Source organism: Calypte anna, chromosome 4B, assembly GCF_003957555.1.
Source record: "Calypte anna isolate BGI_N300 chromosome 4B, bCalAnn1_v1.p, whole genome shotgun sequence".
NCBI classification, from domain to species: domain Eukaryota; kingdom Metazoa; phylum Chordata; class Aves; order Apodiformes; family Trochilidae; genus Calypte; species Calypte anna.
In genome coordinates, this window is record NC_044249.1 from 23,230,482 (window position 1) to 23,291,945 (window position 61,464).

The 61,464-nt window shown below is 45.7% G+C and overlaps 1 protein-coding gene and 1 long non-coding RNA gene across 4 annotated transcripts; one reads left to right on the plus strand and one right to left on the minus strand.

Annotated features, from left to right (window-relative positions):
* Positions 1–698: 698 nt before the first annotated feature.
* Positions 699–20,092, minus strand: M1AP (meiosis 1 associated protein). Of its 3 annotated transcripts, none has more exons than XM_030450603.1 (11): positions 19,925–20,092; positions 14,608–14,675; positions 12,510–12,763; positions 11,145–11,327; positions 7,759–7,936; positions 6,099–6,272; positions 4,948–5,098; positions 3,653–3,794; positions 3,018–3,224; positions 2,076–2,231; positions 699–1,788 (listed from the first exon to the last, which is right to left on the minus strand). In XM_030450603.1, exons 3-11 carry the CDS (start codon positions 12,756–12,758, stop codon positions 1,648–1,650), a joined length of 1,581 nt encoding a protein of 526 aa, XP_030306463.1. In that variant the 5' UTR covers positions 12,759–12,763; positions 14,608–14,675; positions 19,925–20,092; the 3' UTR covers positions 699–1,647. The 3 variants fall into 3 exon arrangements, with proteins under 3 accessions (XP_030306463.1, XP_030306462.1, XP_030306464.1); XM_030450602.1 differs by having other exon boundaries at positions 12,510–12,802; XM_030450604.1 differs by lacking the exon at positions 14,608–14,675 and having other exon boundaries at positions 12,510–12,802.
* Positions 20,093–27,433: 7,341 nt separating this feature from the next.
* On the plus strand, positions 27,434–38,344 carry LOC115598347. The gene is made up of 6 exons (XR_003987589.1): positions 27,434–27,476; positions 35,320–35,948; positions 36,362–36,458; positions 36,807–36,872; positions 37,193–37,818; positions 38,231–38,344. It is a non-coding gene; the product is annotated as an uncharacterized LOC115598347 (long non-coding RNA).
* The last annotated feature ends 23,120 nt before the right edge of the window (positions 38,345–61,464 follow it).

A 61,464-nucleotide genomic window follows, 5' to 3' on the forward strand; every position in this document is an offset into this window, starting at 1 on the left:
TCCTCAAGTTTACCCTTTAGGAACTTTGTTTTAATAGCAAGAAATCACAAGCTCCTCTTTGTTTACCCTTCTCATCAGCAAGGTTGGCTTTGTACCCAGTTTTGTATTTATGATATAGTTGTCAAAGTTATTTCCACCTACATCACCAGTTCAGTCAGACTAATCCCCACCCTTAAAATCTGCCTGATTTTGTCATTTTCATATTGCTGTCTGGTTTGCATGCTCCAGGCTGGAATATCTGCACGTGCATTTACTGCTCTTTTCTACTGCTTGTTCCCCATTGTCTCATGCTGTGGAAGCCCCCAGTTAGAGAGGCAGGGACTAGCCATCAGCTTACCCACCCTGACACACACCTGCAGGAGTGTCTGTCCTGTCCTCAAAGTACCTGCCCTTGACATCTAACCCGAGACAGCTGCCTGAGATGCAGCTTCCTGCCAGGCATGGAATGCTTCCAGGGCATAGGAAATGCAGGTCTGTGCCTTGGGTGGCTAGCAGGGCCTGTTACTGAGCTGGGATCTCATGGAAAAGAGATGTCTCTGCTGGCTGTGCCCTCCTGCAGCATCAGTTCCCCCAGGAGCCTGGTGTTTCCATTGTGCCATCAGTCAGCTTCCGTGTTCCTCAAGAAGCTCGGGTCAGCACTGGGATTGCTGTGCATAGCACACACGATCAGCTACAGGCGGGCAGTTAACATTGTGGTGGAGAACTTTATTTTGAAACAGCTCGTCAGAACAAAGTAAGTAGAACACAAATCGCTGTGGGATGCTGTGCCCAGCATCCAGAACACCCAGTGAGACCACCCCACCTTAGCTCAATTGAGCTTCCCTCAGCTCCTGCCCAGCCAGGGGCAGATGCCCTGTGTTTGTGCTGAGAAAGAGGCTGGCATCTGTGCAAGCTCTGGGCAGAAGCTCTCTGGAAACTTGGGGCCAGCATTCCCCATCTTCTGAACCCTGCCAAAAAGTACTGTGTTGGCTGGCAGAGCAGCCCCATAGGCACAGATGGGCCATAGGAAGGAGAGCATCCAAGCAGCAGCTATATGGGAGGATGGTGCTGTGCTGCAGCTCTAGCTGGGCTGGGCTGGTTGTCACTGCTGGGTGTTACAGCTGGTTTGGCACTTGCTACAAACCCCTTTGTGAGCTTGGGAGTTGAACAAGTGACATCAGTTATGGAAATAAGCAAAATCAGCATAGTCAAAGGTAGTGCAGCTCATAGTGCTGCATTCTGGTCTTTAAATTCAAAAGCTTTGTTTTATGCCTACTCAAACACCCTGCTGAACATGCTTCTGCAGGATGAGGGCAGCCTGGTGTTACTGCCTACTTTATCTGTCAGACTTCCTCAGCACCCTGCTTGCAGCTTTTCTGCACCCACTAACATCAATCTGTGGTTTGTGGCTTCTACTTGCCTAGTCTCACAAACCAAAATTTGCAACATGCTGGTGATGTCTGCTCATAAGGATTGGAAATGAGGGGTGGTATGGGAACAGCTGAATCTCTGGACTGAGGGCCTCAGCACAGCACCAGGCTTCCTGCAGATGGACCTGGTGACCCACACAACTATAAAACAACAAGGAGGAACAAACAATGGGAAGTGCTGGTCCAACCAAGGCCAAGCGAGATGTCTTGCCTGACCACATCCGGGCAGCACTAGGGCTCACTGCAGGAACTCTTCGTACTCCCTGGGGGACAGGGAGTGATCACAGCCATCTCTCCTCCCCATTGCTGGTCTGAACGCTTGGACAGGAGAAGGAGCCATCAGGAGGGGTGCCACGGTGGCTTTGGCTCTGCTCGAGTGCTGCAATACAGGGACACAATGATTGCATCTTGTGGAAGGAGGCACTGGCCTGTCCAATGGTTGTATCTGCATATGCCAGCTGCTCAGCATCCTTCTTCCCAAGTGGGTGAGATTGTCCTACACCTATTGCTCTGTTCTGCCAGCTGCAAATGGGTGTTGTCCCTGCCATTTGCTGCCTTCACTGGTACTGTTCCAGTATCAGGGAGCTGCTCTCAGCCCTTCTGCAGCAAGTAGATCAGAAGGGCAGAACAGAGACTAACCAGACTAGTCAAAGGCAAAAGCCATACCTGCTTGGGTTGGTGCCTCTCTGGTCGCTGGTCCCTGGGCTGGACCTGCTGCCTGGGCAGAGGTTTGTACAACATACTCTTCAGGTATTTGTAGAGGTTGCTTTTTAGGTGCAAAGGGTTATAAGCAACTTCCACCTCCAAGCTGTTGAGGGCACTCTGCAGAAACAGAAGAAAGAAACCTAGTGACTGTCAAATGTGACAAGTTGAGGCTGTGTTTTTAGTGTCAAAGTTGTTTTTTTTTTTTTCAAGGATGAGTATTACAGACACTCCATGCCATCCTGCAGTGATGCCAGAAGGATCTTTGGCTGTGCTGCTACCCACAAGGACTGCTCTTAGTGTGTGTAGAAGCACTTGCAACCAGGTCTTACTGGATTCAAGCATTCCCTTGCAGGATGCAGGTCTACCAACAAGCTGAAGTACCCTGTCTGGGCACTGTCACCCACAGGCCTCTTTCCTCTGCCCCCAGTACATATGCAGCATTGCTCCAAAGGACAGACATTTGTTGTCCATGAAGAAAGCTATAGGCTATGTTGGCTGCTGGGAAGAAGTTATGGAGTGCTCCATCATATTCCAGCTGCCACTTGACATTTTCACAGCTGTTTATTCATGTGCTAAGATCCATTTCGAGGGCTCTGCCTTTTCTGGCATCACCTGAAGCAGAGGCAGACAACTCAGGAGAAGAATGTGTGGATGCACAATAGGAAATGCAGCAGCTTGAATCTATTTAAGGAAAGAAACATTTTATTTGTTAATCTATCTTATGCCTAAAGCACCACTCTCTGCAATCTGAGGAGATATGTGCTCCTTAGCAGTGAGGAAGAAAGGTAGAGTTTCAGCAGCAGCTGTATGTCCTATGCATAAAGCCTGATGATTACTCTCATCCCTGCTAGTGCAACTGGGATCCCTTCTACAGACACTGGTGCAAGGTTGCTAGGGACTCACCTCTATGGGGCCGTGCACTCTCTCAGGGTGCTCAGCAAGGAGTGCTGGGAAGGTTGATGGCAGCAAGAGCTCTCTGATGGCAATTGCTTTGATGAGCAGAGAGGCAGAGTCAGATGGAACAATGATGTAGTAGGAATGCACCATGATGTTCCAGTTTGCACCAGGGTCTTGTGGCTCACGTTTGGCCAAAAGCATCCACTTCCTTTTCTAAATTGTGAAAGACAAACCCAGTGTGAACACCAGACAACAGCCACTTCCTTCAGTAATTTCACTGCAGGGGCTGCTGGGCTCAGGAGCAGAGACCTTCATACACACCTGAGTAATAACACTTTTCTGCATAATGGTTGAGAATAATATGGTTTTGGTAGTTTTTTTAATTGAATGTGAGATAATTCTTTTTAAAAATCAGTTTTTAAAATTCTTCTTAGTCTTCTCTGAGGTTTGATGTCCTGCAGTGTCTTGCTAGTGGATGCATCAGCTGGGAGGATTTAGAACACTATCCCATGAGGTATATGAAGCTTCAGCTTTTGAAACACGTTTTCTGGTGCAGGCTAGAGAGAGCTTACCAGATCTGCACTAACTATTCCTCTCTGTGGCAATCCCTCCCCATGAGGCTGCAGTTTTCACATACTCACCAGAAGACTATGGCATAGAGCATGGAAGCTGTGCTGGTTTGTCTCCAGTTCATCCCAGTCCAGCTGCCAGCAGCTGGTAGGCTTGATGATGAAGGGCAGCCCATACAGTACAGACTCACAGACCCCTTCAGACTTCAGAGCCCTGCAAATACACAGCTCTTGATAGAGAAGTGCAGCAAACAAGAAACCAGCCAGGAAAGACTCTCAGGAGAGGGACTAGCTCAAGTGGCTGTGGCAGCATCAGCTGCAATACTGCTACAGGAACCTGATGTCTGTATTGCTGTGGCCTGTCACTATGAAACCTTGCAGAAAAGTCCAGTTGCAGTTGCAAAAAGGCTTTCTTGCTGACTCCCAGATTCCTTTGCATCTGCATTGATGAGAGCATGCCAAGAAGCAAATCCAATCTTCATCCATTTTGAATACAAACCTGATTGTTGATCTGGCTTCTTGGACAATAACTCACCCAGGCAATTACATCTTGTCCTAAATTATTTTTACTGGATGGTGATTATCCTTCACTTAAAATTATGTGCTCTGCTCCTGCACAGAGCAAACATCTGACTGTGCCTGTCCCCAGCACACTTCTGCTTCTTGACAGGGCATTATTAAGCAGCTTCAGTGCTTTGGCTGTCAGACACACGCAATTACCAAGTTCCTCAGCTACTGACAAGATGGGAATCATTTCAAGAACATGGTATAGTTCAGAAATGGTATAGTTCAGAAATTACAGGGGTTTTTTTCCTATAAATAAACCTCATAAAAGACACTAGAGAGCATAAGTTCTTGTTATGCCCTATGCTTATTAACCATAGACTGATGATGGAAAGGAGAATAAATTCTTCTATGAAGTCACATAGCACTATGAGGCTTTGATTGTTTTTTACTATTAGTCAAATAGTTAGCTCGGGCTCTGACATCCAGTTAATTGCTGTGACTTCATCAGGTACTCAGAGAACAGCAGAATTATATCTGGAGCAATGGTTGCCATCTACAGAACTTCACACTGAAGGGAACCACCTGTTGCATGGATAACGCCGGTGGTGTTACAGTGCATCATGGTAACACCATTTTTGACTCTGCTCCTGTCCGTGTGTGTGGGATGTGCTGCTCCTTAACATGGAGAGTCAAGGTGCTGAGGGTATCTTACACCAGAATTTTTCTTCACCAGCACTTTGAGTCCCCCAGTGCTTTACAGTGATGTTACTAGGACCTAGCTGAAACTGCACAGAGAGAATGAAGGCTGCTATTATACCAGCCTTTCAGTTAGCAAGCACAAAGCACATATGTACACTTACTTTACAACTCGGAGTTTATACAGCATTGTCGCTGGCCAGGCAGCCATCTGGCAGGGTGAATTCAAATCTGCTGCTCTCATGGTGCCATCAACAGATCCAGAAAGTAGAGAAGGGTCAAGCAATCTCTCCTGCAAATCACACTTCAGGCATACTAGGAGAAGAAGACTGGTTTAGATTGCTAGAAATGGCAATGATCAGCACATGACAATCTCAAAGTGTCATGACACATGACAATCTCACAAACACATCAAATATGAAATTCAATGTTATGATGAGGGAAAATCCACCTTTAACAAAATATCTTCATTGCCTGTGCTGGTCTGGAGCTGTTGTGGTATCACAGATAAAGTCACACCAGACTTTCTGACCTGCTTGCTGCAGAGAGTAGCTACAGAAGCCACCAGCAGCTCTGGATGAGCTTTGCTTCCAGTCTGGAACTGGCCTGCCCATCACCAGAAGAAAACCACTGTGTTGGCAATGGGAAGCTGCACCTGAGGGCCAGACTGCGGCAGCACACAGGAGGGTGCTGGAGAGGCATGTAAAGGGGGGGCTCCAGAACTGCACATGCAGCTTCCCATGGCAAGTGGGTAGCTTAGGGGAAACACCTCTGTCTGCTGTATCTGCTTGTGTTTTCAGTGCTCACCCAAGGACAGATTAGAGATTTGGACTTAGATTAGTAAAGGAATAAAAATTACATATTCCTTATATATTTTCTCATGCATTATTATAACTGTTGGCAGTTCCAGACAGAACAGGAAGAATTTTAATGCTAAGTCAACAGATATGAATAGAAGTCAAGTCCCTTTGTAAGACAGTTTAATTGCAGCTCTGGCACAGACTTTTAGTATGCTTTCAGTACGTAAGGCCCCCTTTACCTTGTCTAAGTGGCCATACATTCAAATACTCTTTAAGGCACTTGTTTTGCTGCAGGAGGGAAATGCCAGAGGACATGGCAGCAACCTAGAAGTGTTCTAAGCAAATAGCCACTCTCAGCCTGAGACAACAGAAACTCCAGACAGCTTCCAACATCACTCAGAGACCTTGGCTGGGCCTCTGAAAGTGAGGGAATGTGCCCATAGGACAGGGTTAGGTAACCATTAAGGTTCTGGGATGTAGGAGCTCCCTGCAGAGGGGGAGAGGAGATGAAATACTTAGGGTGGTCTTGGGTGCAGTGGCATGGCTGAAGCCTCCTGATGGAAGGAGGAGATGGAGGTGTTCTCTCTCTGTGCCATAGTCATGTAGCCATGTTTTAAACATCATCTCCAAGCTGATGACATTGTCCTCTATGGTTTTCACATCAATGTCCATTCCCAGGATTGCAATGTCTTCAGAAAAAAAGGTGAATAGACACAATTACCATGCAAATCAGAGCACAGCACAGGTGATGCCAGCCCTCTTACAAGAACACTGCTAGAACCTGAGCTGTTGATGACCACTTGCAGTTTCAGAAGTATTGTGATGTACAGGGCTTCTACATCAGAACCACTCAGGTGCTGGACTGTTGGTCGCCATCAGGATGGCATATTTAGAGTCTGCTCAGGAGTTTTGGCTTTGGAACAACAAAGGCACAAAATAGAAGCTAACAGGAATTTCAGTTTCTGAATTTCTCATTATTATAGCTTTAATTCTCCCTGGTGAAAACTGTCAGATCAAAGGAATAGTTCTTCAGAGATATGACCAAGACAAAAAAGAACACCACTTCAGTGTCTGGGGTGTACTCTTTCCTTCACTAATGCAGGGTGTGGCCAGGTGTGCAAGGGGAGGGGGGTGGTTAGAGGGAATCTGCAATCCACTTAAACATTCCCAACCCTTGCTATGCCATTGACCAGAAGTTTGCTACTGCAACCAGAAAAGAACAGCTAGAGACAGGGAAGACAACAACATCCAATATTTCCTGTCAGTAAAAACAGCATTGCCACTGCTAGTTACAGCAACTTTACAAGGCATTAGGACTCAAGTTTTTTAAGGTTCTTAGGTGGCTATTAGAACCCGCTGTGTGAACCAGAGCTTGGATCAGGTGTGTCTTGTTGATGAAGCGGTATAAGTACCAGCAATTAAGCCCTTTGAAAGAGGGGAAAATAGGAACTTTAGGGCCTGTTGAAGAACTCCTTCAGGCACAGTTACTGAAGAAGTAAAACCTGTAGAGTTTAAGAAAAACTGTCTTAAGCACAGAGACAAGAAGAAGAAGCAGCAGCAGTTAACAGTAGAATCTGTGACTAAAGTCAGCTCATTGGAAAATAAGCAGCTTGTAAGAGGACAAGATCTTGAGTAGGTGAGTGGGTGGGGGGTGGGGGTGTGGACACTGGGACTCCTGTAGGATTACTGCAACTGTAAATGGCCTGCCTACTTCTCCCTTCCCCTTTCTGCCTGCTTCTTTTCTCTCCCAGCTACCTGCTTTGAGGATTCTGGTTGCCTCTGCCTGCACCAAGGATCTTTTGATCAGACAGTCAGGGTGATGTTCTGCAGTATATGTGTGTCTGAAAGCATGCTAGCCCCTTAAACTTCATGTGTTTTTTTTTTTAATCTCTCAAGAAAACTGTATTGCATGTGAAGTCCATTTTAGGTAATACCAAGAGATGCAATAATGCCTGCAGTGTATATACTGATTTTGCCCAATTGTGTTGAATCCCCAGAAAAGTGCTGCGGTAGAAACTTTCTGCTGTTCCTCCAGGCACAGTAGTTGCCACACAGCTAAGTGGCACTAACTGGCACAGAAGGAAGTTGCACATATCGGACCAAAGCAAGAACTAGTGATTGCCCAGGTGTCCAAAGCCATAACCTCCCTGAGCACTCCCTCTGTCTTATACTCACCATTGTTGGTGGGCTCCTCTGCTGGCATGCACTGCTCCACATCCTCAGGCTCCAGAAAGTCTCTCTTCAAAACTTCAGTGACTTGTATTCTTCGCAGATTCACAAGGTCCACATCTTTTAACTTCTTTTCCAGCTGCTTTACTATTTCTTTGCTGGACCGGCAAGTTAAAATTGTGATCTGAAACACAAATCAGAGTGTGCAGGAGTGTGCAACCTCTCTTGGTAGGCAATGGTGCCTGGTCTATTTGAATAGCACAGGAAAAAGGAGAGAGCAATTTCAGTAAAATACCTGATCTATTTAAAAGCTTTTTTTAAGCCAGTATGAAATGGATTGAGAAGATCACTGTAGGAACACCAGGAGGTTCTGTACCACTGCTGGAAGGAAACGGAACAATCCACACTGTTGCATCTTCTCACACTGTCATACATTCTGTGCTTTGCACTTCTGGTCAGAGAGTCTGTGCATGCAGGAGGGATTCTGCCTGAGACCTTCAGAGGGACACTGCCCCTTCACGTAACCCCATCAATTACAGATTATGCAGACTAAATCTGACCTTCTCGCTTCAAGGCTGAATGTGATTTTTTTTTTTTCTCCTTTAAGTAATATGTAGTCTACTCTGAAGATGTTTCAGAGGAGAGCAACAGTAGGTGTGATTGCCGCTTCCCAGTTTTGGTGTAACACTAAATAAGTGACTACAAGGAGATTCTTCGTAACTGAAAATCAGCAACAGTTTCTAGAACATGTCAGGAATGTTTGATGCCAGTCTCTACCCTGAAAGAGATAGGTGAGAAAGTGTTGAGTTCTGACCTTGCCTGATAACTTAGTTTGTGAAATACTGACCCTCCTCAGCACATCTGTTCATGGCTCCTAAAGATTATTTAATAACTCTAAAGGACAAAGTGTGTTTTAGGTAAGGCTGCTAACAAATGTCCTGTAGGGAGCATTTGGGGAAAGGTAACAGTAGACCTTCATAAATAAGTTTTACTGCAGGGTTATTAGATGAGGGCAACTGGAAGGACAGTTCATTTTTTGGTGTCTGTGGTCTTTCTGTGGTTTTTTTTTTTTTTTTTTTTTTTTTTTTTTTTTTTTTTTTTTTGGGGGGGGGGGGTTGTAGCTGGATGCAGGGAGTACTCCTTCTCCATTCAGATCTATCCTTAATCAGATCTATTTAAAGAAGCAATTATTACCCCTTTATGAACTGACACAAGCAGGAAATAGGAACTGATGTTGAGTTAGAGGAGCAGAACAATCTGAATATAGTATTTCTTTATAGAGGTATAGACGGAACATTTCCTACATTAGTACATTGTAATTTCACAAAACCCAGAAGGTTATGTAAGGAAAGCTCGTTTGCATACCCATGAAGGAGAACAGAGATGGTGACAGTCTGGAGAACCCAAATAATGACCTGTCCTGGATGCTGCCCTCAGGGGCATTCTTGCTGATGACAGACCAAGCCCCATTTCCCAAATACGCAAACGTCTGCAGCCAAACTTATCCCTAGCTTTGTCTCTGAGTTACTGCCAATGGAGACGTGATTATGGGCCCCTTTCAGGAACTAGTGAAAGTGGTTAAAAGGGGCTGCAGGTTAAGAGTTGTTGACTTGGAGGGAGAGCTACGGAGAGCATTTGCTATAATAGTGCACCTTCATTTCATAAAAAAGATGGCTGCATTACATCTATAGCCTGTCACTTCCACTTTACCTTTTCTCAACCTGAAGAACACTAGCATATCATTCTTCAGAGCCTAGAAGGGAGATTTTACCACATATAGAAGCTGAAGTAGCTATTGTGGTTTACCTCCTCAGTTTCTAGATAGAATCCTTAATGCCATTACACTTCCTAATCTGAGAAAAATAAACAGATTACTGGTGTCTCGAAAAACGCTTTTCATTCTATTGCAGATTGGTCACATTTCCTGCCCTGTAGCTGCTGCTCAGACTTCATTGATGCTGCTGCTTCCCCCTCTGAATTCAGATTTCAAGAGTAAGCATTTTCAATTCTTTTAACAAACACTGGGGTTTTAAATAATTGCAGGTTGTAACAAAGTTTGCCTCATGCTTACTAATCAGCTAGGAATATTCTTGCTTCTTTGTGGTTTAACTGTTAGGAAATACACATTTGCCTGAAGACTACACCTGATTTGCACAAGCAAGTTGTCAGCAGTGCCTTGTAGTCTAAGTACTGGTGACTGTGGTCTCCAGCTGAAGAAACTGGATTTGATATGCCAGTTTGGCAACTGGGAACCGATGCATCAAAATGACATATGAAGCATTTAATTTTGATTAACTCTAGATAAGTTGTATCTTAAATCTTCTCTGCAAAATACTGGAATTGACTGCTTTATGAGGGCATTTAACTAAGGCATGAAGTTCTTGAAACAGAAGAAAGAAATTGCATTGGTAGAACCTGACATTCATCGCATTGAAAAACAGATGGAATTATTTAAAAAAAAAATTATTTAGTAGGGCTGCTTTTCTCTTGTCCATGTCTCATTAGTTCAAAAATACTTCTAATATTTTCTAGTCAGAGAATCATAGATTAGTTTGGATTGAAAGGGGCTTTAAAATGGCCCTTAAAGCCCATCTAGTCCAATCCCCCTGTACTGAACAGGGGCACCTTCAACTAGATCAGGATGCTCAGACCCCTGTCCAACATGATCTGGAATGTCCCCAGGGACAGGAAAAGGGTAAATGCCTACTTTAAATGGCTTAAGATACACAGCTTTACTTCCAATAAGCTATATTTTCTTCCTTTTTCAAAAGATACTGTATCAGAGCAAAAAATAATTCAACTGCCTTCTGAGAAAATAAATAAAAATCCAACTTGCTCTGTGTAAAAAGAAGTGTTTGTGATGAAAATAAAGCTTCAGCCACTGAAGTACCTGAAAGGAAAGCTGCCTTTTTTGAAACACAACATTTTGTAAGGGTGGAATACCCTTCTCTCTGTGATGACCAGCCTTTGTTTTTCAACCAAGGCCTGAGATTTGTAGGTGCTCTTCTGCTCACAATGAGGACCTTTGTACAAACATCTTATTGTCTCAGTGGAAGTTCCAGCCATTGTGGCTGCAAAATGTAACTGTAGGATAAGAGGAAAATCATGTGCAGAAGTACTGTGAATGTCTGCCTTTGACAGAGCTCTTCTGTGAAAGTAATCAAAGTGGAAAAAACATCCAATCTTAAATGCCTGGAAATTAAATTCCTTCTCTTATATATGAAACAAGTTAGTCTCCATACACAACCCAAACCTGAACTGATCTTGTTTCCATGAGCATTCAGAGATAGCCACAAAGAGCTTGGGGTTTTTTTGAAGGGCTTATTTTCTTAATTTTTTATTAAGTGGCAAGCATGGTTGATGACTCCCACTACCTTCCCAACATTTCTTACCTCAACAGAAGTATTTGTTGAGCCTCCTGCTGCAGTGTGTCTGCTGTATTGCTTGAACTGTTGCAATCCATCCTGCACAGCTTGTATCACTCCATTGCCCACCTTTGGGAAGCAGCCTTCTCGTGGTAGTGAACGGAGCTCTGAAATGCAGGCTTGGATTCGTGCAAAGTTTTCTCTCACTTGCTGCAAAACAGTATTCAATTAAATTGAAAGACTAGAATTTTCAAAATTATAATCACATAAAACATGCCTGGCATCAGTTGTGAAGCAGATTTCTTAGTCCATCCTACAGTGGCATGCCAGGATGTAAATTCGTGCTAGGAAGGAAGACAAGTGTCTCTTCTTAAGGAGAGTGATTTCACATCACCTCCAAAAAAATTTTCCTTGGTACCTCCTTATTTATCCATGTGACATTATCTATAACCTGTTCTACAAGGTAACTAGCACCATTAGCTATAATCTTCTTGCAGATCACATTTGCCAAGATTTTTTTTTCATCCATTGGCCTCTACCTTTCCTGAGATGACTGACAAAATATTTCAGAATGTTTTACTATTGCTGAATAAAGTGAGAAGGTTAATAACGTGAGCTTATACTACATTGCATATGTGAGTGCTCAGTATGACTGTTTATAATAGTATAAATTCGTAGATTCTTGTGAACTGTATGATGCTTTGTAATCCCAAACTTTAACTGTAGACTCATTCTCCATCTATGTTTATTCTGATGCATATCCCTAAATTAGTGAAATACTTGCTCTCACTGATTTAAATCTAGATATTTAAAGTCTGTGTAGCTGTGGCATCTAAGGACATGGTTTAGCGATGGACTTAGCAGTGTTAATTTTGCAGTTGGACTTCATGATCTTAAGGGTCTTTTTCAACTTAAGTGATTTGATTATTTCAGGATATTTCTCATATTTGGAAAAAAATTTTGAATTCTGATCTTTTCCCCCTAAGTGTCAAGAACCCCTCCCAAAGTGGTAATCAGCATGTATACAGACTATTTCACTATCCAAATTACTACAGCTCTGTAGCTGTATTTGATAATTTTGATGGAGAAGCAGTCCTGTGCAGAAAGTAGCAGTTGAAAGGCAGGTGTGCAAGAGATGTTTTAGAATGGAACAGCACAAAACCTAATCCGTGCACATGCGCAACTTCACAGATCAAAAATATTACAGTCCTCCTTTTAAACATCATTATTTCATAAAATTTACCTGTTCCATGAAGTCTGTGAAACTGTGCTCTTTGAAAACTATTAAATTTCAGGTATAAATTTGTAGCAAATCATAACATTCATCAATGATCTGCAACCACATACTGCATTGGTTTGTGTTAGATCCCAAAGACCTATTTTCACACGTACTGTAAAGGGGAGCAGACACTCCTGCTGGTTCTGCACCACATAGAGGCTCAGCAGGGGAACACGGCAGGGGCCTGTCAAACTGCATGCCAAACAGAGTATGTTTTCCAGAGCTTCAGAGAGCACAGAACAAGTGTTGGTCCAGGAAGGTGATGTGACATCCACAATGAGAATCTGAGATGGCTGCTGGCATTGTACTTTGGTAGCAGGAAATGTTCTCCGTGTTTCTGAGAGCAATCTTCTGGAATTCATGGCTTCTGCACATGGGTGTTAGAGGCCCAGTTATCTATGTGAATCTGAATAGGAACAATTAACAAATCATGGCAATGACTGAGACTCTTCCTTTCCCATTCACTTGGAAGCAACCTGAGACCCAGCAGACAGTAATGAATTAGAGTCCTACAGCTTTCTGCAAAGCATTCCTTGTCCATGCTCTGAAATAAATCCATACAAAGACAAGTGAAAATGCATATGGTTAGAAAGCAAAATGGTTAAACTAAAGAAAATGCATGGTGGATATACTCTTGCAGATGGAGCAGTTAAAAATGTCAAAAGCCTGGCCATGCAAAGCTCGTGAGTGAGCTGTGTCAGATGTCAGGTATCACAGTATGACTCAGGTGCGTAGCATCAGCCTCCAGCAAAGAAGTGATCTCCAGCAGCTGGTGGACAGCAAGACTGAAGTTCTACCTCTGAAGTGGCCAAGTGATTACACCTAAACACCCAAAGAATACCATCCTCACTTCTTGATAGCCAGTATGAGACAAGTAGCTTTCATATCCAAAATCCTTCCTGAAATCTTCTATTTACTAAATCTAAATATATCTGCACAAAGCACTTAGTGGTTGTATGTAACCGTACAAGTCTACTTGTGCCCAGAAAAGAGTCTGCATAACTGGACATGCCTTCTCAGTATGAGCTAAAATAAATTTTCTCCCCACAGTTGTCTAAATCTCCAGCAGGCTTAGTGAAGTTTGAAGCAACCTTGGATTTACATAATTAGGTCCTAGTCAGAACCCAGGCCAGTATACAGTCCTGTAATTTGTGTGATACCTTCAGCTGGGACAAGAAACTCTTATGTTCACCAAAGAGCCAAGCTACTGTATTTCCTACAGCCTCCAGCACTTTGGAATAAGAAGTCCTGTGAGTCTTGAAAAGACCAAGAAATGCATTTCTATGTGATTGACATATCATCAGAAAATATCTCTATTTCTATGATGTTTGTCAGTGAAGGCAAAACAGAATGATCACATATTATATTTCAGAATTGAGGCTAGCATTTCAGAATGAAAATGTTGCATATCTATAAAGATCATACACCCATGTCTAGGTATTTTGCTTTGACTAGTAATTTCACTAGAAAATGAAAAATTGTCTGATACCATTTTCATCAGTGTTTCTTCTGGATCTTTATAATTTACAGGACAGTTTACTAAATTACTTCAGTTCATCTGGGAAAATACTTGTCGGTGTTTTTTTTGTTATGAGGCTTCATACTACTGAACTCTGACGGACCCCAGTGATTTCTGAAACCAGGAAACAAAACTCATCCCACAGTTAGAAATCTGGAAGAGTTTGGTCTTTGATCTGCATGGTTTTCAGGGGAAAAAAAAAAAAAAAAAAAAAGCCTTGATTCTGAAAATACATGTTTTTCCTAAATTTGCATTAATTCTCTCACTCTTGAAACTGTAACAGAACTGGGCTTATTTTAAACTGCTTTAGTAAAATGGATCTTCAGCTATGATCTTTATCAACTGAATTAATTTGATTTCTTCATAACTGTGGCATCTTAATTTCTGCTTAGCAATATTAGTATTACTTATATGCAGTTCTCTGCACAACATTTGACAGAGTATAAACTGCCCACCTCTCTTACAGCCTACACCAGTTACACTCTCATTGTGATTGTGATGAGGGTGGATGACTGAGGAATTCTGTAAAGTCTAACTGGTTGTTTCGGTAACATCACATCTTCATTTAAGCAGCAAGTGAAGGGACAGAGAGCCCAGACTAAGGGATTACACCAATTCAGTGTGCACAAGTGAAAACTGTTAGTTCTAGCAGCTGATATGTATTAAATACATATCAATAAAACAGAACTTACCAACTGCCAGAGATAGTTGCTAATGGCGATATATATTTTGCTCAAAGCAAGAAGACATTTCTTCAGGACTAAAAAGATAGGGACAGAAAAAAAAAAACTTTGACATACTGAGCGACTTGCAAGTGCTGATGACATTCTGCAAGTGCATGTGCTTAATTTCTTCCAGTTAGGAAAATATTATTTAATATTAGAGTCTAAAAAAGTGTAAATGAGATGTAGCAGCAAAGCCATTGGCTAATGAATACTACAGATAGTCTCCATCTTCTTTCTAATATAAGACCCAGCAAAACTTGGATCCAACCTCACTGTAAGTTGGAATTAAAAAGAAGACAGAAAAATGTAAATAATGAGTTTAATTAATTAACTGCCTGACTGTGTAGCTAAGCCTGATACACCTACAGCTATGAAGGCAATTATGTTGACAGTCTACAAAGAAGCAGGGAGTAAAAACACAAAAACCTTGAGATGCAGTAACAATTATTAAAAGCTATCGGCAAGGAAATGCACACAAAATAGTGAACAAAAGCTACCAACAGACAGTAACAGTCAACAGGTTTAAGGAAAAAAAAATCATAAATTCACAGAATTTTCAGGGTTGGAAGGAACCTTTAAGGTCATCTAGTTCCAATCCCCCTGCCATGGGCAGGGACACCTCCCACCAGATCAGGTTGCTCAGAACACCATCCAGGTGGCCAAGAAGGCCAATGGCATCCTGGCCTGTATCAGGAACAGCGTGGCCAGCAGGTCCAAGGAAGTGATTCTGCCCCTGTACTCAGTGCTGGTGAGGCCACAGCTTGAGTCCTGTGTCCAGTTCTGGGCCCCTCAGCTCAGGAAGGAGATTGAGGTCCTGGAGCAGGTCCAAAGGAGGCAAATGGGCTGGTGAAGGGACTCGAGCACAGATCCTATGAGGAGAGGCTGAGGGAGCTGGGGCTGTTCAGCCTGGAGAAGAGGAGGCTCAGGGGGAGACCTCATCACTCTCTACAACTCCCTGAAAGGAGGTTGGAGCCAGGGGGGGGTCGGTCTCTTTTCCCAGGCAACTCTCAGCAAGACAAGAGGGCAGGGTCTCAAGTTGTGCCAGGGGAGGTTTAGGTTGGATATTAGAAAGAATTTCTTTACGGAGGGGGTGATCAGACATTGGAATGGGCTGCGCCAGGAAATAGTGGATTCTCCATCCCTGGAGATATTGAAAAAGAGACTGGATGTGGCACTCAGTGCCATGGTCTAGTAACTGCAGCAGTAGTGGTTCAAGGGTTGGACTTGATGATCTCTGAGGTCCCTTCCAACCCAGCCAATTCTATGATTCTATGATTATATCCAGCCTGGCCTTAAAAACTGCCCAGAGATGGCTTCCACCACCTCTCTGGGCAACCTGTGCCAGTGTCTCACCACCCTCATGGTGAAGAACTTCCTAACATCCAATCTAAATCTCCCCTCCTCTAGTCTGAATCCATTCCGCCATGTCCTATTACTCCCTGACATCCTAAAAAGTCCCTCCCCAGCTTTCTTGTAGCCCTTTCAGATACTGGAAGACCACAATAAGGTCTCCTCAGAGCCTTTTCCTCTCCAGACTGAACAACCCCAACTCTCTCTGTGTCTTCACAGGAGAGGTGCTCCTCTAATCATCCTTGTGGACACACACCAGCACCTCCCTATTCCTCCTGTAATAGGGGCTCCAGAACTGGATGCAGTACTCCAGGTGGGGTCTCATGAGAGCAGAGCAGAGGGGGAGAATCACTTCCCTCGACCTGCTGACCACACTTCTCTTGATGCAGGCAAGGATCAGGTTAGCTTTCTGGGCTGCAAAAAAAGCTCTTGTTCCTCTCGTTCTGTATTATTAAAGAATAAAAGCTATTCCTTGAACACATCAAGAACAAAAGACAATCTCAAAATAGTATGAATTTGCCGTTGACTTCTAAGAATAAGATTTTCTTTGATGATGCAGAAAAAAAGTTTGATAAATATTTTGATCAGCATCTAGAAAAAAGCAGTGACAACTAATCTTTCTCTTTTCAGATAGTGGTTAAAGAGGATATTAACATGCAGCTGCTAGAATTGTGAGTCTTACATTTCAGAAACAGGATCTTTTTACCTGGGACCTCTTTGAACCATTTCTGTCAACCTGTAACTTACCCCTGAGCTGTGCAAGCTCCAGAGTGTTTTGTTTAAACCATAATGTTTTGTTTAAACAGAGTATGCAAAATAATTCAGAGAGCAATAGCCCATTTACATATCAGCACATTCAGAGAAACAGTGATACAATATGATATTTTAAAATAGTTGTGTAATTATGCAAAATAAATCTCACTGATCAGTAGATTTTAGTAGGATTACATGTAGGCCTAGGTGATCAAAACAGGAGCATCAGAAAGGACAATTTGCCTCTAATCACTGTTCAATTTAAATACCCTTGCTTTTAGCCACTATAATACTATAAAAAGTAATGGATCCTCACAATTAACATATTAAGAGCTTGTAAACCAAGAAATTGCAAACTCTGATTATTCAATTTACAGTTCAAACTGTAAACTCTGATTATTCAGTATAATGTCCCCACTGCAGTTATACATCAATCTATTTTTTACTTAATTAGGTAGAAACCCGATGATACATAAAAATTTGCCTCATAAAATTTATAGAAGGCACAAACACTGACATTGCAAAGAAGAGTAATTTGTAAGAGCTTACAAACAAGCTCATCAAACTCGGCTGATTTGCATATCATGCCATTTAATATAGCCAAATGCAATTAACCAAAAGAGCAGCAGAGGTATCAGAAGACAGTTTATGTCACCTTCAGCTCAGGAAGCCCCCAAGCTGTGAACAGTTGGAGGCAGGGGGCATCACTGCAGACTCACCCTTTTCCTATGCTCTTCCCAAAGGATTTGCTGTATCACAGGTTCATGGAGCAGACAGATCTTGGCTCTTACCCTGTGTCACTGCTTTCATGTATTTATCATATGGCTTTCAAACCTGATGGTTTAAAAGTGTGCCATTTTTCTGACTAAGCTTTAAGACTCTGGGAAACATCCGTATTCTTAGGCTGCATAAACAAATGGATTTTGCAGAGGAAAAAGAGCAAGCCATGGAGAAGCCTGATTTGTGAAGTGGCTATGCAGTGTGGATGGCCTCTGGTGGATATCTATTTGTATACTTAGCCTGGAAAAAAGGCATTTATTTAAAAGGACTAAATGAACAGAAGAGTAAAAACAAGCAAACAAAAAGTTAGCAGAAGCTAACTAAAACAAAGTCAAGTTACTAAAATAAAGACATACAAGATCTTATTTAACAGAAGATATTACATGTTTTCTATACACCAGTGCTATAACCAATAACAGATAAGAGGCTTTGGGCTTGTGCTTTTATTGACATAAAATCACTAAATCTTAGAAAGAACATTCACCTTATCCTAATGTAAAAATCCCTCATTATAACCTTTGTAGGGCTTTTTTCTTAATAGAAGAAGAATTCTAACATTGTATGAGCTTAGAAAAAGACATTTGCTGCTGCATCACTAAAACTGATGGAGCAAATGATTATGAATGCTTGTCATGTAGTGCATTGACAGATAGTACAAAACATGGACAAGATGATACATAATGCCTGTGCCCAAGTGCCCCTGTAGAACAACCAGACAACTTAGAAAATCCATCAGGAACACCCTAAGGAAAGCCCAGTTATCATGAGGGACTTCTGCTTGAATGATGTGCTGGAATTTTCAGAATTAAAACTTTTTAGCTATTGTAATACTGTTTTTTATGAGATTATAGGTGTGATTAATGAGGCTCACAGGACAGGTACTCTATCTTGCCTGGCATCTTGATTAAGAAACTAAAATGATGCAAAGTCAACATACACATTAAATGCATAAAAAACTGCATAATTCATAAGCCTCAGAACATAACTGCAGACAGGCAATCATCACTGAGGGTGCTTTAGAAAGCGCACAGGAAGTCTACAGTTTGACAGCAGACAACCCTGTGGAAAGCATCCAGTCCCCTGTTCCATTCTCTCCCTGCAAACCACTTTACCAAGTAAAAATTGGTGCAAGAAACAAAATAAAATCAAAAAGGACTCTGTCAGCTCCTGAACAGAATAACATAGCAGGAGGTTTCATCTCCTTACTTTTCTTCTTTCCTACTTCCAAGGCACTCAACACTCCTTTGAAGGTAAAACATAATGCTGATGGCCAGTTACTATCTATCTCAAGTGGTATTAATTTCAGGTTATGTGAGAAGCAGTCTCATGATAGGATGTGTAAGACGTTAATGTTATACTGTATTAGAAATACAGGATTGGTCAGTGAAACTTCCCTTAATATCACAGCACATCATGCAACTTCCTTGTTAGCTGCTCAAGACTCACTTTTAAAGTGTTCAGGGCTTTGTGTTACACCATTTCCCTGGACAGACTGCTCAGTCCTCTAGTGTTGGGAAACCCTGCAGTAATTTCTACCTTAAATGTGTGGTGTCTGGCCATCTCATACCATAGTTCTCATGCCAGCATTATCCTTTCCTTCTACAACTTGTCTGCTGCTTCATAATTTGCTCCTTTTATGTACGTGAGATGAAAATGATACCCTGCTCAGCTTCAACAAGGCTTTCAACTGTCAAGGCTTTTCTAGTTGGAGCTCATATTCCCCTGATTATCCTAGTACCTCTTTGCTGCAGCTGCTCAGATTTAAAAATTTCTGTACATGTTTCACTGCCACTCATATTTTATACAAATTACACAAACATTTCAGATGACATCTCACAAATTTATAATGGGACTGATACTTCCCCATTACTATTGAATGGCATTTGTCATATATGGCATTTGGGACTGTGGAATACTTTAGCTCAGATGATAAGGCCAAGCATGTAATTTAGTTATTTTTTCAAAGGCTTTCATTTTCCCAAGGTGAAGCTTAGGTATTTTCAAGTCTGGAAGCTGTCCTTCAGAGGCTTTATAGAAGAATAAACAAATTTTATTGGACACAAGTGGCAGAAAGCACAATTCATGTGTCGGTGGCATATGTATTAACATGTACCAATGCATGCCCTCTCTGTTCAGATCGTGTGTAACAAACCAAATCGCTTCTATCCTGAATGTGACCACGGACTCTAACGCAGCGCTGCCGCTGAACCGTGTCCCTGGGTACCGCGTCCGCGGACCCCGGGGGAGGACCGGGAGGGAGCTCGGCCCCGTCCGGGGAGACCCTGCCCGTGGGGGACGGACCCATGGCCGCTGCTGGGCTCGGGCTGGCTGTACGGATCCTACCCGCGGCTGCCAGGGGCAGCCATGCCGGGCCTGTCTGCGGGGGCAGTCCCGCGGTTACCTTCTCGGCAGTCCCGGCGGACGGGCGGCACCGAATGCCGCTGATCAGGGCTTGTGGCAGGGCCTGGAACGGTCAGGGAGCCGGGACCGACCGGACCGACCCCTCCGACCCGGCCGGGGCTGTGCCAGCGGGTGCATACGGGCACAGGCCTGGGCGGACAGGCGCAGGCAGGCAGTGGTGTCTACAGGCTGGCAGCAGGATCCCGCCAGGCTGAACAAGGGCCGAGAGTTACCTCTGGATCGACGTAGCTGTGGTTTCAGTCTATGCCTTTGCCCTGTCATTTAGTGGGAAATGGCTGGTTAAATTAAAACCTGCATTTTTTTAGGAGAGATTTTAGTCTAAGGATGTATGCTGGAGATTTCAGACTAAACTCAGTAAAGATCATTGCAATTTCAGAACATGTACTATTTTGTAAATTAGATATGCCAGTTAAAAACTAAGCTTAGTAAGACCATAAACTAAATAAAATATGCATTGAATCTCTGTTACATTCTGATACCTCATCAAATGTGTTTCTGATCAGATGCTACAACAATCTGTTCTCTCCCATGTCTTCATCATTCATTTGAAGAAGGGTTTGTAGTAATTGTGAATGAGGATTATAGATAACACAATAACCAGAGTAGTAAATAATAATAAATACAGACAAAATGGATTAGAAATGTGCAGGTTTTACTTGGAGGTTACAGCACATCTGTGGGACACGAGAATTTGGATCACAGTGAAAAATACCGAACATCTTAAAGTGACACAATTGTTAACAGGCAGTGCTATCCTTCTGCGTAGTCAAGGGGATTTCAGACTGGAAATACAGAAGTGAATTCTGTCTGTATCCTAGTGCAGAGAATTCTTTAATCAGCCTGCAGGAGAGCAAATCCAACGACTGGAAGCTGAAGCTGGAAAATTAATTATTTTTTAGTATTTTTAGAATGTTTCTCAGGGAAAGCATGGCTGAGTCTCTGAATGTTTATTAGCAGTAGTCAACAACCAAAGTCACCTCTGGCAACTGATTGAAGTGTTTGTTTGGTTTTGCAGATGCTGTGCAGGCCTTTGTTGGAATTAGATGATCATCTGAGGTAAGCTGGGGTGGTAGTGAGAAAAGGTCACAGGGCAGGGAGTTTCTCAGAAGCACAGCAGTAAGTGTGTGTACTTTAGTGTCTTAGATGATACAAGCAATGAGGCCTGCAGCATCGAATTCTGGACTGAGGAGGTGAGCAGAACACCACAGTGCTTTTGGGGAGAAGGGGAGCAGTGTTAAAGAGGTTGGTGGGATGCTCATTGCCAGCACTGATAGTGGGTTGTGGTTTTTTTTAATTATGTGTTGGTTTTGTTTTTGTTTGTTTGTTTGTTTGTTTGTTTTCCAGATGATTGAGAAGCCTGGCAGCTACAGGAACATCCCAATTAGACCCAGTGATGGTTTCTTTGAAGATGGCTGCAGACCACTGGCCATTGGAAAGCTGAGGGGCTGGAAGGGGATGAGGTTGCAAACTGGGGGAGTGGCTTTAAAATTAGTGTAGGGAAGAGGGCTGTCTGGGTACAGTCCCCTTTGGGTGGGTAAAGGGATTTGGTGAGTCTCCAGCACAATGCCAGTGTGTACTGGGCAGAGCAGCCCCAGCCTGTGTCTGTGGTGTGCTGTTGGTGTTGTCTGTCTCCTGTGCCTTAGACTGCTCCTTCATCAGGTCTTGATGTCTCCATAGCTCTTTGTGATCTGCAGGCACCTCAGTAGCCCTCCTGGGAGTCCAGAAGGCATCTCCTCATCTCCCTGGCTCCTGTTGACCCCTTCTTGTGCTATTACAGTTTAAAGTGTGGATCTGTCTGGCACACATCGTGCTGTTGGTGTTTCTGAGCTGTCATCTCTTGTAGAACTGAGTCTCTGCTTGAGTCTGAGAAGCCCTTGCAATAATTTCTCACTAAGTGTTGTCAAATATCACACTCCTCTCCAGTTAAATAAAAGTGCTTTTCAAGTTCTGAAAATTCTTTCAACTCTTTGACTTCTGAAAGTGGAGAGGAACTTTTGTGGTGTTTCTTCAGGTACTCTTTAAAGTATTGAGAAAGACTGGGAAAGCCTGTACATAAGAAATAGATGCTGTGGCACGTGGTGTTTGGTTTTTTGTTTGTTTGTTGTTTTTTTTTTTTTTTTCTTGTTTTGTTTTTGTTGTTGTTTTGTTGAATTGTTTTTTTTTTTTGTCTCAACCACAAGTTTGTGGCTTTTTAGCATCAGCGTTATGACACGAGTCTGATGACTGAGGTACCCAGTGCTGAGTTTTTGAGGCTCCAGGTTTGAGAGATCAGCCGTATCTGGTAAATGGTTCTGATGGGCTAAAAACTTGTATGTTTTGCAGTAAGAATTTTTCCTTCCGCACCTTGCAGCTCTTGTTTCCGCAGCTTGCAGCTCTTGTTTCAGAGGCTTTTGCAAGCGTAAGAACACAATGTGTGCCAGGTGATCGATTTTCATCAAGTTGTGGCTAAACTCCAGGGCTGGTAAAAATGGGTCAGTGCTTCTGTGACTCCGTGTATCTTGTCTCAGTCCTTTATAATGGTGCATTTCAGGAGAGTAAGCAAGCTGGTAGCTGAGGTGCTTGTAATTTTTTTTCCAGTTCGTGGCTCATGATGCAGTATGTCGCTTTAAAAAAGCAGCATTAATTGGGAGACTGTCTCCCCGACAATCTTTGATGTCACATTTGTACTGTTGTATCTTCTTGAGGAAGGCTTGGCTTTAAATTGTAAAGGGCCTTTTCACAGGAGGGGTTCTGCATTTTGTGTCAGTAAGGCTGACTAAATGAGAAAGGGGAAATTACTAATTAATTTGAGGTCCCCTCAGTAATAACACAGAGCCCAAATTTGCCTCTGCACTGGTGTGATGAAATTCCCTTAAATAAACACCCCTCCATCCCCCCTCCACCCTTCTGTGCCTCCCCAACCCCCAAAGTTTTCCTAGTGTGGAAATTCGGATGGTGTAGCTGCGGCTGCTGGAAGGGGGTGGGTTAATTTCCATATGAGTAGGTGACCTGTTGAATGTCAAAGGTGGTGATAGCCCAAATGTCTGTTGAATGCCCAAACGTTTTACCATTTGGGAGTCGATTGACAAGATGGGGGCTGGTTTGGGGGGGATGGGGAATCTGCAACTCAGCCAGCTGAAAAGCTCTGTGAAATGCTTGACACTCTATCTACCTGGACACAGCGAGGAATGATGATATTTTTTATGTGCTTGTTTTGTTGTTGTTTTGGGTTTTAATTTCCCCACAAAAAAATTGAAATTGCTATTTTTTTTCTTTTTCTAGGAAGCAGAACATCAAAGAGCAATGGAGAATGCGCCCTTGAAATTCTAAAACTGATAATGAAAAATGTGGTATCAGTGTATGCCCAAGGTGTGCTAAAATATATCAAATGTATCTTGAAGCACGATTTGTTTATTCTATGTATCTCCCTTTTGCTTCATTCTGGAAAGAGGAAAACATTATCCTTTAAAGTATCATCTATGAAGGCAAGAGGGCTGTGTAATGCATTAGGAAACTGAAATGTTAATAAATATATATTTATACACAAGCAGATGCTTATGAAGACTGGTTATTGTGTTGTAGACAGTAGCAGCAAGTTTCTCTACCTCATTATATGGTTGACTACCGAAGTGTCTTGGTTTGGGCCACGATAAAGGTGATTTTCTGTCTTGTACTTTTGCTTTTAGCTAAGTCTCTTGTAAGTAGTTGCACTTGCTGAAATTAACAGCAAGTTTCTCAGTCAGTGTCTGCTTCTAGGACTCATAACACTTGATGTTTATAGTTAGTGCTAGAGACTGATATGCAGAGCCAAGGACACTGCTCAGGTCTGAGGAAAACTTTGACCCTCCAGAAGGAAGAAAGAGGTCCCACCTGCAGCCCTGCTTTGGGGAGGAATGGACAAGATGGATGCCAGAATTGACCAAACAGAGTGTTCCATCCCACACACATCATACTCAGTATAAATTTGAGGGATCACGAGGGCCTAGCTAGATTTCCTGCTTCCAGCTTCTGGCTGCCTGCCCTTCCTGCTTCCCTTCCTTCCACCCGGCATCCTGGAAGGATTCCGTCCGTTCCTCTGCCTGTGCTCCTGATCCGTGCCAGCCCATATCTGTGTGTTCCTGCCTCCAGCTCCCGACTGCTGCCGACTCCAGGAGTCCAGCCTGGACTTTCCCAGGGCTGCCCTGCAGCCTCGGTGGTGAAGTGAGAGTTACTGGGAGGAGGGGGGGAAGGAATGTGGTATCCATTTTCCTGTATATTTGTATATATTTAGTAATTTTTCTTATTTATCATTACTGTTTCATTAAAGTTGTGTAGTTTAGTTTCCAACCCATAAGTCTCTCTCGAAAAATTATAATCGCACATCTGTCTGAACAGATGTCTCGACACTTTTTTTCAGTTGCTGCAAAGGGATTTCATTGTGTTTCAGGAAGCAGAAAGCAGCTTACGGATGGAAGCCTTTATCGTGGCTAATATCCTGGAAGCAAACGAAGTGGCTCCGGCAGTGTTTCCATGTTCAGGAATTGATTTTACGCCGGGCCACGCGGTTTTGGTGGGGATTTCTGGGGCGCGAGTGCCACCCTGCGGCCGCTCGGCGGAACTGCAGGGACTGTGGCGCTAAAGGTGCTCGGGCGCTGATTGGCTGGGATAAAGGATGGGCGGTGACGTGCTCCGCAGGCACGGGAGCCGGTGCCCGGGTCAGGCACAGGCGCGATTGGCCGGTGCCGGGGATGGACAGGAACGTCCTCCAGTGGCACGGGAAGGAGGGCGGGGTGGGCGGTGGGCTCGAACGCGATTGGCTGGCACGGGTATAAAGGGCATGCTGCCTTGCGTTCCCGCGGCGCGAAGTAGGGTCCTGCTCTGAGGTGATGGAGTAAGTGTTGAACGCGGGGGAGGCGGCGGCGGCGGCGGCGGCGGCGGCGGCGGCCGGGGTCTGGGGGCACTTGGAGGGGGGTCGCTGGGTCTAATTACCCAAAATCGGTTTCGATACCCTGTTCGCTATCGGCCGATCCGCACTCGGAGCAATAATAATTTGCAATAATATCCATTCCTGCGCTGTGAGGCCGTGGCCTCACCTCAGTAAGAGGTTCCTGGAATTCCAGTCCTATTTTATACCGAAAATGGTGAGAGGGAACTTGAAAATTGCCCCATTATTCGCACCCGGGTTCGGTTAAACAATTCCTCGCTTAATAATGCCCAAAAATTCCAGTGCGCGGGGTGGAGTTTTTACGCTGTGCGTGCAGGCCCGCGGATTTGTCCGCGTGGTCCCGGATGGGTACGAGAGACCGAGCGGGGGGTGGAGTGCGGATGAGGGAGGGGGGGGGCGGAGGGGGGTTTGGATCACGGCGTTGCTGGCGGCCGCGCGCATGGGTTGTCCGATTTTGAAGTTATGTTTGCTTTGTACTCTTTCGGTGTTCTGAGTGACTTGTTGATATTTTAACTAATCCGATCTGGTCTGTGCTATGTGGTTTCCCGCCAGATCTTTTTTTCTTAAAAAAGTTTCGTTAATGCAATTAAAAACCACCTATTTTAAACGCTGGTTTTGGGAGGAAGAAAAAAAAAAGCTAAGGGGCCTAAAATGGCGGCGCGGGCCGCGTGGTCGGACTGCCCCCCCCCCCCGGGCGTCAAGGCTCGTCAGGGGTGGCTGAGGCGGTGAGGCCGCCATTTTATTGAAGTGAGAGGGGCGGGACCGAAGCTCGGGGGGGGGGAAAGGGGGGGAAAAGATGGCGGCTGCGGCTTTTGGGGGTGCCGTGAGCCTGCAGCTCTGATCATGTTACACTGTGTGACAGGAAACCGACAGCTTTGTTTCTAGAAGATCGTGTTGCTTTTTAAAAATCTTAAAAATTTAATTAAATTTTAAATGGAATTTCCAATCTGTAACTTTTAAAATTATGTTTAAACGTAAATATTTTGTAAAATGCATTTATGAGTTTCAATTTTTTAATGTTTTTAATATGTTAATATGAAATATTAAAATTTTCGATATTAAGATTTAATATTTTAATAATTACTAACACCAATGTTAAATATTTACAATTTATATAATATTAAATATCAATAATATTTAATGTAAACAACATACATTATACATAAATAAAAATACTATATATAAAGTAAATATATGAATATAAGTAATTCATCTATAAAATATAAAAATATAAAAGTATATAATTTAAAAATAAAACATATTTAAAAATGTAATTATATTGATAATTAACATTAAATAATAAATATAGTTTTAATATTTATTTAACATTAAGTGCTTAAAATGTAATTTTAAATATTTAGAAAATATTTTTATTTGCTTTTTCTTTTTTAATTACTTTTAACTTTAATTGTTTTTTAGTTTTTAAAAGTTTCATTTCTAATACGAAAATGTTACTCAAGTACAATTAATTTTAGCTATGCTTTTAACTATTTAAACATTTAGCTTAATTTTTTAAAGTTTGTCATAATTTCTCATTTTGGTTTTATTTTTTTTCCCAGGTCATTGTCATGTCTTTTTTATTTTTGTATGATTTAATTGTATCTTAAAAAGGAAGTATTTTAAATATAAAAGTGTATTTTTTTCTAGCTTAAATAATTCAATTTTAATAATTTTTATTTTAATTATCAGTGCTTATTTACGGTAAATATAACACTTGAATTTGAATCTTTAACTCGATTTTAACAATTTAGCCTTATTTTTAGACTTAATTTGTAATTTCTCGTTTTTGTAATGTTTATTTCTACTTGAAATATTTATGTTCTAATCTAGTGTTTTAAATTATTTTCTTTTAAATTTAAAACATAGCTAATTTGTTTAATTTTAGTTTTTGTATTTAAAAATTATTACCCTTATTTCAAATTAAAATTTATTTTTAACTAATATATATTTTTAATGATATGTATTTTTACTGTTGCAAATAATTAAAATTACTTTTTAAATAAATGCGTTAAATTTCAGATAAATTTAAAACCTAATTATTAATATTTACCGTGGACTTTTAAATTTCCAATAAAAAAAGTAAAATTTTTTAAAAATTACTTAATAATGTCTTAATTTTTAATTTTTTCTTTTTTTATTAAAAAAAAATTAACTCCCAGGTTTTTATCATGTTATTTTTATTATCTAAGATTTAAATGGTATTTTTACATAAAAATTTTTAAAATAATTTTTTTCATTTAATATATTTAAATTTTTAAAATTATACTAAATTTTATTCTAGTTTTCAATGCTTATTTATAATGGAATTAAACATTAAGTATATATAATGAACAGTTTAGTATAGATGTATTTGTTTGATTATTAACTTATATCATAAAAAAAATTATTTGAAGTAATTCTTCTTAATTTAAAAATTAATCTTGCAATAACATTTATTAATTTTAATTTTAAAATTTTTGTTGTTTATTTTAAATAAACTGAAATTTTTATTTTAAGTTTTTAGGAACAGCTCTTTCCAGGTTTAAAGTTAATGCTCAGACTGATACTCTTCTTTTCTCCCCTAGGTTCAGGATAGCAGTAGCTCTGCATCCCAGCTTCCAGGCTGCTCTTCAGGGCTAGGCAGGTACTGGTAAGTGGGATGGTGAGGCAACGTCTGGAATATTGTCTCCAGTTCTGGGCACCTCAGTTCCAGGAATAGCAGGAACTTTGTGAGAAATCCTGGTGTCTCCTGGAAGTGGTCGTAAGGGATGTGGGTATGAAATAAAAATTAAAAAAAGGTTTTTCTAGATGTTTCACCTCTTGTTCTCTGGGGATGTGAATTTCTTCAGTCTTCAGCCATGTCCTGTTTCTTAACTCAAGGTACTGTAATTCTCAGTTCAGCAAATATATTTCCTTTAAAAAGATGAAGATGATTATAAATTAGAAGAGGGTCCTAAAAATTGACCAGGACACGGTAATTTAAAACCAATTAGAATTTATTAGCAAGCAAAAACAGCGCTGGGTGCTCGGGAGTCTCTGCTCCGACAGGACAGCACTGCTTCCTTAAAGTTTCTTAGGTATTTATAGTCCTGTATGGCTGTGTGAGCCCGATGTTGCTGGGAAAGCTCAAAATCTGTTGACGATATAAACTCTTCTTGAGCAGACACAGCCAACAATACTAATGCTTCTTATGAACACATCTTGTGTTTGGTTAACCCCTTTCCACAATAATTAGTCTTATGCAGACACATTCTGTGTTTTGGTTAACCCCTTTCTACAGAGGTTGTCTATAAGAATGTTTAAACATAATTACACAGCATTTTGTCACAATACACTTTTTCTTTCTCAAGTACATTCTGCAGTTAACATCCTTACCTTCTTTCGCTGTTTCTATCTTGCCTAAATACACTAAAAATTTTCTACTTGGGTTAAATGAACAAACATAAGTTATTACAAATTGTTACAGTACCACTGTGTTTTTGGCACGTAACTTTGCTGTTAATCCTTCTATTTTATAAACAAAGTTACATAGGTTAAATGAACAAATATAACTTTATATGTAAATTAATACAATCTCCCCTTTTCTTTTATCTTGGATTTTGTTCATTGAACCATTGCAATTCTTGGCAGCCTAATACAAAAACTTCTGCCATTTCAGATTTATTAGAAGGTATTTGTTCATAACTGGCACGCATAAGCATTAGATGGGCTGCTTCTAAACGACTCTTAACTATTGCAATTACTTTATTGAAAATACTAGGCCCACAGGTAAGTTCTAAAACAAATAGTATATTTATACATTGATTTAATATAACTTTGACACAAAAATATATTTTATTTTATATATGTTTATATTTGGATGACCACATGAAAGCCTGAAAAAAAATACCTGTTTGTGCAATGCTCCTAACTAAAAGAAGTGTTATTTTGGGAAGAGCATGTTACGTATATGGCATTACAGGGAAAGCATCATTGAGAATGAATATTCACAAAAGGTCTCTTGAGCAACTCACACATTGTTTCGAAAAGCACAGATGCACTTATTTGCTCAGAAATATGTTAGCAGATAAAAATTCCTAATGAAGACATAACAAAAGTTGTGTGTATTTATTTTACCTGATAGTGAACCTGTTTGTTGATTCCCATGCATAAAGCTTTGGCTTTAACGATTGTCACATTGTGCTTTTCACACTTCCTATTCATAGAATCATAGAATAGGCTGGGTTGGAAGGGACCTCAGAGATCATCGAGTCCAACCCTTGATCAACTACTGCCACAGTCACTAGACTATGGCACTGAGTGCCATATCGAGTCGCTTTTTAAATGTCTCCAGGGACGAAGAGTCCACCATCTCCCCAGGCAGCCCGTTCCAATGTCTGATCACCCTTTCCGTAAAAAAATTCTTTCTAATATCCAATCTGAACTTCCCCCGGCACAATTTAAGACCATGCCCTCTTGTCTTACTGAGAGTTGCCTGGGAAAAGAGACCAACCCCCGCCTGGCTCCAACCTCCTTTCAGGTAGTTGTAGAGAGCAATGAGGTCTCCCCTGAGCCTCCTCTTCTTCAGGCTGAACAGCCCCAGCTCCCTCAGCCTCTCCTCATAGGATCTGTGTTCGAGTCCCTTCACCAGCTTGGTTGCCCTCCTTTGGACCTGTTCGAGGACCTCAATATCCTTCTTGAACTGAGGGGCCCAGAACTGAACACAGTACTCAAGGTGTGGCCTTACCAGGGCTGAGTATAGGGGCAGAATCACCTCCTTGGACCTGCTGGTGACGCTGTTTCTGATACATGCCAGGATGCCATTGGCCTTCTTGGCCACCTGGGCACACTGCTGGCTCATGTTCAGCTTCCTGTCAATCCAGACTCCCAGGTCCCTTTCTGCCTGGCTGCCCTCCAACCACTCTGTCCCCAGTCTGTAGCGCTGCATGGGGTTGTTGTGGCCAAAGTGCAGGACCCGGCACTTGGCCTTGTTGAAGCTCATCCCATTGGAGTCAGCCCATCTCTCCAGTCTATCCAGGTCCCTCTGCAGAATCCTCCTGCCTTCCAGCTGATCAACACTTCTCCCCAGCTTGGTGTCATCAGCAAACTTGCTGATGATGGACTCAATCCCCTCATCCAAGTCATCAATGAAGATACTGAACAGGACTGGGCCCAGCACTGATCCCTGGGGGATGCCGCCGGTGACTGGCCGCCAACTGGAAGCATCCCCATTCAGTACCACTCTCTGGGCCCGGCCCTCCAGCCAGTTCTTAACCCAGTGCAGAGTACGCTTGTCCAGGCTGTGGGCAGCCAGCTTTCTGAGGAGGATGCTGTGGGAGACGGTGTCGAAGGCCTCGCTGAAGTTCAGATAGACCACATCCACAGCCTTCCCCTCATCCACCAGGTGGGTCACCTGATCATAAAAGGAGATCAGGTTGGTCAGACAGGACTTGCCCTTCGTAAACCTGTGCTGGCTGGGTCTGATCCCCTGTCCATCCTGCAGGTGCTGTGTGATTGCCCCCAGGATGATCTGTTCCATAACCCTGCCAGGCACTGATGTCAGGTTGACAGGCCTGTAGTTTCCTGGGTCTTCCTTCTGGCCCTTCTTGTGGATTGGCGTGACATTGGCCAACTTCCAGTCATCAGGGATGTCCCCAGTGAGCCAGGACTTCTAGTAGATGATAGAGGCTTGGTGAGCTCTTCTGCCATCTCTCTCATCACCCTTGGATGGAGTTCATCTGGTCCCATAGACTTGTGGGGATCCAAGCAGCTCAGTAGATCACTGACAGTTTCCTTCTGGATTGCAGGGGGGGTGTTTAGACTCTTGTCTCCTATAGGCTCCAGAAGCCAGCTGTCCTCAGGATAGCCCGTTTTACTGTTAAAAACTGAGGCAAAGAAGGTGTTAAATACCTCAGCCTTTTCTTCATCTTTGACAATTACATTCCCGTCCATGTCCATTAAAGAATGAATGTTTTCCTTGCCCCTCCTTTTGCCACTGATGTATCTGTAGAAGGACTTCTTGTTATCCTTCACAGAGGTGGCAAGATTTAGTTCAAGTTGTGCCTTTGTGTCTCTAATTTTTTTCCTACATAACTTAACTGTATTCCTGAATTCCTCTTGAGTAGATAACCCTTTTTTCCATAACCGGTAGGCCCTCTTCTTAATCCTAATTTCCTTCAAAGTCTCTCTGTTGAGCCAGAGTGGTCGTCTTCCCCGCCGGCTCGCCTTTCGGCACACCGGGACAACCTGCTCCTGAGCTTTCAAAACTTGCTCTTTGAAGAATGTCCATCCCTCCTTGACCCCTTTGTTTTCAAGGGCTGTTTCCCAGGGTATGCTCTGGACTAGTCTTCTGAAAAGGCCAAAATCTGCCCTCCGGAAGTCTAATGTAAAGGTTTTACTGACAACCCTCCTTATATCCCTGATTATTGAGAACTCTATTATTTCGTGATCACTAAGTCCCAGACGCCCACCGACCACCACATCCCTCACCAGCCCCTCTCTGTTTGTAAAGAGTAGGTCAAGTGGGGCTCCATCCCTGGTAGACTCATTTACCAGCTGTATCAGGAAATTATCCTCAATACACTCTAGGAATCTCCTAGACTGCCTCCTCTCTGCTGTGTGGAATTCCCAGCAGATGTCCGGCAGGTTAAAGTCACCCACGAGAATAAGGGACGACGATTTTAAAACATGTGCCAGCTGCTTGTAGAAGAGTTCATCACCCTCATCCTCCTGGTTGGGTGGTCTGTAACAGACTCATATCACAGTATCAGCCTTGTTGGCCTTCCCCCTGATTCTGACCCACAGGCACTCCACCTTATTATCACCTACTTCAATTTCTATGGAGTCAAGAGACTCTCTAACATACAGGGCTACCCCTCCACCTCTCCTACCCTGTCTGTCGTTTCTGAAGAGCCTGTAGCCACCCATTGCAGCACTCCAGTCATGGGAGTCATCCCACCACGTTTCTGTGATAGCAACTACATCGTATCTTTCCTGCTGCACGGTGGCTTCCAGCTCCTCCTGTTTGTTGCCCATGCTGCGTGCATTGGTGTACATGCACTTCAGTTGGGCTGCTGGTTTGTCCCTTAACTTGCGCTGTCCACCCTTGGGCTCCTTTCCGGAGAACCTTGTTTCAACCCCTTTCCCCTTCGAACCTAGTTTAAAGCCCTCCTTATTAGACCCGCCAGCTTGTGGGCTAGAGTCCTTTTTCCCCTGTTAGATAGTTGCAGTCCACCTGGTATGCTGAAATTCATCCCATAGTCAAAAAACCCAAAGTTCTTCCGGTGGCACCAATCCCTTAAAGCAGGACAGACCCAACAAGCTACCCAGCCACCTGCTGGTTATTCAGGATGCCAGAAAATCAATCTGTGTATATTAGAAAAATATTATAGTTCATTAAATAGTATTTTAATTGTCTTCTGGGCATGGAGGAAGATTTTCCAGGAACAGGACAAAAATAATATGCTTTTTGCTCAGTACAAGGTGCCATAGGATCTGATAATGGTATCAAATTACATAAGGGGGCTATAAAATCTGGAGCCCCTGGTGTTACCTGTGAGCTTTTCAAGGTATATCAGGGACCATTCAAAGGGTTGGTGGTGGTCATTTCCTAAACCTTCGGCCAGCGGGATTGAAGTGATCAAAGTAATTAATATTAGGTTCCCCATTATATGTCACCTCACACCTCGTACTGCTCTGCCTTTGCCTCGGCCGCCTCTTTGCAAAAGGCGCTGGGAGTGTCTCTTCTCAGCAGCAGGTAGTGCTCTTCAGAGGATGTGGGGGTTCTGTATTTTTCAGTAGGGGCCCTTTTAGCACAACACTTGCCTACGATTTTTGTCCTGTTCATAGCCTGAACATGCTCCACACTTGATTTTACACTGCCATGTACAAGCCAAATCAATATGTTCCTGATTTTCTAACAAAAAATCCACATTATACTAGTCTTCTCTGGAATCCCTTTTTCATCTGTTCGTTGTTTTTGTACTATTCGTGCCCAATTATTGTAGCCAATTAATACCTCATCATTTTCAATATATATCTTTTAGAGGGATTAAGAGTAATAGCTCTTTTTCAATCCTTGTTATATTTCAATAAAAGGCTTTACAACTCCCGCAATAAGTTTTAACCCAACAATTACAAGTTATATCTCCACATTCACAACCTTTAAAACAATTCCTTCTTAAACGGTTATAATTTAACAAACTTTTCCTATAGTTGCAATTAATTTTCTAGATAATAGTAACACTTTATTATTATTATTTACAGTTCCTACTAAGTCTTTTAATAAAGGTCTAAGTATTCTTATAGTATGGTGTTTACTCTTTATTTCCCTTTGCCTAGAGGTTTCATCAACTATCTCACATCAGTTTTTGATAACTTTCGTAAGATCTGCTCCTGGAATGGTCCTCCACTCCTTCACTTTAACTGGTCCCCTGACGTGGTTGTCATCTATCCATCTACATTTGGAAGTTGGGATGTCTGTCTCTGTAGTAAGCAAAACAATTAAAAGAAACTTATCTGCGAGAAGTCAAAGAGGATTCCTTCCAGGATTTGGCTAATATTTTATCTCCAGTCTTTATTCTATGTATCACTAAATCCAATGGTGGTCTTTGCACTACTTAAGCCCTTTAGCTCCCTATTGTTCCTGCCTACTCATTAATTATAACAAATAAGGTTTAATTTTTTAATCTTAAAAAAAAATGAATACGTTTTATCTTATGGTTAACAACTTTTGATTACTTGTATCTCATTCATTGCATTGACTGTCAGTCACCTACATGGTTATTAAGGCTATCCTTTTAGCTTCCTGATCAGCTATGTTATTATCCCTGATTATAAAACCCAGCCCCCTCTAGTGACCTTTTTACATGTACTACTGCTATTCTTGCTGGTTCTCGCAGGGCTTGCAATACCTGTGTATAAGTCCCTTCCTTTGTTAATTAATTAGGCCTCTTTTTTCCCAGAATTTTTCAAAAAATATGTACTAGATAATATGCATACTTAAGCCAGTACAAACAATGCCAAATATGTTCCCCCAACAATGGAAAAATTCCCAAGACAGCTCACAATTCACAAGCTGTCTACCATCCTCCCCCAAGTCCACTAAAAATTCTCCCTCCTGCTGCTAGGAACCAACTTTTTTTTTTTAATTGAAGGGCTCATTTGTTTCTCTGGTCCCTAGCAAGTAAAGCCCCTAATTTTCCTTTAAACATCCTCTCATCCCTCTTCCTTTGTCTACAAGCTCTCTTCCCTTCTTTTTGCAGTAATAGCACACTACTACATTCTTAGTCCTTTCAAGTGGCCCTGGAGCTTTACCAGGCCTCTGATACTGTCCCTTGCGCTCAACCAGCTCCCACCCCACTGGCCTTTGACCTGCCGGTCTCTGACTCCCTCGCACAGCAGCAGCACCCATCATTTTCACTGCTTGCTCCTCTGCCTCTTCACCTCTTCGCACATACACTTTCCTTCTTTGCACTTTCCGAGCCTCCCTAAACAATTCATCCAGTCCCCTATCCTGCCAGTTCTCTAATTTCTCCAGCTTTTTCCTAATATCCTTCCGAGATTTAGCCACAAACTTGAGTTTTTAATAAAACTTCTCCTACTGGAGTACTGGGGTCCAGCCCTGAGTACATCTTTAAATTCTTTCTTAACCTTTCTAACCAATCAGTAGGAGTTTCATCTTTCTTTTGGTGTTCTTTAAATGTTTTATTAATATTCTGTCTGTGTGGGACGGATTCTCTTTTACCTTGAATAATATTGTTCTCAGCTCCTACATATGCCCCCTATGTGCTGGATCATGGTTAGTCCAGTCTGGCTTTTGTAGGGGCCACTTAATACTGCTGCAGGACCCTGCTGATGTTGCTCATCCCAAATCCTCATTCCTGCCCTCCTGATCATTCTTAAAACTGACTGTAACTCATCCCAGGTAAACACAGAGGATCCTAAATATTATTTTACCTATTCTGATACTCCTAATGGATCTTCCAGTTAATTTCTCATCTTTTTTAACTTCTCTAACGTCCTCAGAGTTAAGGGGCATGACCACATATCTCATGCCAGCCTGTGGTCCTCTAATTGCGATTTTTTGTAATGGGTATAATCGGCCCACACCTTTTTTCTTGAATAAACAAATATAACTATATGTAAATTATTACAATGACAATGTAAACAGTTCCTTAGATTCTCTAAAACAAGCATTCTATGTTAGCTTCAACCAGGTGTCAGCATCATTACAAGAATATTATTAACACGTGTTTTATATTAACCCTTTCATCAGTAAATAATTATATTGCAGCCCCAATCAAGAACACCTATACTAAATAGTTGTTAATCTATTAAAAAAAATTCTTAAAAAAACTAGACTGTGGTGGTTTACCCACCTTTTAAAAGTGGAATACTGAAAAAAGTCTTAAAAAATTGTTATGGCAAAAAAAAAATAAAATTTCTCTTACACATGAGGAAGATCAATCCTTCCTAAAGCACGCTCCGTCGCTCTCTCTCTATTTTGCCTCCAGACATCCCCAGCGGATCCATCCAGTGGTGCCAGGGAAGAGAAGAATGATGCAATAAAACCTCAGATAAAGCCCCCGGGCTGTGCCCTCCTCCATTGCCAAGCCCAGCTCTGCCTTAGCCCACACCTGGGGTCCGCCCACCACACATGCAAATCTGTCTTGGCAGTAGTTGTAGTAGTTGTTGTTGTTGTAGTGGTGTGTGTCTTTGGCGAGGACAGGGCGAGTTTGTCAGGAGGCAGCTTAGGAAAGTCTCCTGTGGAGACAGAGGAAGTGTTGGTGGCGGAGGCCGTTGTTGCAGGAGCCTTGAGGTAGATGTTTGCTGCAGCCCTTGTACAGGAGGAGCAGGGGGCTCTGTGAAGGCTTTGTTGTGTGAGCTTGTGTCAGGGGAGAACAGGGAAGCGTTGTGGTGTTGGAGGCTGCAAACACGGATGGTTTCTTGGCAGGTAGTTGTTGGTGGACGTGGTCAGGTGCAGGGCAGAGGCTGCAGCTGGCTTTGCCTGGGTGGTGTGGCGCAAAGGGTGCCAAGAGCGGATAAGGAGTGGGCTTTCAGGAGGGCACTTATATCTAGGGATCAATCTGGCAACCACAGGCACGTTCCCTGGCCCTTATGGGGTGTCCAGCAGCAGTGGCTGGTGAGTGGGGAGGAGCAGGGGCTGCTGCCTGGGCTTTTGGGCTTCTCAGGGGCCGGGAGGTGGGAGGGGGGGCTGGAGGGGAGGGTGCAGAGATGGCTCAGAGGGGTGTCCTTGTGTCCCGGGCCCCCCAGAAGGAAGCAGCAACGGGCAGAGACCAAAGGGTACAGCCCGGGCAAGAGCCTGGTGTAAGGTTTGGGCTCTTGGGAGGGGAGGGAGGAAGGGGAAAGCGGGCTTGTTGTTGGTGTGGGGTCCGCTCAAGCTGCTGGGAGTGGGCAGGGTTGGGGTACAGAGAGGAGTGAAGGGAAGAAGAGGGCAAGGTGGGGCCGTTGGGAGGTTTCAGCCTTGGGACTCGGCCAGGGGCCGGCACCAGAGGGTTGGTGTAGAGCTCACCTCTTGTGTGTCTCTCTGGACAGGTCACGAAGGAGAAAGCCTGGGAGCAGAAGACGGCGGGGAGGAGAAGATGAGGATGTCGGGGGACCTGCCAGCGGAGGCTGAAGAAGGCGAGGAATGGTGAGGGACCCCTGGCTCCAGAGCGACAAAGAAAGAAGAGAGGGTGGCCACGTACCTGGGAGGGAAGAGGGAGGCCGCTAAGAGCTTGAAGAAGTCAAAAGGGAAAAAGAAGAGGATGGCGGCGGACCCTCCAGTTCAGGAGGGGTGAAGAAAGATGCAGGTGGTTTTGCAGCTGGCCTGGCTTCCCCCTGGAAGTTTTGCCCAGGGGCCCAGACCTCCCAGGCCAGGGGGCGTCCGATGGCCCGAGCCGAGGCTTCCTCAGCGCCTGGTAGTGAGCTGGGGGCAGGGCTCCTTCCCACTTTGTGCTTAGTGGTCTCACGCTCCTCTTCTTCTTTGTTTCTCCCCTAGGCTCAGGACACCAGGCGTCCTGCACCCGCGCTCCCAGGCTCCTGTTCAACGCTGGGGGAGGTTCTGGTGAGTTGCAAAAGCCTCTGAGCTGAGGAGGGAGAAGCCTTTCCTTTTGGAAGAGGCTGGCAAATGGCGGGCCATCTCCTTGCCCTGGCGTCTTCCTGAAAGAAAACCCGATAGAGCTCTGGGTGCCCCTTTGACAAATACTTGCTGTATTTTTTCCCCTCTGTGCCCAGGCTGGGGCAGGGGTGGGAAAGAAGTGTAAATCATGTGGGGCCTCCTGGGGTGTCTGCAGGCTCGGGGTCCCCCTGCTTGGGACAGGGGTGTTGAGCTGGTTAATTCTACCTAAAGCACGCTCTCTCTCTCTTTCTCTCTCATGCCTCCAGACATCCCCAGCGGATCCATCCAGTGGTGCCAGGGAAGAGAAGAATGATGCAATAAAACCTCAGATAAAGCCCCCGGGCTGTGCCCTCCTCCATTGCCAAGCCCAGCTCTGCCTTAGCCCACACCTGGGGTCCGCCCACCGCCCACGCAAATCTGTCTTGGCAGTAGTTGTTGTTGTTGTTGTTGTAGTGGTGTGTGTCTTTGGCGAGGACAGGGCGAGTTTGTCAGGAGGCAGCTTAGGAAAGTCTCCTGTGGAGACAGAGGAAGTGTTGGTGGCGGAGGCCGTTGTTGCAGGAGCCTTGAAGTAGGTGTTTGCTGCAGCCCTTGTGCAGGAGGAGCAGGTGGCTCTGTGAAGGCTTTGTTGTGTGAGCTTGTGTCAGGGGAGAACAGGGAAGCGTTGTGGTGTTGGAGGCTGCAAACACGGATGGTTTCTTGGCAGGTAGTTGTTGGTGGACGTGGTCAGGTGCAGGGCAGAGGCTGCAGCTGGCTTTGCCTGGGTGGTGTGGCGCAAAGGGTGCCAAGAGCAGATAAGGAGTGGGCTTTCAGGAGGGCACTTATATCTAGGGATCAATCTGGCAACCACAGGCACATTCCCTGGCCCTTACGGGGTGTCCAGCAGCAGTGGCTGGTGAGTGGGGAGGAGCAGGGGCTGCTGCCTGGGCTTTTGGGCTTCTCAGGGGCCGGGAGGTGGGAGGGGGGGCTGGAGGGGAGGGTGCAGAGATGGCTCAGAGGGGTGTCCTTGTGTCCCGGGCCCCCCAGAAGGAAGCAGCAACGGGCAGAGACCAAAGGGTGCAGCCCGGGCAAGAGCCTGGTGTAAGGTTTGGGCTCTTGGGAGGGGAGGGAGGAAGGGGAAAGCGGGCTTGTTGTTGGTGTGGGGTCCGCTCAGCTGCTGGGAGTGGGCAGGGTTGGGGTACAGAGAGGAGTGAAGGGAAGAAGAGGGCAAGGTGGGGCCGTTGGGAGGTTTCAGCCTTGGGACTCGGCCAGGGGCCGGCACCAGAGGGTTGGTGTAGAGCTAACCTCTTGTGTGTCTCTCTGGACAGGTCACAAAGGAGAAAGCCTGGGAGCAGAAGACGGCGGGGAGGAGAAGATGAGGATGTCGGGGGACCTGCCAGCGGAGGCTGAAGAAGAACGAGGACGTCGGGGGACCTTCAGCAGTGGATGAAGAAGAGGAGGATTCGTCCACATTTCCGGGGGGGGGGGAGGGAGATGATGCAATAAAACGTTAGATAAAGCCCCTGGGCTGTGCACTCTGCCATTTCCAAGCCCAGCTCTGCATTAGCTCACACCTGCGGTCCACCCACCACACATGCAAATCTGTCTTGGCAGTAGTTGTAGTAGTTGTTGTTGTTGTTGTTGTAGTGGTGTGTGTCTTTGGCGAGGACAGGGCGAGTTTGTCAGGAGGCAGCTTAGGAAAGTCTCCTGTGGAGACAGAGGAAGTGTTGGTGGCGGAGGCCGTTGTTGCAGGAGCCTTGAGGTAGATGTTTGCTGCAGGCCTTGTACAGGAGGAGCAGGTGGCTCTGTGAAGGCTTTGTTGTGTGAGCTTGTGTCAGGGGAGAACAGGGAAGCGTGGTGGTGTTGGAGGCTGCAAACACGGATGGTTTCTTGGCAGGTAGTTGTTGGTGGACGTGGTCAGGTGCAGGGCAGAGGCTGCAGCTAGCTTTGCCTGGGTGGTGTGGTGCAAATGGGTGTGAAGAGCAGATGAGTGGGCTTCTGCAGAGTGCTTTTGTTAAATAAAACCCCTTTTTGCTAAAGCAGTGTCAATACAGATGTGTAAAATAAAACTTGTACTGTGTAAAATGTTTTAATTTTTCTCAGCTTTTTTTTAAAATTTATTTCTAAAGGCTACTATTTTTTTGTTTTGAGATTCCACAGTACCTAATTTGAAGGACCAGGTACTGGCAGAAAGGGCTGCAAGTAGGGCTTTTAAAATGGGCTTTAAATATGGCTGGGGGTCGTGGATTTGGTGTAGCCCTACTGTGCATGTGCAAACCTGGAATTCCAGTCTGCCAGTGCACATGGGTGGACTCCAAGCAGCAGTGCCAGCTGCAGTGCCCCTTTTTAGCCACAGGGCAGCAGCACTCACATAGCACTCCTTAGCCGTTTGCTGTCCCTCTGCTTTAGACTGGAGCTGCCATATTTACTCTTAAACATTTTTTTAACAGTGCTAATGGAACACTGAATTGCATTTAGTTGCTCCTGATTTAGAGATAAAAATCTGGACATGTTTTGTTTGGACTCTTTCCCGAAGCATGAGTATTGAGAGGAGCTGTCTGGAAAGAAATGAAGATTTAAGGGAGCGCTTTGCTCTTTATTGCAGCTGAGAGGTTCAGTTCTGTCCCAGAACTGGGTTATTGCAGCTGGAGCTCACAGTGTGGCTTCGAGGTTGGTTGCATGACATGCATGTGACTGTCCATCCAGTTATCACCCAGGATGATGAGGCGTCCCTTTTATGATTGGGTCTGTCCTCTACCCGAATCCCCATTCACCATCAACCACTTCTCATCAGGATAATTCTTCAGAAGTCCAATTGTTCCAACTTAAGTCTCAGTCAATGCATCCTCCCACTGTACGTGGTTATTTTGAGTATTTACAGTCTACAAACTGCCATTATTATTCTAAGTGGACGAGTGAAAGTCTAACTAACTCTAAATCACAGGAGTTCAGCTACGATTTCATTTGAATTGCAGCCTGAGGTCTAAACACTCCAACTGATAATGCTATGTCAACACCTTTTTAGTTTTCAGGTTTTTTTCACTTAATTCCACTGTGTCCCCAGAAGCAGCTGACAGAACCAGCTGTATGCCCTCCTGCTCCTTTATTCCTGGCACTGCCCCTTCCCCAGATGGTGGTGGGACAGTCTGTGGGTGGTGCCTGAGGTACATAAACCCCCCACATCTGCCTCGGGCTCTCAGTCTGTGTTGGTGCTGTGCTGGGGTCAGAACTCTGCTGTTCTTGCAGTTTGTGACAGCTCTGCAGCTCACTGGGTCAGTGGTTTTGGGAGGTCATGGACACAGAGGCATCAGCTTTCTGCAAGAGCCTCTGAGTCAGCAGTCTGTGCAGTGAGAAGGGCGTTTCTTGCCCTCATCTTTTTCTCCTGTTAGTAGCTTTCTGTGGGATATTTTGGGGTGTTTAAATATTTTGTATTTTAATATTCTGTTTAATATTCCTTGTGCCGGTTATGGGTTGAGACTTCCATCCTCCTGGAAGCCAAGTAGAGGGATGGGTGCGGGAGAGGGCTTGTGGGATGGAGGGGACAAGGTTGGGAATCAAAAAAATTTATAAAAAAATATGTTTCCAGGGACTTTGGGATTGAAATAGACATGCCAGGGGAGGTATGACACTCCATTGGATTTGCACTTTTCTGATTTTGGCTATCCATGGTGCAGGTGACCTTAGATTCAGCCTTAAGTAATCCATATTACTCTGCTCTTTTCCCCATCCCACTGCGGGAAATTTCTGATGTGCTTTAGTGAACATTTTCTGGTTCTCTGTGGCCTGAGTCTTTCCATAGCCCCAGGGGTCAAACTGCAGCTCTTGGGAGGGGGAGTGGGGAGGGATAGGGGGTGCGCTTAGGGTTAGGGTGTGATGTTCTCAGATGGGTTGCATGTGAGGCTCCTTCATCCCAGGTAAATACAGGGAAGGAGAGAAGGGGATTGTCCAGGGGATGGTGAGAAAGAGGTGGGGCAGAACAATTGCATAGAAGCCTCCACATGGGTTTAAGGGCTGAGTCTGTGTGTGGAGTGAATCAGTGGCTTCTGGATGAGTTGTCTGCAAACTCTTCATCTACCAGGTTCTAAAACTGAAGATGGCTAAAAACTAAAATACTACAAAGAGCAGGTGAGTGGTTTACTTCATGAATATACAGAGGTTTTAAGTGTTCTTGAAGACTTGATGATAATGTTAGAGCAAAATTACAGGAATCCAGGCAATTTTTACTTGTGTGGAAAAGCCATGTGTAAATCTTTTGTATCTGGGAGCCGAAATTTGAAAAAATGACAGAACTGCTGAGGGACTGAAAGTGTGTGATTTTAGGTACTAAAGGAAAATGGTAGGCAGATCGTTGGTAGTGCTCTGGGTAGGGTTCCATGTAAGGGTTTGAGCCAGCACAAGTTTTCACTTGTCACTTTTTTCATTTTTTATCTAGGCCCATTTACCGAAGCAAAATTTTAGCCAGATTGTTGGCTAGAGACTTAGCTGAAAGAAGCAGTGCCAGACAGAAACTTACCTTTTCTCCTGGCCCAAACGAGGACGCTATTTAAAAACCAGAGATCATCTTCTGCTGAAGGAGGAGGTTTGCTCGAGACTGTAAAGAAGAATCCAGCCGTACGGCACGGGCACAGGAAAGAAACTGTAGTATCTTTTCCCCCCAAACCCTCAGCCACAGCCTCTGCTCTGGCTGCGGCTGATTTGTGCTGCATCACGTGCTGCCTAGAAAAGCTTTATTTTGTCATCTGTGTCAGTGATGCCAATTGATGTACGTCTCTCTCTCCCCTCTTCTTTCCCAAATGCCCGGTTCTGGTACCTTGGTGAAAAGGTATGAGCCAGACAGGTAAAGAAATGTGAGAAGGGGAGAAGAAACTGGGGAGGAGGCTAGATTTGGGGGGCGGCCGGCTGTGTGTTGGCTATTGAGGGGACTAACTTTTAGGACTGTATCTGAGTCTTCTCGCAGTGATGCTGGGGTCTTTAGGCTGAGGGGTGGTTTTTTATTGGGGGGGGCGTGGGCGTGGGGTTTGAGGTGGGTGGTATTGGAGACGGGGCAAGATCCTGCTGCTGAGGAGAGGGGAGGGAAAGGTGAAGGTCATCTGTGTAGTACGGTGGGTACCTGTCAGCTGCTGGACTCCAATAAAGATGAGCCGTGAACCCGGTTCCGGAGGTGCTTGCTTTATTTTTTGCAGACGTTCAGGTTTAAGGGGAGACGCCTGACTCGGGCAGCGACTGGGAGAGGGGCGTGGGGGGGCTGGAGCTGCACTTGGGTGGCGCCGGTGACTGCTGGGGGCGCTGGGAGGGGGTTAAATGGGTCCTGCGGGGGCCAGGGGGTGACGGGGACGCTGCGGGGCGCTTTTATTTTGGAATTATTCTTGTTTTCCCCTTCCTTTTTTTGTTTTTACCCATTTTTTCGGCGCTGGTGGCGCCCCCCGGTGGCGAGAAGCCGGCACTGCAGCGGCGAGGCGCCGGCGTCTCTGCGCATGCGCGGCGGCGGCGGCTGAAGCCGGGCACCCGCCCTCGTTACGGAATCATGGCGGCGCCCCCCCGCTCCGTACGGAACGGCCGCATCCGTCTCTTCCCGGCCCCGCCGCTGCTGGCGGGGCGGGCGGGCAGAGCGTGGAACGCCGGATCGGCGGCCGCTCCGCCGCGCCGCGTCGCCTCCGTGGCGAGGAAAAGGCGCGGGAGGGCCGGGGACGGCGGCGGGGCTGGGGACGGGCGAAGCGGGCACGGAGCGGGCACGTCTCGATGGCGAAATGAAGGCGGTTAAGCCCGCGAGGAGCCCGTCCGTCCTCCGGGGCTCGTCTCGTTGGTGGCTGTCCTCCGGCGCATGCGCAGAAGCAAGTACTGGCAAGCCGGAGGCGCATGCGCAGATTGGCGAGCACCCGGGCACCTTTCGGCTTCTCTGGGCGCTACTGCGCATGTGCGAGAGCCGGGCTTGCCAGTACTTGCCCGGTGCGCATGCGCCCACTCAGCGCCGCAGTGCGAGCTGCAGTACCGCTTTTCAGCCACCGGGCGGCAGCACTCACGGACAACTGAAAGGCGGGAACGGCGCCATTGCGGAAGCCATGGCGGCGCCCCGGCGCGGAGCCGCCGCGTCCGCTTCTCCCGCCGCCTCCGCCGCCGTTACCGGAGCCGGTGGGCAGAACGCGGAACGCCAGACGGGCAGGGGGGCGCCGCCCGCCTCCGGGGCGAGGAGAGGGGCGGAAGCGGCGCGGAGAGACGGGGGTGAGTAAGGGCGGTGTGGTGGGGTGCGGTGCCTTTCCGCGCCGGTCCCGAGCGGTGCCCCGGGGCCAGCGGGGAGTTCTGAGGCTGTTTGGGGAGGAGGGGGGGGCGGAGGGCAGGGTTGAGCTTGGGCCGGGGGAGAGCCACGGGGTGGAGGGGGACGTGGGGTGGGGTGGGGGGGCGGCTGCCGGACGGGCTAGCAGCCCCGTCCTGTCTCCGGCTCCTGCTCGCCGGTCCCACCGGGGCGAGGAACTTGTCGCGCGGGGCTTTTGGGGAGGGGGAAAGGGTGGGAGGGGGGCGGCAGCCGTACCGGGCTGGGGAAGGGGAGCGGGTTTTGCCGAGGGGTCAAATATTGGAGGCTTTTGGTACTAAAACAAAGTTTTACCAAGTTGTCACTTTTTTCCTTTTTTATCTAGGCCCATTTATGGTGAATTTTGGAGCCACATTGTGAAACGTCAGTGGAGTGGCCGAGGGGTCAAGTATTGGAGGCTTTTGGTACCAAACCAAAAGTTGTGGCCAGATTGTTGGTGGTGCTGTGGGTAGGTTTCCACGTGAGGGCTAGGGCCAAGCAAAGTTTCCAGTGGATTCCACTGGATTTTTTTGGATTTTTTTTTTTTTTCCTAAGCCCTTTTCTCTGGAATTTTGGAGTCCTTTTTAGATACAGTGGGTTTGCCCTTGAGGGGTCGAACATCAGAGCTTTTTGTTACTGAACCAAAGTTGTAGCCAGACTATTGGTGGTGCGCTGGGTGGGGTATTGGATTTCCAATATTTACAATTTTTGAGCTGAAAACAACTGGGAGAGTGGTATTACTTGGGTTTTATGTGTATGTATTTTTCAGTTTGTCCTGGTTTGGGCCCGGATAAAGGTGATTTTCTGTCTTGTACTTTTGCTTTCAGCTAAGTCTCTTGTAAGTAGTTGCACTTGCTGAAATTGACAGCAAGTTTCTCAGACATTGTGTGCTTCTTCTAGGACTGATAACACTGGATGTTTATAGGTACTGCTCCAGAGTGGTGTGCAGAGCCAAGGCCACTGCTCAGCTCTGAGGAAAACTTTGACCCTGCAGAAGGAAGAAAGAGGTCCCACCTGCAGCCCCCCTTTGGGGAGGAACGGACAAGAGAGATGCCGGAACTGACCACACAGAGTGTTCCATCCCATACAGCTCATACTCGGTATAAATTGGAGGCATCACGAGGGCCAAGTCATGATTTCCTGCTTCCAGCTTCCGGCTGCCTGCTGCCCTTCCTGCCTTTTCCTGCTTCCCTTCCTCCCCCCGGCATCCTGGAAGGATTCCGTCTGTTTCTCTGCCTGTGCTCCTGATCCGTGCCAGCCCATAGCTGTGTGTGTTCCTGCCTCCAGCTCCCGACTGCTCCCGACTCCAGGATTCCAGCCTGGACTTTCCCAGGGCTGCCCTGCAGCCTCGGTGGGGACGTGAGAGTTCTTGGGGGAAAAGGGGGGAGGCACGTGGTTTCCATTTTCCTGTATAGTTGTATATATTTAGTAATTTTTTCCTATTTATCATTACTGTGTCATTAAAGTTGTGCAGTTTAGTTTCCAACCCATGAGTCTCTCTCCCTTATTCTCTCTCCTTTCTTTCTCAAGGAGGAGAGAGAGATTCATAGAGAATGGCCGGGCCAGTGTTAAACCGGGAGACAGTTCTAGGGCCTATTTTCATTTTGAAGTCTCTCCAAGCTGTCTGTGAGTGTACATGAGATTTGCAGCTGTCTCATTTTGGCCTCCCGTGGATATAAGTAGATACTCGTCAGTCTCTAATATTATGTAGAACTAGGTTTAGAGGTTAGGGTTTTTTTTCTTTTTTCTTTGAAGGCTCTCCTTGTGCTCTTTGGTACTGCTGGGGTCGCTTGGAAGAGACCTAACGGATACTCCTGGGGTGCAGGGGGTGACGGGGACGCTGTGGGGCGCTTTTATTTTGGAATTATTCTTGTTTTCTGCTTCCTTTTTTCCTCTTTTCCCTTTTTTTCGGCGCTGGCGGCGCCCCCCCGGTGGCGAGAAGCCGGCACTGCAGCAGCGAGGCGCCAGCGTCTCTGCGCATGCGCGGCGGCGGCTGAAGCTGGGCACCCGCCCTCGTTACGGAATCATGGCGGCGCCCTCTCACTCCGTATGGAACGGCCGTGTCCGTCTCTTCCCGGCCCCGCCGCTGTTGGCGGGGCGGGCGGGCAGAGCGCGGAACGCTGGATCGGCGGCCGCTCCACTCCGCCGCGCTGCGTCGCCTCTGGAGCGAGGAAAAGGTGCGGGAAGGCCGGGGACGGCGGGGGGGCTGGCGACGGTGGGGGACGGCGAGGGGGGCCGAAGCGGGCACGGAGGGGGTACGTCTCTCTGGAGAAATGAAGGCGGTTAGGACCGCAAGCAGCCCGTCCGTCCTCCGGGCCTCGTCTTGTTGGTGGCTGTCCTTTGGGGCGTGCGCAGAAGCAAGTACTGGCAAGCGGGAGGCGCATGCGTAGATTGGCGAGCATCCGGGCACCTTACGGCTTGTCTGGGCGCTACTGGGGGTTCTGGGAGTGTCCACAACCAGAGTGGGTGTGTCCACACCCAAAGGTAGTGGGGATTGCATTCCACAGTAGGTGTGTCTCAGGAGGGCAGGCCTGATAGTAAAGGAGGCGTGTCCACACCCGAAAAGGGTGGAGTTTTCATCATATGTGGTGTGTGTCTGCCCAAAAGTGTGTGGCTTCACTTCAGGTGGGTGGTGTGGTTTTTGGACCTTAGGAGGGCCTGCATACAGCGGCGGGGGACGGCTGTGACATCTTAAGGTGCCTCTCTTTGGAGGGGGTGGGGTCTTTACAGAAAAGGGGTGGTGTGTATGAGACCTGCAGCCATGTCACACACGGCCTGAGAGGGGGCGGGGCCTTTACACCTGCGCATATGTGGTAGGAGCAGGGGATGATGTTCTCTGAAGGGCTCCAGCTGGGACTGGGGTAGTTCAGGTGTGCCCAGTCAGGTTGATGAGGGGGCTTTCCCAAGGGACTGTGGGAAGGGCAGTGGGGCAGGGCCCAGGGTATATAAGCCTCCACCTCTACTCTGCATCTCAGTCTGTTCAGGGTCTGTGTTGTGATTGGAGGTGTGCTGGGTGAGAGGAGGAGGGGTGGGTGCTTCTGGCCGGTCCAGTGGTTGTTTGCTCTGTCTTGGTATTTTTTTTGGTTCCCCGAGTGGTAACATCTGTAGTGTTTGACTCTGGAATGGGAAGGTAAGTGGAACACCCAGGGGTTCCGTGGAGGGGTTCAGTGTTCTGTAAGAGGTCAGTGTTTGCTGATGTGGGACTTGCTGGTGCTACTGTCGGTTGGAATTTTTTTATGGCACCTGGTGAAGAGGAACCCTGTGGCTATAGGAACATCCCAGCCCTGTGATGTGGCTTTCCTTGTTGACCATGGCTTCAGCTGCCCATCCCTCTGAAAAATAAGTGGAACCATGTGTGGGGAAGGGATGGGCAGGGAGGGGGAAAGTTGCGAATCGCAGGGAGGGGTTTTGAAGTTAGTGTAGAGGAGAGGGCTGTCCAGGAACAGCTCCCTTTAGGCAGGTGATGGGACCAGCTTAGATTCCAACATGATGCAAGTGTGGGCAGGGCAGCTCCAGCCTTTGTGTGTGGTGGTCTGTAGTTTCTGATGTCTGTCTTTGTTGTCTCAGAGCTTTCTACGGCCTTCATGTCCTTGTTGTGCTCACAGAGCAAGTCTTGTACCTTGGGCACCATCCCTAGGGTCTGAAACACCTTATCAATGCATTCAGTGATGCTTTGTCTTGCATAACAAATTCTCAACATGGAACAGTCTTGTGTATTGTAGCTTTGTCAAAGGTTGTCTTCTTAACTGCATCAACATCTCTAATTGTGGATTTTCTTAAACTGGGACTGGTTCCCTTTATTCTTAGGTATTGAATCTAGGCTTCTCATTTACCTGTCATCAAAGCTTAGAAATTAGCTTCTTTTAAAAGGTGATGTCCTTCGACAGTTTTGGGGCAGCAATGGAGCCGCCATGCATCACTGTTGAATCCCTGCATGTCTTCCAGCCCAGCTGTTTTGGATCCTGGCATCATTCATCTTTCTGTGAGTTTCCTCTGGTTGAGTCTTCTGGTTTGTAGTGTTGTGTACTGGGTTGGCCTCAGCACTGAGAGTTTGGTTTGGAGCTGCCCTGCCCACATTGTAGGGTCGAGGGCCCTTGGAAGATTCTTAGTGGAATTGTCCATGTGTTGAGCAGCATTCCTGTCCTGGTTTGGGCCAGGATAAAGGTGACTTTCTGTCTTGTACTTTTTGCTTTTAGCTAAGACTCTTGTAAGTAGTTGCGTTTGCTGAAATTAACAGCAAGTTTCTCAGACAGTGTGTGCTTCTAGGATTGATAACACTTGATGTTTATAGTTACTGCTAGAGACTGGTATGCAGAGCCAAGGACATTGCTCAGCTCTGAGGAAAACATTTTACTGTCCAGGAGGATAAAGAGGTCCCACCTGAGCCCTCCTTTGGGGAGGAACAGACAAGATAGATGGCAGAATTGACCTAACAGAGTATTCCATCCCATATACATCACACTCAGTATAAATTTGAGGCATCATGAGGGCCGAGCCAGATTTCCAGACTTCTGGATTTCTGGATTTCCTGATTTCCCTTCTTCCCTTCCTTCACCCGGCATCCTGGAAGGATCCCGTCCGTTCGTCTGCCTGTGCTCCTGATCCGTGCCAGCCCATATCTGTGTGTTCCTGCCTCCGGTTCTCGACTGCTGCCGACTCCAGGAGTCCAGCCTGGACTTTCCCAGGGCTGCCCTGCAGCCTTGGTGGTGACGTGAGAGTTACTGGGGGAAAGGAGGGAGGAATGTGGTTTCCATTTTCCTGTATATTTGTATATATTTAGTAATTTTTCCTATTTATCATTACTGTTCATTAAAGTTGTGTAGTTTAGTTTCCAACCCATAAGTCTCTCTCCCTTATTCTCTCTCCTTTCTTTATCAAGGAGGGGAGAGACATTAATAGAGAGTGTCTGTTATTTGGTTTAATTGCCGGGCCAGTGTTAAACCGTGACAATTCCATAGAGCAAAGGTTGGTGGGCTGCAGAAGCAGTTATTTCTCAGGTGTTGAATTGCCGTGGAAGGCATTTGCACTTCCTGTTTTTTGTTTTTTCCGGGAGCCCTCCAAACCTCATCTTGGCACCCCACAAGGCTGGCAGGCAGGCAGATGGGCAAGGGGCCAAGGTAAAGGAGCAAGTGGGAGGTGGACATCACAGTGGGCTGCCTGTTGTTTGAGGCAGTATCTCGGCATGTGCTTTTCCTTTGACTTTTGCAGGTGGCACACAAAGCCATGCGTTGAGAAGCGGTCGGAGAAGGTGGGATGACTGCGGGCTGGCTCATCCAGAGATTTTTATGTCGACTCGGTTAAGTGTTTCCCTTTGTTTTTACAGGCGCTGTGCGTGCCACCTTTGGAGGGGGAAGAGCTCTGGAGGTGAGACGGGATGGTAACGAGGAGGCTCGATCTCACAAGCAGAGCAGTAATTTTGTGTCTCCTGGTATTTCAGGTGCCAGAAGTTATGGTGGCCATAACGTGTGGAAGGAGAAGGTGGGCAGGGCAAGTTGGGGGTTATGAGGAGCTTGTGGAAGCGGTTGGTATTTAGCTGATGTCCTGTTTCTGGTGGCACTGCAGATGACGAGGAGGAAGTTTGTGGTTCTGGCAAGATCCCCGTCAGCTGATGCAGGTTACTTTTCTGTCCAGTGCTTCAGAGGCCCAGCTGTTTGAAAGGTAAGTGAAAGGGAGGATGGTTGGGGAGGGTCTGTGTAGAGGGGTCAAGGTTAGGAATTGCAGGGTTAGGTTTAAATGTTACTGTAGGGGAGCAGGCTGTCCAGAAGTGGTGCCCTTTGGGTGGTTGATGGGAGCCTGTCCCTCCCTGGCATGATACTAGCAAGTTCCAGGAATTGAATGAGCATTGGAGGTGAGGTGGTAGTGCAGGGCTTGTGGACCTGGTGTCTTCTCTCAAGCACAGCAATAGTTTTGTGCCTTTTAGGTGCCCTGAATGACGATGCCTACAGCATCCAGATCTGGAAAGCGTGGGTGAGTGGGACCCTGCAGGGCTCTTCTGTGAAGCTGGGACATTTGGAAGAGAATGGGGCTGGCTGATGTTGGACTTATTGCTGAATATTCTGGTAGGTGTTTTGGTGTTGTGGTTATGAATGTGTGTGGGTTTTTTGGTTTGTTTGTTTTGGTATTGTGGTGTGATTGTTTTTATTATTTCTTTTTTATTTATTTAAATGCAGGTCGTGAAGGGGAACCTAGCAAGTTGAGGATTATCCTGAGCTGCTCCTGTTTTTTTTTTTTCCCAGGCTAACAATGGCTTTGGAGTGCCAGTCCTCTGAAAGATAAGTTGAGGGCCCAGGGGTGGGTGGGGAGGGGCTGAGCAGCAGAGTCGAGGTTGGGAATTGCAGGTGGTGTTTTGAAGTGAGTGTAGGGGAGAGGGCTGTCTGGGAGCGGCCCCCTTTGGGTGGGTGAAGGAAACATGTTACTTTCCAGTGTGATTCCAGCACGGGCAGGGCAGCTCCAGCCTTGGTGTGTGGGGTTGTGTGTTTTGTGTTGTCCGTCTTTGTTGTCTTAGAGCTTCCTCAGGCCTTGATGGTCCTCTGTGTCGTCACAGAGCAAGTCCTGCATCTTGGGCATCATCCCTGGAAAGCCTTTCCTGCTCAGCACGATGCTAATCAGCAGCGTGTTATTCCCCACGACGAGTCTAAATTGCAGATCGGTCTCTTGACTTGAAGTTTCTTGATGATTATCTTCTGCAATGTCATTCTCAATTGCATTGTCACCTGATCTCTGTCCATCCAGTTTCCCTGAGGGGGATTCATTCCCCACATCCTTGCATCCTCAGGTCTTGAAGGCGGCTTCTCGGGCATCAGTCGCTTCATTCCCTCGCTTTGCAGACGCATCGCTGTAGGTCTTATTGCCCAAAAGTCTTGGATTCCAGACTCCCTCGTCTTGCTGCGAGTTTTATCTTGAGTTCAAGTCTTGTGACTCACATGGCTGTGTCTTGGGTCAGTCTGTGCATGTGAGTGTTTGGCTTGGAGTTTCCCTGCCTGCTGTGTAGGATCAGGGGCCACGGGAAGCACCATAACCTGACTGTCTAGTTGTTGAGCAGCTTTCCAGTGCCTTGCGTAATCCTGTTTTTCAGGTCCCACGTGTCAATGAATCGCAAGAAACCTACGGAGGAGGAGAGGAAGCCGCCCCCCAAAGGTTGGTTAGGGTGTGGAGTCGGTGGGAAGGTGCCTCCTTTGGCTGCTTGACCACATTATGGTTTGTTGTCCTTTAGAAGGCGGAAGCGGTGAGCGAAGCGGGATACGGACACCGCAGGTGGCTGTGGCAAAGTGAGCAAAGGCTGGTGGGCTGGAGGGGCGTTTACTTCAGGTGTTGCAGTGTTGGTTAGTCATGAGCATCCTTTGTTGTTTGTGTTTTCAGGTGCCCTCCTAACCTCATTTTGGCACCCCTGTGAGATGGCAGGCACATGTGTGAGAGGCTGAGGTAAAGAAGTAGGAGATGGACATCTCGGTGGGCTGCCTGTTGTTGGAGGCAATATCTCAGCATGTGCCTTTTGCTTTGACTTTTGCAGGTGCCACACAGTGCCTTGGCGGTACAAAGCCACGTGCAGAGGAGCAGTTGGGTAAGGTGAGATGGTTGTGGGCCAGGTCAGCCGGGTGTTTAATGTCAATTCAGTTGAGTGTTTGTCTTTGTTTTGCCAGGGTTTTTTTGGTGTGGGGTTGGTTGTTTTTGTTTCTGGGTTTTTTTGTGTGTTTGTTTTGTTTATTTTGTTTTGTTTGTTTTTTGTCACCTTTGGAGCTGAGTGTTGGAGGTAAGCTGGGGTGGTAATTTAGGAGGTTGATGTAGGTAGTGACTTCTTTCAAGCCAAACAGTGGTTTTGTGTATTTTAGGTGCCCTTCATTGATGAGTTCCGCAGTGCCTAATTCTGTGATGAGCAGGTGGGTGAGACCTCACGGGACTCTTGAGAAGCTGGGTCTTCTCTAAAGAGGTTGGTGCTGGCTCACATTGGAATTTCTGGTGACAATTATTATGTGTGGTGATGTGGTTTCTTTGTTTTGTTTTTTTCTTTTTTGGCAGATGATGAACAGGAAACTTGTGGCTGCAAGGACATCCCTGTGGATGGTTTTGTTTCCTTGATGACCATGGCTTTGGACCCCTACCACCAAAGATAAGTGGAGGGACTGGGGATGGGCAGAAGGGACAAAGCTGGGAATGGCAGGGAGTGGTTTTGAAGTTAGAATCGGGGGGAGGGCTGTCTGGGAGCAGATTGCTTTGGTCAGGTGAAGGGGGCAGATGAGTTTACAGCATAGGTTTGGTGTGGGCAGGGCAGGTCCAGCCTTTGTGTGTGGTGGTGTGCACGTTGTGTTGTCTGTCTTGAGTGTTTTATAACTTCCTCATCCCTCAATGTCCTCTTTGTCCTCACAGAGCAAGTCCTGCATCTTGGGCATCAGCCTTGGAAGGTCTTCTCTCATCAGCACAGTACTAGTCAGCAGCATCTTTTTCTTTCATGACAAGTTAAACACATGGAATATTCTTGCATCTGGGAAGTTTCTTGATGGGGGTATTCTGAAACTCTTTTCCATATTAATCAGCATCTCTGGTCATGGATTTTTGCAGAGTAGCACTTGTTCTCTGCATCCTTAGGTCTTGAAGCCCGGGTTGGTGGGCATCTGTTGCTTCAGCCCCTTGCTTCACAGCTGCATTGCTGTAGGTAGGTCTTCTTGTCCAACAGTCTTGGATCCCAGAGATATTCTTCTTAGTGTTCTCTTGAGCTCAAGTCTCATTATTTGCAGGGCTGTGTCTGGACTAGGTCTGAGTATTTGGCTTGGAGCCGCTCTTCCCAGAGTTGTAGGGTCAGGGTTTTTTGGAAGAGCCCTAAAGGACTAGTCCAGCACAGTTGAGCAGTATTCCAGTGAATTGTCTCATCTGTTTTTCAGATGCCGTGTGACAAGGATGTACATGAAAGAGCAGGAGAAGAGAAGAGCGCCATCCAAAGGTTAGTCAGGGTTTGGTGTTGGACTGGAGGTCCCTCTCCTGGCTACCTGACCACATTATGGTTTGTTTGTCCTTTTGAAGGTGAGAGCAGCCGAGGCAGCAGAATATCTGTTCCAGAGGTGGCTCTGGCAAGGTGAGCAAAGTCTGGTGTGCAGAAGAAGCAGTTATTTCTCAGGTATTTTATTGCTGTTGAAGGTACTGGCGTCGCCTGTTTTTTGTGTTTTCCAGGTGTCCTCCAAACCTACTTTTGGCTCCCCACAAGGATGGCAGGCAGCAGATGGGTGAGAGGCTGAGGTAAAGGGGTAGGAGGTGGACATCACAGTGGGCTGCCTGTTGTTGGAGGCACTACCTCAGCATGTGCCTTTTGCTTTCACTTTTGCAGCTGCCACAACCATCCTTGGAGGGACAAAGACACACATTTAGGAGCGGTTGGAGAAGGTGAGATGGTGGTGGGCTGGGTCAGCCATGTATTTTACGTCAGGCCACTTAAATGTTTTGTTTTGTTTTTGCAGGCGCTGTGCGTGCCACCTTTGGAACCGGATCGGCATTGAAGTTGAGCCGAGTTGGTGGCGAGGGGTTCATGGGGCTGGTGACTTCTGATCAGCAGAACAGGAACTCTTTCTCTTGGCGTTTCAGGTGGCCCAAGCAATGGTGGCAATGGCGTTCAACTCTGGAATGAGAAGGTGCGTGGTATACCACGGGGCTTCCTTGTGGAGGTGAGTGCAGCGGAAGCAGCTTGCGTTGGCTTAGGTGGGACTTGTGCCAGCGCTCTTTGTGATCTGTGGGTTGTTGTTTTTTCCTTTTTTACGTATCGGGGATGAAGAGGAACCGTGCGACTGGAAATACATCCCAGTCAGACACTGTGGTTTTCACTACTGACCGTGGCTTTGTGCTGCTATCACTCTTGAAGATAAGTTGATGGCCCAGGGGTGGGTGGGGAGGGGCTGAGCAGCAGAGTCGAGGTTGGGAATTGCAGGTGGTGTTTTGAAGTGAGTGTAGGGGAGAGGGCTGTCTGGGAGCGGCCCGCTTTGGGTGGGTGAAGGGAACAGGTTACTTTTCCAGTGTGATTCCAGCACGGGCAGGGCAGCTCCAGCCTTGGTGTGTGGGGTTGTGTGTTTTATGTTGTCCGTCTTTGTTGTCTTAGAGCTTCCTCAGGCCTTGATGGTCCTCTGTGTCGTCACAGAGCAAGTCCTGCATCTTGGGCATCATCCCTGGAAAGCCTTTCCTGCTCAGCACGTTGCTAATCAGCAGCGTGTTATTCCCCACGACGAGTCTAAATCGCGGATCGGTCTCTTGACTTGGAAGTTTCTTGATTGTCATCTTCTGCAATGTCATTCTCAATTGCATTGTCACCTGATCTCTGTCCATCCAGTTTCCCTGAGGGGGACTCGTTCCCCGCATCCTTGCGTTCTCAGGTCTCGAAGGCAGCTTCTCGGGCTTCCGTCGCTTCATTCCCTCGCTTTGCAGATGCATCGCTGTATTTCTTATTGCCCAAAAGTCTTGGATTCCAGAGTCCGTCAAAGGGCAAGTGATATTGAACATCGTCCCCATGGTGTGGAACACATTTAGTCATCATCATCATAGTGCCATCTGGATCCTTCTTTTCTTGCATCTTACAGATTTCTTGATGGGCATCTTTTGTAATCTTCTTTATGAACGAATGAGCATCTCTGGTCACAAGTTTTCCACATTTGCAACCTTGTCTCTGCTTCGTTAGGTCTTGATGCTAGTCTTCTTGCGCATGCGGTATGTTATTTTGAAGAGTAATTATTGTTAACAAGCAGTGTTCTATGACACTTGATGTCACCATTGGGCCTTCTTGCCTCACCCTTGCATCCCTGTAGATCTTCTTGTCCAACTTCTTAGCCCAGAGTAACTTCTTGTTGAGAGTTTTCTCTTAATGTTGAATCTTGTATTTTGCAGTGGTGTGTCTTGGGTTGGTCTGTGTTTGTTTGGTCTGGAGCTGCTCTGCCAAGAGTGTAGAGTTGGGGATATTGAAGATCTATAAGGGTCTCTGGTGATGTTTGTCCGCCTTGAGTTTTTAGGCCACAATTTTACAGTGATCTTAGGTTGAGCAGCCATAGTCAGGCTGGGTGGGCAGTTGCTTTGATGGTGTTTGAAGGTGATGGGACCCTCATGAGAGGGTTTTTCCTGTGCTGTGCAGGAGATTGACCTTCTCAGTAGTTAACAGTTGTATGTGTATGGGCTTAAAGTTTTGGGGCTGTGTTTATTAATGGCTTGAGGGTAGTAGTACTCCAGATGGGGTTCCTAACTAGGATGGAGATGTCTGGAATTGTCTGTCCATTGTTCAGCATTCCAGTGACTTGTGTAATACTTTCTTTCAGATGCAAAGGACAAATATGTGCTTGTAAGAAGAAATGAGGGAGCAGAGAGCGGTCAGGTCAGTCAGTGTGTAGTGTTGGAGAGATTGTGCTTCTGGTAGCTACCTGATTACAGTGTGTGTTTAACTCATTTTGAAGGTAGAATCAGTAAGCAAAGTGGGACAGTGACTGAAGGTGATTGGGGTGAAGTGAGTGATGACTAGTGGGACTAAAGAGCAGTTATTTTTCAGGTGTGTGTTGTTGAAGTTAGAAGCATCAGGTGATGTTTATAGGTTCTATTGTAGCCACCGTGTGACAATAAGAAAATTGCAGAGGCTGGCTATGCAAATTGCCAAGGTAAAGGAGTAAGAGATGGGAGTTGTTGCAGGCAAGGGTGCTGTTTGAGGCAGCATCTTGGTACGTTCCTTTTGTTTTTTGCAAATATTGTAAGCAGGCTCCCTGGGACAAAGCTGCTGACTATAGCAAGTAGTCCAAGGTAAGGTCAGTGTCAAAGAGCAGAGAATAATGTGGCTACTCAGTGAAGCTGTTACTTTTTTGCATGAACTTTGTAGGCCACTTTTGGGTCTGGATGAGCATTTGAGGTGAGCTGGGGTAGTAGTGAGGATGAACATGGAGCTGGTGACTTCCTTCAAGTATAACAGTCCTTTTGTCTCTTAGTGTAGCTTGGGTTCCACAAACAATGAGAGATGCAGTATCTGGCATTGAATGGGTACAGAGCAGGTGAGGGGAAGCCCAGGGTGCTAATCACAGAATTACCTCTATTAGATAAGACCTTCAAGGTCATAGAGTCCAACCATTAACCTAACACTGACAAGAATTTAAGCCATATCCCTAAGTGCTAGTTCTGTATGTCTTGAGGCTTGTCTTTAGGGATCATGAGTACTTCAAGGGATGGTGAAGGAGGTTGTTGCAGAAGAGGTCTGTCAACCCATAGGATTCTTCTGGATGCTTCCTGCTGGTAGTCTGCTTTGTGGAAGATGAAGTCGAGCCTGGTGATTGCAGAAATATACCAGTTACCTGATGTGCCTTTTCTTGAGGAAGGAATCTGATCACTGGCCTGCTGCAAGCTAAGCTGGGAGACCAGGAACAACTGACCTTCAGCATGAATATTGATATAAGATGGGAAGAGAGAGTCCAAACCAGAAATGCCTCTCATTCAAAGATGTTGCATTTTGGAAACTCCCCGTCAGAGCAGATCCCGAGAGTGTGTGGAAATCACCAGCAACAAGACTCTTTCCTCCTTCAAAAAAAGGAGAAAGTAATTCTCAAGATGGAAGCACAGCACATCTTTCTCAAGTTGATGGTGTTTCTGGTTTTGTGTTTCTCAGCTGCAGCAGCTGAGATGATGATGAAAATGCATTCCTCTGCACGTTTTGGTACATCCAGATGTATTAACAAATCAGAGTCCTTTTTGGTAACCTTATATACTGCAGCACTGGGGATTTGTTTGACTCCTGCAGTTTTACCCTCCTTTCTCTCCATCATCCTTCAAAAATTAAAGCCAAAGAGTTATCACAGATTTTTTTGTATCATAACTGTAACAAAAACTTACAGTTGTATAAAGTACAAACTGCATTGTTTAGATGGTAACCGTAATGCTTTTGATCTCATTACCTAGTTTAGTTAATTATCTATTCTAAATCTTTGCACAGAGAGACAGCTGGATGCTGCAGGTATCTTATTCTGCTGTTTTGCTGGAGTGCTCTGAAGTAGTATGTTTCTGTCTCCCTCTAAATGGGATATTTCCCTGGTGGTTTGGTAGCATCTCCTTTGGGTAGCTCTCCGTCCCGGTTGTGTAACACACAAAAAATTCCTGGTCAAATTATCCCCGTGTTTGAGACAGAAAATGTAATGGTATCAGTTAACAGTTGTACAAATTACATGAATGCAGAAAGGAAGATAAATAGTTGCCTATAGAAGTATTTAAATAGGATATGTGTAAACATGTGGACACCTCTTGAGCAGATGGTGAATTTATTTTTTTTCTTTCAGGAGTCATTTTTTCCTTTCATGTGTGCTGTCTAAGCAGGATGCAGGGCCGCTACTGCTGGAGTGTGTGTGTAGGTGTCTCTTCTGGTACAAGTACAGGCACCATATAGGGTTCTCTACCCCAGCAGTGGAATAAAGAAGGATGGAAGCTTTTCTGCCCCCCAGCAAGAATGTTACTTTGATGTTACGAATATAATGATAAATCCTGCCCAATAGTCTTCATCCATGTGTTTTAAGCACTGGAGTTACAGTGGGGAGGGGTAAAGGGCTGTGAGGCTGTCTGGGGTAGAGGTAAGGGGGAAGTGTGGAACCAGGAGGGATGGGTGACATTTTGCTCCAGGGAGTATGTGTGAGTGTATCAAAGCTGATCTATAGGTCAAAGCAGATATTACATGTGTAAATGGGTATTTAAATGCTTGCTGGCTTTCTGCCAGATACCAGTCCTCCAGCAACTGGAAACAGCCTGTGAAGCAGCCAAACGTTCTCTCTTTTGGACCTTTAGAAACTAGATGTCCCCCATTACTCAGGTGAACTCTGTTCTTTTTTGTCCTCCTGTAACTAGAAGCAGACAGGCAGTCAGCTGCTCTGTTCTCTCTTTTGGTCCTCCACCAACAAGGTAAGGTGGGGCTTAATGGAGAAGAGGTAACGAGGAAATTCTGATTGGACGTAAGTTCTTTTTTCACCATGTGGACAGTAAAAGCTTGGAATGGTCTCCCAGGAGAAGTGGTAGATTTCCCCCCCGTTGTAGAAAGTGTTAAGACATGGAATCCATAGTATTAGGTAGAGATGCTCTTTCAGGGCCCCTTCCAATACGACTGATTAAATGAATCTATGAAGTAAGAGAGAAAATTGAGAGGTTTTGGCAAAGATCAGAGGATCTCCCAAATGGTGTGTTTCCACGTGCAGGGGCCATTGGGGGTTCCTGGGGCCAAGGGGAATTCCAAATTTTTAACTTTTAGTTTGCCCAATTGCCGGAGACTGATTTGTAGTTTTCTTGGTAAAAAGGGCCGACTTCCGGTTATAAAATGGCCGACTTCCGGGGACTCATTTGTAGTTTTTCGCTAAAAAGATGGCCGACTTCCGGAGACTCATTTGTAGTTTTTCGCTAAAACAATGCCCGACTGCCGGTCAATGGTTTTGTATCTTCTTATAATCAGCGCACGGCAGTGTGTATTGGGGTCTTCAGTTCTTTGCACACGTCGCACTGTTTGGTTTTTGGAGACAGCGCATCTGACACGTAGGACCAATCCTAACCCTGTATGTCAGGTAACAAGGGAAAAGTGTGAGTTTGCAGAAGTGAACAGCAGGGTGATTTGGAATTGACAGAAGAGGCTTAACAAAAGGTTTTGGATTTGCGATTCTCACAAATAAGGAGAAGAGGTCTCAAACATATCTGTAACCAGATAGTTTAGACAAGTGTGTTACACAGAACTTGGAGCCCTGGGGAGAAAATTACCAGAAGCAGAAAATACACTTTGAGAGATATTAGTGTTATAAATGACTGGGACTCAATATTCTGTTAATAGTTTAATTTAATTAATAAAATTGCAATAAGCAAAACAGCGCTGGGTGCGTGGGGAGTCTCCGCTCCACTCACATGCATGCCGTAAAGTTTAATCTTTTATATTCCATATCTATTCTAATAGATATTCATGCCTGTTCAGGGAATAGTCTGGATTATGTTTATTAGTTCTTGGAAGAGGTGGGCCTTCAAAGGCACATGCCCACTTTATCCCTGGGGGTCTTTTTGACCCCCATCTGTTGGTCGTTGGATGAAGTCAGTATCTGCCCTGGTTTCCCCTCTCGTTACCCTTCGATTCCGCACATGCGCTCCTTCGCTCTTTCCTGTGCAACACTCTGCAGTCAGCAGTAAAACCACCTTAAATTGCAACGCTATGTGGTGAGCAGCACAATCAGCTTAGATTAGCACAACAGGGTGTACACTGTAGTGTTTTCAGGGTACAGAAACTGTGGATGTCTTGTTTCTTGTTCCCCTAAGCCTTGTAGTTACAGAAAGAACAGTTATTTAATTCTAACGAATTCCTACGTTTGCATATTCACAGTGTTGAATACAGATATATTATTTGTCCTCTCAAAGTTGGGTTAGCAAACACTTTATAATCATTTAACATGAATTCACAAACACATATATTAAATTAGCACGTTTTTGGGCTGTGCTGGAACTAGAACAACTCACAAGAGGACATAAAGCAGCTCTGTCTGCCATAATTCCTATCATGCAATGGGTCACATATATTCAAGATAGAGCCAAAGGTGGAGGCTACGGTGTGCCTGCCTTCCACTAGCAGCTAACCACTGCCCCCCATGAGTAATCAAGAACTAAACCCTGATTTTGCACTCAAAACCAAATCTTTAATGAGGTTTGAAAAAACCTTGGATCTATTAACTCATCCTGAGACAGAGCACATTCACATTTGGTTTACTGGGAGATTAGCTAAGTGTATAGGAGGAAAAAGGCTTGTGAAAGCAGTAGCTTACCCTCCCCATTCTGAGAAATTTTTTTTGAAACCATGAGAGAGTGCAAAAGCAGCCAATATGCTGAATTGTCCGGGCAGATATTTTGGGTAACTACCAGTAAGATGTCTAGGGAAGATAGTTTACGTAGCCCTACGATCTGCGACTTGGGCCCCAGCCAGGCCCTGGTTTCAGTCGTTATGGGGCAGAAGACCAGATGTTTTCACATTAAGAAAAGTGCAATTCCTCCAGACTACCAGCAACGGGATACTCGAAAAACTGGACCCTTTCTGGGGTCCTCACCTACAAGAGGATGCACCGTGTAGGATTTCCCACCTGCTGGAAAGGGTTCTCCGTGTCCTCATAACAACCAGGGCTCCCCAGCAACCGCAGATCCAGACAAAGTCGAATCATTACGGCAGTCGGCGACACATCTTTCTTACTCACTATCGCTGCGTGTGTATAGTAACAATGAGATGAGCTGCTGTATTTTGCTTTGACTTTGCTATTGCACTTCAGTTTTGTTATTTGTTTCTGCACTTGTTCCCTTATAATTTAATACATCAGTAAATCTAAACTAACTTCTTTATTTGGGTGCCTGTGTCTTTTGGGCTGACCCCACCCATTTGGCAAAATATCATATTCAGTAGCAGACCTGTATAGACCTCAGGACACTCTCAACTGTCATTGAAATCCAGTAAAACCATTGCCACATGAACCACTAGGGACAGACTAATAGAGTTGAAAAGCAGCGCAGCAAGCCCCTCCCCGCTTGAGAGTCAGATAAGTCCACAGGACATGGAGCCGGCAAAATGAAAGCTGAATTTCAGGAACCAGAGTTCCATATGGAGACCAGGAAGGAAATGGATCCATCTATTTGGAGATGGCAGCAAAACATCAGAACTTCAGGTGCAGACGGAACAACCAGGGAAATCAAAGGCACATGCAGAAGAGCCAAGAGACCAATCACCCTGGGGTAAGATGCATTTTAAACCAACCCTTTATACAACAGGTCGAGCGCACATCATGCGGACAAGTAGCGAGGTATTAAAAGGCAGAGATAAAATACACCAGCTCTGGGGCCGAAGGAGAGTAAGAACTCTGCTTTATTGCCAGGGGCACAGACCACATCCAGCCACACCTAGGGTCCTCTCCAAGTAAGCATTCAGAAAGAGATGGGGGTCCAGTCTCCCCCTCAAGACTCTGCCAGAGGGTCTTCCCGGACTTTTCTTCAACATTATTGCCTATCAGAGCCCTCTCATTCAGGGCACCGCTCCTTATGAGACCATCCTCACAATGCCCCACAACCTTCCATCTCTGTGGCGCTCTTTTTAGCACCCCAGAACCCTTCCTTTATTTGTTGTGATCCTAGATGTCTGCTCAGTCACTCAGCCCCTGAGGGCATCCATACATCAACTGAACCAATCCATATTTTCCTCGTGTCCCAGAGCTGCCTTTTACCTCTCTCGTAGCACCCTTCTGCCACCATCACTCCTCTGGAGGCCAACCTCACACCCCCTTGTGTCCTGGTCTGGGCCAGGATAAAGGTGATTTTCTGTTTTGTACTTTTGCTTTTAGCTAAGTCTCTTGTAAGTAGTTGCACTTGCTGAAATTGACAGCAAGTTTCTCAGACATTGTGTGCTTCTTCTAGGACTGATAACACTCGATGTTTATAGGTACTGCTAGAGACTGGTATGCAGAGCCAAGGACACTGCTCAGCTCTGAGGAAAACTTTGACCCTGCAGAAGGAAGAAAGAGGTCCCACCTGCAGCCCTCCTTTAGGGAGGAACGGACAAGATAGATGCCAGAAGTGACCACACAGAGTGTTCCATCCCACACACGTCATACTCGGTATAAATTTGAGGCATCACGAGGGCCAAGCCAGATTTCCTGCTTCCAGCTTCCATCTGCCTGCCCTTCCTGCCTTACCTGCTTCCCTTCCTTCCCCCGGCATCCTGGAAGGATTCCGTCTGTTCCTCTGCCTGTGCTCATGATCTGTGCCAGCCCATATCTGTGTGTTCCTGCCTCCAGTTCCCGACTGCTCCTGACTCTGGGAGTCCAGGACTTTCCCAGGGCTGCCCTGCAGCCTCGGTGGTGACGTGAGAGTTCTTGGGGAAAAGGGGGGAGGCACGTGGTTTCCATTTTCCTGTTTAGTTGTATATATTTAGTAATTTTTTCCCATTTATCATTACTGTTTCATTAAAGTTATGCAGTTTAGTTTCCAACCCATTAGTCTCTCCCCCTTATTCTCTCTTCTTTCTTTATCAAGGAGGAGAGTGAGATTAATAGAGAGCATCTGTTATGTGGTTTAATTGCCAGGCCAGTGTTAAACCGTGACACCTTGCTGGCATCCCACAGCCCTCTTCTGGCTCTGTTGCACATTTTACACCTTTTTCGCTCCACGAGAACCTCTTCTGAAACCGTCTGTCATTTGGTTCCCAACATCCCAGGGACACCTGTACTTCAAATTCCCTCCAGACTGCTGCTTGTGCCCCTCAGCTTTCTTCAGTGTCTTCGATCCAAAAACGACCCCTCT

What these genes read in the sequence shown, in the direction of transcription:
- M1AP (XM_030450604.1), bottom strand. Translation starts at nt 12,758, where the DNA reads ATGAATTCCAGAAGATTGCTCTCAGAAACACGGAGAACATTTCCTGCT. An exon ending in AGTGTCTGCTCCCCTTTACA is followed by an intron (nt 11,328 to 12,509) that starts GTACGTGTGAAA and finishes ACTGTTTTGCAG; the next exon opens with CAAGTGAGAGAAAACTTTGC. An exon ending in TATAAACTCCGAGTTGTAAA is followed by an intron (nt 3,795 to 4,947) that starts GTAAGTGTACAT and finishes GTGTATTTGCAG; the next exon opens with GGCTCTGAAGTCTGAAGGGG.